The sequence below is a fragment of the Microcaecilia unicolor genome, chromosome 5 (assembly GCF_901765095.1).
Source record: "Microcaecilia unicolor chromosome 5, aMicUni1.1, whole genome shotgun sequence".
Lineage (NCBI taxonomy): Eukaryota > Metazoa > Chordata > Amphibia > Gymnophiona > Siphonopidae > Microcaecilia > Microcaecilia unicolor.
Window position 1 is genome coordinate 79,937,998 of NC_044035.1, and position 72,089 is coordinate 80,010,086.

At 43.5% G+C, this 72,089-nt stretch overlaps 1 protein-coding gene across 3 annotated transcripts; it reads right to left on the reverse strand.

The window, feature by feature from the left end:
- Positions 1-6,861: 6,861 nt before the first annotated feature.
- Positions 6,862-28,353, reverse strand: RBP4 (retinol binding protein 4). Of its 3 annotated transcripts, XM_030203039.1 has the most exons (7): positions 28,063-28,174; positions 27,715-27,864; positions 27,470-27,606; positions 26,888-26,994; positions 26,190-26,402; positions 17,391-17,418; positions 6,862-6,874 (listed from the first exon to the last, which is right to left on the reverse strand). In XM_030203039.1, exons 2-6 carry the CDS (start codon positions 27,829-27,831, stop codon positions 17,396-17,398), a joined length of 597 nt encoding a protein of 198 aa, XP_030058899.1. In that variant the 5' UTR covers positions 27,832-27,864; positions 28,063-28,174; the 3' UTR covers positions 6,862-6,874; positions 17,391-17,395. The 3 variants fall into 3 exon arrangements, with proteins under 3 accessions (XP_030058899.1, XP_030058898.1, XP_030058896.1); XM_030203038.1 differs by lacking the exons at positions 6,862-6,874; positions 28,063-28,174 and adding an exon at positions 28,199-28,353 and having other exon boundaries at positions 17,049-17,418; XM_030203036.1 differs by lacking the exon at positions 6,862-6,874 and having other exon boundaries at positions 17,049-17,418.
- Between the last annotated feature and the right edge of the window lie 43,736 nt (positions 28,354-72,089).

Genomic DNA, 72,089 nt, shown 5'->3' on the forward strand with positions numbered 1-72,089 from the left:
TTGTGGAAAGTATATGAATTTATTTGCATTCTGCAGAGGGAAATAAGTATTTGATCCCCCACCAACCAGTAAGAGATCTGGCCCCTACAGACCAGGTAGATGCTCCAAATCAACTCGTTACCTGCATGACAGACAGCTGTCGGCAATGGTCACCTGTATGAAAGACACCTGTCCACAGACTCAGTGAATCAGTCAGACTCTAACCTCTACAAAATGGCCAAGAGCAAGGAGCTGTCTAAGGATGTCAGGGACAAGATCATACACCTGCACAAGGCTGGAATGGGCTACAAAACCATCAGTAAGACGCTGGGCGAGAAGGAGACAACTGTTGGTGCCATAGTAAGAAAATGGAAGAAGTACAAAATGACTGTCAATCGACAAAGATCTGGGGCTCCACGCAAAATCTCACCTCGTGGGGTATCCTTGATCATGAGGAAGGTTAGAAATCAGCCTACAACTACAAGGGGGGAACTTGTCAATGATCTCAAGGCAGCTGGGACCACTGTCACCACGAAAACCATTGGTAACACATTACGACATAACGGATTGCAATCCTGCAGTGCCCGCAAGGTCCCCCTGCTCCGGAAGGCACATGTGACGGCCCGTCTGAAGTTTGCCAGTGAACACCTGGATGATGCCGAGAGTGATTGGGAGAAGGTGCTGTGGTCAGATGAGACAAAAATTGAGCTCTTTGGCATGAACTCAACTCGCCGTGTTTGGAGGAAGAGAAATGCTGCCTATGACCCAAAGAACACCGTCCCCACTGTCAAGCATGGAGGTGGAAATGTTATGTTTTGGGGGTGTTTCTCTGCTAAGGGCACAGGACTACTTCACCGCATCAATGGGAGAATGGATGGGGCCATGTACCGTACAATTCTGAGTGACAACCTCCTTCCCTCCGCCAGGGCCTTAAAAATGGGTCGTGGCTGGGTCTTCCAGCACGACAATGACCCAAAACATACAGCCAAGGCAACAAAGGAGTGGCTCAGGAAGAAGCACATTAGGGTCATGGAGTGGCCTAGCCAGTCACCAGACCTTAATCCCATTGAAAACTTATGGAGGGAGCTGAAGCTGCGAGTTGCCAAGCGACAGCCCAGAACTCTTAATGATTTAGAGATGATCTGCAAAGAGGAGTGGACCAAAATTCCTCCTGACATGTGTGCAAACCTCATCATCAACTACAGAAGACGTCTGACCGCTGTGCTTGCCAACAAGGGTTTTGCCACCAAGTATTAGGTCTTGTTTGCCAGAGGGATTAAATACTTATTTCCCTCTGCAGAATGCAAATAAATTCATATACTTTCCACAATGTGATTTTCCGGATTTAATTTGTGATGTGCTATCTCTCACTGTTACCAATAACCTACCCTTCAATTATGGGCTGCTCATGTCTTTGTCAGTGGGCAAACTTACAAAATCAGCAAGGGATCAAATACTTATTTCCCCCACTGTAGTCCAATATAAAGGTGTCACCTTATTTTTTTCTTTTATTTATATTTATTAACTTTTAAAGTAGACTAACATAGCTACCACATTACTTCATTATAAATTTAAAATAATTTTTTTCTACTTTTGTTGTCTGGCCATTTAATTTTTCTAATTGCTTTGGTCCCAGTCTCTGGTTACTGCTTTCCAGTCTTTTTGTAACTCTCTTTCCAAGGGTCTCCTGTCCTTGTGTTATTTTTACCTCTTCTTCTGTCTTCTTCACCTCTTCCACTATAACCAACTCCAACACTGATCTGTTCCAGCTCTGTGGGTGCTTGAGCACCCCCAATATTGAGCAAACTCTTTGTGTCCAGGGAAGGGTAATTTCTATTGGGTTTAGCATCCCCAATCATTTTGAAAAGTTGACTTCTATGTCCCCACCTATCCAGGCTTGCCTAATCTCTCTCACTGTCTCTAGCCCATAGCCTCTCTCTCTCCTCTTTATCCAGTATTGCCCCATCTCTCTTTCTCCCTCCTCTCCCTCTCCTCCCATCCAGTCTTACCTAATTTCTCTCCCCCCCCCCCCCCCCAGCCTCTGTCTCTCCCCCTGTACTGTTCTAGGCAAAGTATACTGTTCTAAGTATAGTGTAGCTTAAACAGCCAGCATAAACTATCCCTAAACAGAAGCTTCACCATTAGACTCTCAATTCTTAAACAAATCTTCTTTATTAAAGTACTCAGAATAAAAGAAAACCCAACTTACAGTTCAGTTGCTTGTAAAAGAATTGTGGCCTTCTGCCCATAGAGTCTGTAGCTAGCCACCTCAGAGGCAAGGAGATGGCCAGAACCTCAGCCCAGCTGAGAGAAAAAGCTGTAACACTCAAGGAAAATAAGGGGGGGAGAACTCAGAGAAAATAAATGGGGAATGATTTGGGATAAGATGTCTTGGGAAATGTCTTTGGGAGATGCCTTGGGAGATGGTGAAAAATCTTGATGGAATTATAGTAGATTAAGGAGGGATCAGCCCCTAGAACAGCTGGTGATCACAAAGGCATGCTAGGAAGATTGGACTCTTCTCACACACAGCCCGCAGGGCTAACAGCCAATAGGGAAAGCTCACAAGGAGTCAATCACAGGAACAGCAAACTATAGGAAAAGCAGTCCTAATACACAGTGCTATTACACCAACAATGCAATTAAATACAAATAATACTCAAATATACATCACAATATACCCTGCCTCCATGAATGAGGCAGAATACTCTCTGTCACTCTCGCTCTCTCTTCTCCTCCCCACCCATCCAGTCTTGCTTAATTTCTCTCTCTCTCCCCTCCCATCCACCATGGCCTGCTAGTGCTTCCTGCGCCAGACCTGGAAGTTTACATCAGAGGAGGTGGGCCTGGTGCAGGAAGCACTAGTGATGCTATAGAGAGCTAGGTCCCATGTGTCTCCCATGGTACTCAGCTCAGCAATGGGAAGGGAGGGAGCAAGACCGTGCTTCAGGGCTATGGTGGATGGGATGGGAGAGAAAGCAGGCCCTGCACGCAGTGAAGGTGTGGTTCAGACTGGGGAGGCAGCTGAGCCTGACAACAACAAAGTAATAGCCAATGAACTGCTGTTCTGAACAGGTGTATAGGGTGGGGACAGGGTTTCCAGGTGGTCAGACCCTGGCTTGTATCTGATTGGACACGAAACTCTGGTTCCAACTCAGCTGTTTTTGGGACCAGAAATTCGAGCCCAACCAGGTGCAAGTCACGTTTGACACCACTTCGAAAGCCTGTTACCAGTGGCATAGCCAAGGGTGGGCCCAGGCCCACCGAGTAGCAGCACTCCTATGATGTGACTGGCAGGGATCCCCAATCCCTACCAGCCAAAACCTCCAAACAACTGTCCCTCCTTTATACCTTGTAAATAGCAGATCTTCGCCTGCATCGAGCAGTGACTGATACATACTGCTCGTACCGGCCCCACAGTCTTCCCTTTGATGTACATAAGTACATAAGTACATAAGTAGTGCCATACTGGGAAAGACCAAAGGTCCATCTAGCCCAGCATCCTGTCACCGACAGTGGCCAATCCAGGTCAAGGGCACCTGGCACGCTCCCCAAACGTAAAAACATTCCAGACAAGTTGTACCTAAAAATGAGGAATTTTTCCAGTCCATTTAATAGCGGTCTATGGACTTGTCCTTTAGGAATCTATCTAACCCCTTTTTAAACTCCGTCAAGCTAACCGCCCGTACCACGTTCTCCGGCAATGAATTCCAGAGTCTAATTACACGTTGGGTGAAGAAAAATTTTCTCCGATTCGTTTTAAATTTACCACACTGTAGCTTCAACTCATGCCCTCTAGTCCTAGTATTTTTGGATAGCGTGAACAGTCGCTTCACATCCACCCGATCCATTCCACTCATTATTTTATACACTTCTATCATATCTCCCCTCAGCCGTCTCTTCTCCAAGCTGAAAAGCCCTAGCCTTCTCAGCCTCTCTTCATAGGAAAGTCGTCCCATCCCCACTATCATTTTCGTCGCCCTTCGCTGTACCTTTTCCAATTCTACTATATCTTTTTTGAGATACGGAGACCAGTACCAGGTGCGGTCGCACCATGGAGCGATACAACGGCATTATAACATCCGCACACCTGGACTCCATACCCTTCTTAATAACACCCAACATTCTATTCGCTTTCCTAGCCGCAGCAGCACACTGAGCAGAAGGTTTCAGCGTATCATCGACGACGACACCCAGATCCCTTTCTTGATCCGTAACTCCTAACGCGGAACCTTGCAAGACGTAGCTATAATTCGGGTTCCTCTTACCCACATGCATCACTTTGCACTTGTCAACATTGAACTTCATCTGCCACTTGCACGCCCATTCTCCCAGTCTCGCAAGGTCCTCCTGTAATCGTTCACATTCCTCCTGCGACTTGACGACCCTGAATAATTTTGTGTCATCGGCGAATTTAATTACCTCACTAGTTATTCCCATCTCTAGGTCATTTATAAATACATTAAAAAGCAACGGACCCAGCACAGACCCCTGCGGGACCCCACTAACTACCCTCCTCCACTGAGAATACTGGCCACGCAATCCTACTCTCTGCTTCCTATCTTTCAACCAGTTCTTAATCCATAATAATACCCTACCTCCGATTCCATGACTCTGCAATTTCTTCAGGAGTCTTTCGTGCGGCACTTTGTCAAACGCCTTCTGAAAATCCAGATATACAATATCAACCGGCTCCCCATTGTCCACATGTTTGCTTACCCCCTCAAAAAAATGCATTAGATTGGTGAGGCAAGACTTCCCTTCACTAAATCCGTGCTGACTTTGTCTCATCAGTCCATGTTTTTGTATATGCTCTGCAATTTTATTCTTAATAATAGCCTCCACCATCTTGCCCGGCACCGACGTCAGACTCACCGGTCTATAATTTCCCGGATCTCCTCTGGAACCCTTCTTAAAAATCGGAGTAACATTGGCTACCCTCCAGTCTTCCGGTATTACACTCGATTTTAGGGACAGATTGCATATTTCTAACAGTAGCTCCGCAAGTTCATTTTTTATTTCTATTAATACTCTGGGATGAATACCATCAGGTCCCGGTGATTTACTACTCTTCAGCTTGCTGAACTGACCCATTACATCCTCCAAGGTTACAGAGAATTTGTTTAGTTTCTCCGATTCCCCCGCTTCAAATATTCTTTCCGGCACCGGTGTCCCCCCCAAATCCTCCTCGGTGAAGACCGAAGCAAAGAATTCGTTTAATTTCTCCGCTACGGCTTTGTCCTCCTTGATCGCCCCTTTAACACCATTTTCGTCCAGCGGCCCAACCGACTCTTTGGCCGGTTTCCTGCTTTTAATGTATCTAAAAAAGTTTTTACTATGTATTTTTGCTTCCAACGCTAATTTCTTCTCAAAGTCCTTTTTTGCCCTCCTTATCTCCGCTTTGCATTTGGCTTGGCATTCCTTATGATCTATCCTGTTACTTTCAGTTGGTTCTCTTCTCCACTTTCTGAAGGATTGTTTTTTGGCTCTAATGATTTCCTTTATCTTACTGTTTAGCCACGCCGGCTGACGTTTAGTCTTTTTTCCCTTTTTTCTAATACGTGGAATATATTTGTCCTGAACCTCCAGGATGGCGTTTTTAAACAGCATCCACGCCTGATGCAAGTTTTTTACTCTGCGAGCTGCTCCTTTCAGTCTTTTTTTCACCATTTTTCTCATTTTGTCGTAATCACCTTTTCTATAGTTAAACGCTAGCGTACTTGATTTCCTAGTTTCACTTCCTTCAATGCCAATATCAAAACCGATCATATTATGATCACTGTTATCAAGCGGCCCTCGTATCGTTACCCCCTGCACTAGATCATGAGCACCACTAAGGACTAAGTCTAGTATTTTTCCTTCTCTTGTCGGCTCCTGAACTAGCTGTTCCATGAAGCTGTCCTTGATTTCATCAAGAAATCTTATGTCCCTTGCGTGTACAGATGTTACATTACCCCAGTCTATATGCGGGTAATTGAAATCCCCCATTATTATTGTGTTGCCCAGTTTGTTTGCGTCCCTGATTTCCTTTAACATTTCCGCATCCGTCTGTTCGTCCTGGCCAGGCGGACGGTAGTACACTCCTATCACTATCCTTTTCCCCTTTGCACATGGAATTTCAATCCACAGTGATTCCAAGGAGTGTTTTGCTTCCTGCAGAATTTTCAATCTATTTGATTCAAGGCTCTCGTTAATATACAATGCTACCCCTCCACCAATCCGATTCACCCTATCACTACGATATAATTTGTACCCCGGTATGACAGTGTCCCACTGGTTATCCTCCTTCCACCAGGTCTCAGAGATGCCTATTATATCTAATTTTTCATTTAGTGCAATATATTCTAACTCCCCCTTCTTATTTCTTAGGCTCCTGGCATTCGCATATAGACATTTCAAACTATGTTTGTTGTTCCTAAGTACATCATGCTTAGTACTTGACAGTATTAATTGGCAATCTTTTGTCTGATTTTTATTGTTATTTAAAGATACCCGATCTACTACAATCTCTTTTGCAACCTCACTATCAGGATACTCTATCTTCCCTGTTATGGTGATATCTTTGAAAGATACCTTATCCCGAACCATGCTCTTTTGAGCGACTGTCGGCCTTCCCCCCATTTCTAGTTTAAAAGCTGCTCTATCTCCTTCTTAAACGCCGATGCCAGCAGCCTGGTCCCACTCTGGTTAAGATGGAGCCCATCCTTTCGGAATAGGCTCCCCCTTCCCCAGAATGTTGCCCAGTTCCTAACAAATCTAAAGCCCTCCTCCCTGCACCATCGTCTCATCCACGCATTGAGACTCTGGAGCTCTGCCTGTCTCTTGGGCCCTGCGCGTGGCACAGGTAGCATTTCAGAAAATGCTACCCTGGAGGATCTGGATTTCAGCTTTCTACCTAAGAGCCTAAATTTTGCTTCCAGAACCTCTCTCCCACATTTTCCTATGTCATTGGTATCCACATGTACCAAGACAGCGGACTCCTCCCCAGCACTATCTAGAATCCTATCTAGGTGACACGTGAGGTCCGCCACCTTCGCACCAGGCAGGCAAGTCACCAGGCGATCCTCACGTCCACCAGCCACCCAGCTATCTATATGCCTAATGATCGAATCACCAAGTACAACAGCTGTCCTAACCTTTCCCTCCCGGGCAACATTTGGAGATATATCCTCGGTGCGAAAGGATAATACATCCCCTGGTGGGCAGGTCCTGGCTACAGGAGTACTTCCTACTTCACCAGGGTGATGCTCTCCTTCTAGGAGACCTCCCTCCTCCAAGGTAGCACAGGGGCTACCTGACTGGAGGTGGGACTTCTCTACAACATCCCTGTAGGTCTCCTCTATGTACCTCTCTGTCTCCCTCAGCTCCATCAAGTCTGCTACTCTAGCCTCAAGGGAACGGACACGTTCTCTGAGAGCTAGGAGCTCTTTGCATCGGGCACACACATATGACACCTCACCAATTGGGAGATAATCATACATGTGACACCCAATGCAAAAGACTGGATAGCACCCCTCTCGCTGCTGGACTGCTGACTCCATCTTAGTGTTTTTTGAGTTTTTCCGTAATTTAAAACTTGCTAAAGTATTAAGGATATCAGCCTATCACTAACTTACAGTTCCTCCTTTAAACCCCAATCTTCAAATTCCGAAAGCACAAGCAAAATTTGTTCACTTACCAGAGAAATATCCTCTTCTCCCAGAACTTATTAGAAGGAAAGCTTTCGCGCGCCTAATGGCGCGCGGCACCTTGAGCAGAGGCCCCGAGTGGATCGGAATGGACCTGGGAGTCACTCCGGCGAAGGCTCCGAGGATATGCAGATGAGCTGCAAGTCCTCCACGGCACCTGAGAAGGCAACCGGTGGGAGAGCTGGGCACCTCTCAACCAAGAAAAGGCTTACCAGGGGTTAGGCCGAAGCCAGCATTCCTCCCCCTGAGGGTCACCTGATCCTGGCTAAGAAGTACCTATGCGGAAACAGGAAGTTGCATCAGAGGAAAGGGTGTGGGGCCAGCATGAGCAGTGTGTATTAGTTGTTGCTCACTGCCAGTGAAAATCTGCTATATAAAAGGTATGCATGGGGGGGGAGGGGAATGTTTGAGAGACCATATGGTATGCAGGTGAGAGAGGGAGAGACCAAATCACTTGTGGGACAAGGTGGAGTTCTGCCCAACCATCTTGGGCCCAGGTCCACCCAAAACTGGGTGTTTGGCTACACCCCTGTTTGTTACTGATTACAAAAATACAGCTTAAATGTTACTCACTACAAGTAAAAGGTATTGCAAAAAAATATAACTCGTTACAAGTAAAATTACTGCCAATTGTACTTAAGTACAAGTACTTTGTTATTACCCATCTCTGCATATCTCCCACTACACACACTCATCACAGCCCATCTCCACATTCTAACAACCTCCATACATATTCCTGCCTGCATCCTACAAACAAACACACATCACCCAGACAACATCTACCACCATATGCACACAAATTCCCTTCAATACCCCCACAGAGAGACACACACATACCACTAAAAAAACTACACATGTTCCTTATCCTCAAACACATACTTCCCACACATGCACCCTCAGCCCCAACCTCCCATGCAAGCACATACACACCCCTCCCTACCCCCATGCATTCCCCACCACACCTACCTTACATGCACACCACAGATGTATTCACATACACCATGCATCCTAAAAGTATCTCCACCACAAACCACTTCATATTCACACTTTGTACAAATCTATGTTGGAAAGCATTCTCAAAGTCATGTCTCTGCATGCTTTACTGACTAATCTTCATTCTTCAAAGTCACAAGAGTTTCACGGGAGACAATCTGGCTGTGCATTCTTATGGGACAAATGTAAGGTATAGTTCAGATCTTTAAAGTTTTTATACTAATTTTCCCTGTAGATGATTTTATAATATCTGTCCCAGCCATGCAGCTTAGCTTAGGTGATAATTATTTTGCATTACTAGACAAACCAAAAATTTTGAATGAATAAAGCCATCAGTTTTAAAGAAAAGGAGACTGTTAATAATATGTTTTTATTTAATTCCTAATTGGATTCTGGTGTGCAAAGGTTTTGAATACACCTCACATTTGGTCATTCCTATCACACTAAAGGGTCTGTTTACTAAGTCGTGCTGCATTGCCGACACAGCCCATTCAAAGTGAATGGGCTGTGTTGGCACTAGTGCACAGCCAGCTGCGCTACTGGCTTAGCAAACCGCAGCGTAAATCTAAGTAATTTGGTTGTTGATGTGCTCACCTTCCTGAGATCACCCAGAGGCAGTCTACTGACACCTGTGAGATATTCAGAAAGATTAGCTAATTAATAGGAATGTTTAGAAGCAAAACATTTTTGGTTGCTTTTATGTTTAGTTTTTTATTTTAGTTTTTCTTTAATTTTCCTGATATTTGAATGTTTTTATTTCAGTTTATTTAATTATTTTATTAAATTAAATTATTAAATGTATTTAATTATTTAATATAATTGTAGCATGCACTAGAACAGGGATGTCCAACCTTGGCCCTTGCCAGGATAAGGTTTGAGGATTTCCTCAATGACTATGCCTGAGATCTATTTGCATACAATGGACGCAGTGCATGCAAACTGATCTCAAGCATATTCATTGGGGAAATCCTGAAAACCCGACTGGATTGTGGCCCTCAAGGATTGAGGTTTGACAACCCTGCTTTAGAACTTTTTAATGCATACAGATCTATTTAACATATGTTAATTCATAGGTTAACGTGTGTTAAATGGATTTTGCATGCATACAGGTTTTTAGGGCATGCTGATGGATTTGATATACTACCTTTCTGCAGTACATCCAAAAAGGTTTATACACTATATACAGGTACTTTCTCTGTCCCCAGTGGGTTCACAGTCTACATCGCTAGTGAGTAATGGAAAAAATTGCCACCTGACTATTTACTGCTGAAGCCCTTACCACCTCCTATTTAGTATACAGTGAGGGCTCTGGCAGTAACCCAGCTGTAATTGGGCAGCATGCAGCGCTGCCTGATTATTGCTGGGCACACCCCTCCCCCCCCCCCCCCCCCCCCGGCGCTAGAAAATAAAAAAGTATTTTCTAGTGCAGGAAATGGTGCACAAACTACTACCATGCTCCTGGGCAAGCCCAGCAGTAGGGCTGATTTGCCATGCACCAAGCTGGCAGTAACCCAACTGCCCTTTGATAAAAGAGCTCCTAAATCAGTTATGGTTCCTTTGATTGCTCTGTTAGTTTGTAATAACTGTATCCCAGTAGCAACCCTCTGGGGTGGTGGTAGCTCCCTTCAGCAGTCCAAAACAAAGTCCTTCCAGACAACACAGCTTTTAGTTCAAACCCAGTTTATTCCCCCTCCTCCACAAAACTCAGTTCAAAGGGGGGTAATGTTCCATTCAGTTCTAAACATAGCAAAAAGAAAAACTCTCAATTTAAATCCAAGTTCTCCCAGTTCCAACCTCCTGGGCAGTGGCGTTCATGGCCTGGATGGCACCCGGGGCGGAGCGCCGATATGCCCCCCCCCCCGCTAGATGACACCTTCCCCCCCCTCCGGTGAAATGACACCCCCCCTCCGGGTGCACGGCGCTGGGGGGGGTGCCGTGGCGCGCGCCTGCTCCTCCGAGTTCGCTAAACTTCGTTCGCTGCAGCTCCCTCTGCCCTGGAACAGGAAGTAACCTGTTCCGGGGCAGAGGGAGCTGCAGCGAACGAACGAAGTTTAGCGAACTCGGAGGAGCAGGCGCGCGCCTCGGCACCCCCCAGCGCCGTGCACCCGGGGCCGACTGCCCCCACCCCCTTGGTATGCCACTGCTCCTGGGTTTCAGTTTTAAAAGTCTTTCCGCTTGGGTGGTTGCAGAATGGCAGTACACCTCCCACAACACAGCTACTTGACTCCTGTGACCACCCACTGCCTTCAATCCTTGCAACTCTGCCCCAGAGTACAATTACAGTCCATATCAATCGGTTCCTCCAAACCTGGTGAGCTGGGCCCTCCTGACTCTCCTTCCTCCAAGCACTCCATTAACTCTGCTTCTCTGCTAGTTTGTTGGTTAGTGCCTTCCCCTTCCTCCCAGGTGGGAGGAATCTTGTACTGATTTCTGACCCAAGGGAATTGAGCTTTGTCATCCCGCCTCCCCCTTCTGGCCCTTGTCTGCCATAGCAGCTGCTCTTTCCAGTCCTTACCTCCCTCCCTTCTACGGGGTGCCCCTACCAGGTTTTGGAACCTACCACCCCGATTCCTTCTCTCAGGGTCTTGTGGGGAATGTAGTCTGGCCCCATACCTCCTCCTAGCCTACTTAGACCCTCCAACCTCCTTACAACTTGGATAATACTTCTAGAGCTAATATTCTTCAGACATACACACACTGCTCTACTCACTCTTGCTTTTCAGACATATGCATTGAGCTAAGTGGGTTTTTTTATGCACTTTATGTCCTTTAAGTTTTGTGGCACACAGTGGATTTAGCATACTTCTTAAAATACTTAAAAATATATATTTTTCCACATTAAGGGAGGAGGTTGGGCTGAGACCGATGATTGATTTATGGTGAGTCTCTGAGTACCGTCAGCAATTGTGCTGGAATTTCACCTGTCTCTCCTTCCATTCATTGTTTTACATCCTACACTCTGTAAGAGTAGACCCACAATATATATCATTATTGGATACAAATGTAACAAATAAATAATCATTGAGCTGAATATTTTAACACCATTTTTCTGAACTCCTTTAACATTTACTGTTTGCCTGGTTAATGTGGCTGTGCTTGGTTGATTAGAGTGTATTTGGATAGTACGACTATACAGATAGCCAGCAGTATTTAGCTGCTATCAATATAACTGAGTGGTTAAAGTTAGGACAGCAAAAAAGCTGTCTTAATGTAAACTGCTCTTCTGTATGGATAGCGGCTTAGCATTGTTGGCTGTCTATGCAGTGCTGTATTCACATATTCATGAGAGAACACTGCCACTCCTGCAGATAACATCACTGAATGTATGTGAATAATTTAAATACTGTGGCCAGGGTTGGAAAAAAAAACCCCATCAGCCTCTGTGTTTAAATTCAGTCTGAAAGCACAAAATATATACCAGTATCTTCCTGCTTTTTTACGTTTAAAACTTATTCAGAATGCTAAAGTGTCTTACATAAACCATTATAGCATGGAAGGGTCTTTTACTGTATAACTTAATTAACAGTCTTGAATTTTCTTTAGTGAGGCTTGGCTGTGTTTCACACTCCCTGATTAAGGGGCCCTTTTGCCGAGGCGTGCTGAAAAATGGGCTGCGCTAGTGTAGGCATGTGTTTTGGGTGCACGCAGATCCATTTTTCAAGGCGCCTGTAAAAAAAGGCCTTTTTAAAATGTTTGTCGAAAATGGACTTGTGGCAAAATAAAAATTGGCGTGCGTCCATTTTGGGTCTGAGACCTTACCACCAGCCATTGACTTAGTAGTAACATCTCACACGTTAACTGTGCGGTAATCATCTACATGCATAGAGTGACGATTACTGCCCAGTTTCTGCTGCGCGCCAGAAAATAAAATTTATTTTCCGGTGCATGTAGCATACTCGCATCAAAAATGAAATTACCACAAGGGCCACATGGGAGCTGGATGGTAACTCAAAATTGACACACATTGGGAACATGTAGGCGCCTAAGTGGCTTAGTAAAAGGGCCCCTTTGTTTTCTTGTTTTTGTTTTTTCACATTTTTACAGGCAACTTATGACTGTCATTTTCATGTTCTATATCAGAATGACATAAATAAGATTTCCTGAAGTTATGTGGAGACTGAGGAAGAAATGAGAATTAGCTCAAACATGAAAGAGCAGCAAATTTTGCTCATTAAGGCCAACAACCAAGCTGTAGCTGGTACCATTTTATTGGATTAACAATATGTCTTTGACAAGCTTTCAAGACTTATCTTCATTTCATCAGGTCAGTGAAGAAATCATACAGTTAAACTTGGTTTATTGTACAAAGTCATCTAGGTTTTAGCTTGTGGTGAGGAGATAGACAGAGGTGAGGAGACACTAACACTTTACAAAGCAGAAAACTGCATCTAAAGGGTCATTTTCACAAAAGAGAGGAAGCTTATCCAAGTGAACTTATACGACAATCACAATTCTTTGCTTATAAAGGCATTCTTCAGGGCTGATCTTGTGTTATAGTACTTTGTCCATGATGATCATCTGTATGAAGCTACGGTCACCTCAGTGGCGTTCATGAACCTGCAGCTGTGGTCACTTCAGGGCTAAATTCTCTAAAGGCACTAACATTTACATACTAATTACACATAAACATAAATGCTATTCTATAAATACATGCATATCTTACATAGCATATTTTCTATAGGTAGGTGTCCGCATGGGCAGAATCTGGGTGGACCATGGATGGGACTCACACATGTATTTTACAGAATCTCCAGCATTTAGGGACAAACACATCAATTCTATGGCTGTGTGACTAACTTACGTGTGCATATCTACCCAGTTAACGCAACCAATGCATGATACACAAAGACTTTTTCAAAGGAAGGGAAGCTGTAGAACTAGGGGACACAGTATGGAACTGCAAAGGGATAGATTCAGGAGCCCCATCTTCTCTTCCTGGAGAAGACAGTGAAGACCAAGCCAGTGATTCAATTCAGTAAGTTATGGGACAAACACAATATTAGATGCTTTGACTTTAAACAGATGTGAAATGACTTTCTGTACTTCTAAGAAGACCTGGGGGGGGGGGGGGGGGCGGGCAGAATAACCTGCATGGAGCAGCAGCAGTTTCTATTCTCAGCAAAAAAAATGGGGGCCACCTACAATGAGCAGCAGTTACTACCCTAACCATCTTACTAAGCAAACCAGATGGGCTATTTTGGTCTTTATCTGCTACCATCTTTTGGATTACTGTGTTAATTTATCTATTTTTTTTCAACAGTTGTATTGTATATATTAAATAATACAACAAGCAAAAGCAGAAATTAACCTCAAACAGCGGCACATTTCAAAAATACATGATTAAACAAATTATTAATATCTAGCCTACATCACAGAGAGAAAAAAAAAGAAATAAATCAATAATAAAGATATAAAATAATCAAAAAGAGATAAAACCCTCTTCACATCATTTGCACTATAATAAATTAACCCCTTTCTATTCAGAGTCTTATTGCTTAGAGTGGTCAGAGCCAAGACCCTAGACTTCAATGAAAGAAAAGCTTTCCTTTGAACCTGTGTCACCCGAGAGATATCAGGAAACAATTGCACTCTAGCTCTAGTAAGTTCTCAATTCCAAACTTCTATTTTTATCTGTAGAAAATGTCACCAATAAAGTGGCTCTGGTTGCAATATTATCAGTTGAGTCTTCAAGAAATTCCGTCAAATTTAGGCTTTGCTGAACTAAAGTGCCAGCAACAGCAACTAAAGAGCCACGAACAATAGATTTAACAGGAATGTAATTATAATTAGAAATAATCAATAAATCCACTTCAGTGAGAAGCAAAACCTCTTTGAAATATTTTCTGAGAAGAATTTCTGCAGATAGTAGATGAGAACAAGGAAAATTTAAGACACACAAGTTTCTAGATCTGTCTGCATTCTCCAGCACCTCCAATTTTAAATGAATAATATGTGAATTGTTAATAGCTGAAGAATAAACTGCTTGAAGAGTAGAAACTCGTGAATCCAATTTAGTAATTAGTTTCTGTAGGATTTTTAAATTAACATCCACATTATTAAACTTTGACATAGCATCCTTAGAAAAAGAACAAACTTGAGCAATACTTCCCCGAAAGAACCCTCGAAAACACAAATTGCCTGCCATAAATCTTGCAAGGAAGCATTCTGCTTTCCCATGTCCAAAACTGCCATACCAGCAGCAATATCAATAGGATTCAAAGCAGAAGAAAAATTTAAAAGGTCTGAGCAGCTAAATGCCTCCATCTTTGAAGGATTAAGAGAATCAGATAATGATGCATTAGGAGGGGGGAGGGGTCCTAATGGCTGGACTAAGCAAAACGTCCTCTACAGAGGCAATTCCTCCAGAGGAAGTAGATGGTAACCCTCCTGGAAGCACATGTTTGTCATGGGACCCACAATAACTGAAACAGTAGGAATAGTACCTTTAGTCTTGATTTTTCGCTTACCCATGGAAATCCTCAGCCAGAAATTAAGATCAAGGAGAAAAAAAAGAAGAAAGTATATAACTTCTGCAGTGCTCCTAAGGGGCTCCCAAGGGGTGTGGCATGCCCCTTTGGACATAGCACTTAGGCCTTGCCTTGTGGCTGCATGTCACAGTGTCGCTGGATGTTACAGGGCACCAAGCCCCCAAACCGATGTCAGGCAGCAGGGGCAGCCACAGCAGTGCCTGCAAGCAGGCTCCCGAGGTTGGGCTTAATGACAACAGCCTCTCTGCATCGGATCCTCCTCTCTCTCTACTGTGTTATTTTAACTGTGCCCATCAGCATGTGGCTGTGATTACATCATAGAGTTCCATTGAATTAATCAGTGTACAGCTTTTCTCACATCGTGGAGGTGGTGTGCTTCTACATAGTATGGGGTAGTTATTCCAGCTTGTGTAACTTCACCTTAAATCTTATATGAAACAACCCTTTTAGCCTTTGACCAGCACGGAAGATGAGCATTGTTCTGGAAGTATATACTAGGGCAATGTTTCTCAACCCAGTCCTCGAGGTGCACCCAGCCACTTGGCTTTTCAGGATATTCACAATGAATATGCATGACGCATGAGAACAATTTCCATGCTGAGGAGGCAGTGCATGCAAATCTATCTCATCCGTATTCATTGTGGATATCCTGAAGACCTGACTGGCTGGGTATGCCTTGAGGCGTGGGATGACAAGCACTGTCATAGAGAAATATGGTGAAGTAAATAATAATCGGGAAAATAACCTTGCCCCTAATGAAGAGTCATACCTATTTTGTTATACAGTAATTATGCAGATGAAATAAAGCATGCACTTTCATGAAGTGAAGATTGATGTGCCTTTTGGCCCAAATTGGAGGTCCCCTGGAGCTCATGCCCAGTGGGCCAGGCTCAGTGCTAAAACATTTTATTTATTTGTGACATTTATATCCCACATTATCCCAAACAAGTTTGAGTTCAATGTGGCTTACAATAAACAGTATAGGATACATAACAAAGAATAATGCATAAGAACTTCCTTTCCCTTATGTCCTGCCCCTTCCCAAATTCAATGGCTGGCTCACTGACCTGTCTACTGTTCCCTGTGCCCCGGCATCCTGATTCATTCCAATGGATCCAAAGTGTGATGGGTCAAGCATAATCACCACTTGCTTCTGCCCTGTAGGAAGCTGTCTTCAAAATGTTGCTGACTCATAATGGTAGTTTTGAAGTACTATTGCTATGGGTCAGATCACCAAATACAGGCATATGCCCTTATTTGGCAATCTGATCCCTAATGGTGATGTCATGAGAATAATGCTAGGGATCAGCTGGAGCCATTTTGAAGCTGGCAACCTATGGGACAGGAGCAAATGGAGATCACTCCTGCCCCCATCACCCTCAGATGCCTTGGAGTGAGTTGGGGGACAGGGGAAGGGGATGGAGGTGGTAATAGGGATGGGAAGGCAGACAAGCGGGCCTGCCCTGTCACTTTGGATAGGTTCAGGGCTTCAGGCAGGGGGTAAAGTTTTAAAATATTTTAGCTCTGTGTTGGGACTGGGAAGGGGTGTGTCAGGTTCACTGGGCAATCGGAGTTGAGGGACCTCAAATTTGTTAAAGTTCCTCATACATAGCCACAGCCTGGAAGTCTTGAAGTTCCTGGCTGGGGTGACATATGAGAATTTCCTTGTGAGGTTTAGTTAAGGATGTAAATGAGCGAAGAGCTCATTTGCATCTCCTAGCTAAGTGTTGCAGAAATAGGTACTAACCAGCAAACATATTGACCAGTTAGTGTAAAAACCCATAAATTATACATGATATAATCCTACATCTGCTGAAACGAATTAAATTCTTTATTTAATGGTCACCTAGCTTCTTGCTTCTCTGAACACTTTTAAAGAGTAAGATGTAGAAGACATCGATATGTGCATGATGAATATTTATTGAGAAATAACCACAGAATTGGGTGAGAGGGTGTTAGAGGGAAAGTGTGTGTCTTCTACAAACCATTAGACAGAGTAACATCATATAAGGATGCATTTATTACTGAATACAAGTAGGCATTCTCAAAGGCTGCCTAGTTTAAAATAAGATAGCAACAATATTTTTTAACACTGTAAAAATCTTCTTTTTCTGATCTCATTTCATTCAAAATTCATTGGCTTACTAATATAAATATACTGTAATAATCCATGACACTAGCTTAAAGATTTCTAATAAAGTACTTAGTCAAGTAATACAACTTTTGAATACGCCTTGAATACACCTTCTAGTTGCTTTCATCGCAGAAGCCTAAAACATACAAAAAATGAAAGAAATGTTATTGCATTTGGAAAAATAAATATAATACCACAGCTTAAAAATCTCTCCAGTTTTTCTTAAATAATTGTATTATTATTTTTAACACCATATCTTGCAGCTCCTTGAGGTTCCAAATTCAAAACTTTTGAAACAAATAAAATTGCTTAAAAATCCAAATTATTCTACGTGGTGATTCATCTTTTTAATAGTATTCATAAATGTATTACATAAGTACGTAAGTATTGCCATACTGGGAAGACCAAAGGTCCATCAAGCCCAGCATCCTGTTTCAACAGTGGCCAATCCAGGTCACAAATACCTGGCAAGATTCCAAAAAAGTACAAAACATTCTATACTGCTAATCCCAGAAATAGTGGATTCTCCCCAAGTCCATTTAATGATGGTCTATGGACTTTTTCTTTAGGAAGCTGTCCAAATCTTTTTTAAACTCCGCTAAGCTAACCGCCTTTACCACATTCTCTGGCAATGAATTCCAGAGTTTAATTACACGTTGAGTGAAGAAATATTTTCTCTGATTCGTTTTAAATGTACTATATTGTAGCTTCATCGCATGCCCCCTATTCCTAGTATTTTTGGAAAGCGTAAACAGACGCTTCACATCTACCCATTCCATTCCACTTAGTACTTAGATGAGTGGCTATACAGAACATACTGTTTTGGATCTTGCAAGGTACTTGTAACCTGGATTGGCCGCTGTTGGAAACAAGATGCTGGGCTTGATGGACCTTCGGTCTATCCCAGTATGGCAACACTTATGTTCTTATGTTCTTAACAGTCAGAAATACAGAACATATTTATGGAAGGAATTTTGTGGAAGGGTTGGATTATATGATCTTTCCCATGGTTGTGGAAGACCATGGATCTGGAGAGTAGCTAACCTGTTGTACACTGACTTACGTGAATCTTTTCATAAAGGTGGCTAATAAATCTCTATAAATAAATAAATACCATAAATAAACTTAGAGGGGTAGTTACTAAAGTGTGTTAAGGGAATAATGTTGATTATTTTTTGCCATTTAACATGGCTTAAAAGCAAAGGAACACAGTTATCAATGAGGGCTACCGCTAAGACATGTTATTTTACCATGCTATTTAATACAGGACCCAATTTATGTGATGAGACCTAGGGGTCCTTTTTTACTAAGGTGTGCTAATGGATTTAGCACACACTAACGATTAGTGTGTGCTAAATGATAAGAAGCCCACTATATTCCTATGGGTGTCTTATCATTTAGCAAGTGCTAATCATTAGTGTGCGCTAAATCTGTTAGCGCACCTTAGTAAAAGGACCTCTTAGTTACTAATAACTGGGGTCAACAGTAAAATAACACATCTTAACGGTAGTCCTTGTTGATAATATTCCCCCCAAAATGTGAGTTCTTCGCCCTTAACCCATGTTTAGGCAGCACAATATAAGCAAATAGTGAGATACAAAACATGCAAAGCACATCATTATTATGCAAATTGAGTAATATAGCCTGTGTTAATTTTACAAGCTGCATTATTTCTGGAAAAATAATACCTGCTTTCAACTGGCGTTATTTTCCCTCCCTGGGAACACCAGGCTGGTAACATGTAGCCTAAAGCTCCTTTGGAGCCATCTTAAAGGGGCAATGGCCTATTAATAATCCACCCATCCTCAGATCCCCTCAACAAATCCTCCCCATCAAACACAGCTCACAACCGGAATACTCCCAGTCGGACACCCCTCAATTGAATTCCCCTCCTGATTCTTGGTCTCCTCATCAGACACCCTCTTAATTGACCTTCTCAAATCCAGACACTCCCTCTGAATCAGAACACTCATTTGGCACCCCCTATTGCTCCCTCAGCATCTACCATTGTCTCTCTGGTATCTAGTGGTGGAACAGTAGTGATCCCCAGTCACTTCTGCCCCTTCAGCTCCTGGGATCAAAATGGCACATCCCCAGCAGTAGTCTTGCTATACCTCTGCTGAGGGTCAAACTGCTAAATAAAGATTATTTCTGGGGGTCAAGAGATGCAATTTTGATCCTGAGAGATAAAGGTCAGGTGCAACTGTGGATTGCACCTGCCCCTGCCTCTAAACACCAGGGAAACACATGGAAGATTCTGAATGGAACAATAAGGAGTGGGGCACCTGATTGGAAGAGTGTCCAGATTTGAGGGAGTGTTTGGTTTGGGCGTCTGATGGAGGCACCCTGAAGCAGGATAGGGGGTATTCCAGTTTGGGGGTGACTGATGAGGAATATGGAACTGGGGGAGGGGTATTCCAGTTGGAGGTGACTGATGGGGGGGGTCTTTAGAAAGGATCGGGGTGGGCAAGATCATTAATAGTTCATCAGCCCCTTTAAAAGATAGCAGGCCTAACTTAGGATCCACTGTCTTTTCATTACTGTAGCCAGGAACAGACAATATTTCCATCTGCAGCAAAGCAAAAATAAAATTTACTGTGTATGTGTATTACTAACCTGCAGTAATGAAGTGAGAATGGTAAAGGAGGGTGGTTGTCTATGTGATATATTTAGATTTATATGCAGTGCTTGAAAATCATCTAGTGACTTCCACAGTAAACTTTGAAGTGGTAAAATGTGTTGTGTTTCTACAGCTTAGTAAATAACCTTCTTAGATATCAAGTAAAGTCCGTACGTATTTTGTAGATAATTTTCAGAAAGAAACTGTTGACATTGCAAAGTATCTGTGTACATAATGCTCACATATTTTGCACCTGAATTTTGTGGAGGTGTCCAGTCAGAGTCAAGGGAGTGTTAATGACATCTGAAAATACAAATGTACCTGTATTCTTTACTTCACCATACTAACCCCCCTATACTACCACCCCTCTCTCTCCCCAAAGAATGCCTGTTTATAACCTAACTAAATATACAAGTGCAGTGTTATCCCGTGTGTACTTTCAAGCTGATGGAGAAGGATAGTTTTCAGCCAGGACAATATACCCAAGTAACAACTATTATCCAAGGTAAATGGCTTTGAAAATTGCCCTGAAAAAATAAAATCTCATGAACCAGGTCCTAGAACAAAATATTTGTACAATTAGCCCTAAAAGTCTTCAATTTTATCATTTTATAAAGGCCTGAAAGTAAATAAAACATCCCATGTAAACTATTAAGCTCCTCATTCAAACAGCTACAGCACTCATGGGCAAATGTTTCTTTCCCCTGTGGCTCACATCTGTCAGTACATTCTACTGTTTGTATGCTAAATTATTCAGGAATGGAAGAAAACCAGAGCAAGATGAGCTGGATTAATGGGTCTTCATCCTCCATCATTTACTAGTTTGCTTGGTTACTATCAGGGGAATTTTCGAAAGAGAAGGGCGCCCATCTTCCGACACAAATTGGGAGATGGGCATCCTTCTCTCAGGGGTGCCCAAAAGCCGATTCTGCTTTCCATCGCAGGGACGACCAAAGTTCACAGGGGCGTATCGGCACCATACCGAAGGCGGGACTGGGGCGTGATTAAGAGATGGGCATCCTCGGCCGATAATGGAAAAAAGAAGGGCGTCCCTGATGAGCATTTGGACGACTTTACTTGGTCCATTTTTTTTCAAGACCAAGCCTAGAAAAGGTGCCCGAACTGACCAGATGACTCCCCCAGTGGTCACCAACCCCCTCCCACTCATAAAAATGTTTTTTTTTAAACATTTTTTGCCAGCCTGTATGGCAGCCTCAAATGTCATACCCAGCTCCATCACAGCAGTATGTAGGTCCCTGGAGCAGTTTTTAGTGGGTGCACTGCACTTCAGGCAGGCGGACCCAGGCCCATCCCCCCCACCTGTTACACTTGTGCTGGTAAATGTGAGCCCTTCAAAACCCACCCGAAACCCAATATACCCACATGTAAGTGCCCTCCTTCACCCCTTAGGGCTATGGTAGTGGTGTACAGTTGTGGGGAGTGGGTTTTAGGGGGGGTTGGGAGGCTCAGCACACAAGGTAAGGGAGCTATGTACCTGGGAGCAATTTCTGAAGTCCACTGCAGTGCCCCCTAGGGTGCCCGGTTGGTGTCCCGGCATGTGAGGGGGACCAGTGCACTACGAATGCTGGCACCTCCTATGACCAAAGGGCTTGCATTTGGTCGTTTTTGCGATGGGCGTCCTCAGTTTCCATTATGGCCAAAAACCAGATGCCACATGGGTCTCTGTGGTACCCCCCTCCAGTCACATGGGTCTCCACACCCCCACCCCCACATGGGACTCCCTTTCCCTGCAGCCTCCTCCTCTCACACCAGCACACCTCTGCCTTCTTTCCTGCAGGTCCAGAATCGCTGCTGCTTCCTTCACTTTCCCCCGCCGCCACTGCAGTGCTTGCACCTTACATTTTTGGGCCATCCATGATTCACACAGGCACTCTGGGGCCTTCCCAGTCTGCTGCGTCTGGCTCTCTCTGATGCAACTTCCTGTTGCAAGGGCTGGACGTGACAGAGGGAAGATCCTGTAGTGCCTATGTGAATCGCGGATGGCCCAAAAATGTAAGCTGCAAGCACTGCAGCAGCGGTGGGGAAGAATCAGGAAGCGGCGGATGCTGGACCTGCAGGAGGAGAAAGTAGGGAGTGATGTGCCACAGCACCCCTGAGAGTTCGCTGCAGCACACCAGAGTACCACAGGGCACAGTTTTCTGAAGTAGGGTGTAAGAAACAGAGAGGTTGAGAGGGTTTTTCTCAAACTAATGGAAACTCTGATGCTCATCTATTGGGAACTGTAGAGGGCTTCAAGGAGAATATGATAAAGCAGGCCTGAACAGAGCACTGGATCAGCTGAATGCAGGACAACAAGACAAGATGGATCACGAGGCAGTGGAAGCAGAGCTGGGAACCCAGATTAAACTATATTAGGCCTAAGCCAAGCAAATGTTTGTGGACCCCTCCCACAGATCCCCTACTTTGATCAACCAGCCCCCAAACAGAATCACATTCATTCTTTCTGCCCCCACCAAGAACTTTGTTCATAACTTTCCCCTAGGCCATCACATTTCATTTCTCCAGAAGTCTCATGGGTTGTGAGTGAGTACAGGGACTATGCAAGCATGTGTTTCCAATGAAGTGGCCTAATGGTTAGAATAGAGGGCTGAGGGCATATGGAAAGTACTTGATGAATGCATCTAAATGAAGGATCTGTTCCATTTATTTTAAAGACATACAATAATATTTCTCTTCTCCTTCAGCGTCTCCATTGGCTTCCAATTGAATTTAGAATAAAATTTAAGATTCTTACACTTATTCACAAAGCCTTATACACAGCCACCCCCTTGTATCCAGCCTCTTTAGTTATTCCGTATACTCTGACATGCACCCTTCGTTCTTTAAATGATAATAGATTGCTTATTCCCCCTTCCTGTAAAGCCAGATGAGAATGTACAAGAAATTCAGCATTTTACTATCTGGCACCAGCTCTTTGGAACTCTTCCCCAATCAATCCACCTGGAGAGATCCTATGCTTTATTTTGCTCATATTTAAAATGATATTTCTTTCAAGTAGCATTCAATACACTGATTTTTGGCACTGTACGCTGCTGCTGGTTTCTGCGATGGAAGTTTTATGGAGTTCACATATTATATAGCACTCATTTATTGCTTTTTATAGAATATTTATTATTAATTATTGGTATGAATGATTAGTATATCTGATCTATCTAATTAGAGTGCTTGACTGATTTTATTCTTTTGTTTGGCTGTGGATGTAATCTGTCATAATTTTATGAAGTTCCTTTCATTATAGAATTTTAATATATTGTAAACTGTTCTTGATTTGCACCGCAACAAGACACAGCATAGGAAAAGTAATAAACAATACACGATTTTAAATTCTATTGTATCAGTACACTGAATATCTTCTTAGCCATTCTGGTAGCGGTCAGGGGTTTGTTTTTCATGTTTTAATGTCATTTTTCAGAAAGTTAGTAGAAATTATTGGAACTTAAACAGACCCAAACACACATTCATGCCGCCCCCCCCCCCATTTGGGCCACTGCCCTGCCCCCTTACCTTCCTCGGTCTGTCCTCTCCTGCGTCTGTGTGCCGGAACCTGGATGATTGTATTGGCTCGGTAGCCCAGGTCACCCGGGTTGTCGTGTTGGTGCAGTCATCCGAGTCCCGGCACACAGGAGCTGCAGGAGACAGACAGACCTGGAAGCAGGAAGAAGCTTGCCAGTGATGCCCCCCCCCCCCCTCCCTTGGAAGCCGGACCTGGAGAAATTTTCCTTCCCCCTTTTGGCGGCCCTGAATGACCACCTAAACTTCCGGAAATCACTAAAAAACAACCTGTTTAAAAAGGCATACCCTACCGATCCAACTTAAATGCCTAATCTCTGCAACACAACCAAACTAAAGCACGTAATGGACATAACACAACTCTTCCGTTCTCCGATTCCCCAATGTGGCTGTGCCACATGAACTTAATCTTACAACATCACCCTGTATTTGCTCACACCGGAGCCTGCAAAGGCCTCTCAGGTACATGTAAGTCACATTGAGCCTACAAATAGGTGGGAAAATATGGGATACAAATGTAACAAATAAATAAATAGTGGGCTGAGAACCAGGGAAGCCAGGCAAGTCATTTTCACACTCCACTGCCTCTGGCACAGACCTGAGATGCCACAGATGGATTACCTCAAAGAGTGAGACAGTGAGATTTATGGGTGATGTCTCTGAGGCATATATCTGGGCAGCGTTAAGTGTAAAAAAACAAAGGCTTCATAAATGGAAAACAAAAGAAAATGATATTTAGCTTTCTTTGGTTCCTCTGAGAAGATATAGTGAAGGTAATATTAGGACTGTTTTAAAAGAATTTGTTCAGAGAGCTAAAGAGTTACTTAGGTAAATTCCTCTGGCTGAAAACATTTTTTATTTTTTTTTATTTTTGTTACATTTGTACCCTGCGCGAAATTTCCCACTCATGGCAGGCTCAATGCGGCTTACATGGGGCAATGGAGGGTTAAGTGACTTGCCCAGAGTCACAAGGAGCTGCCTGTGCCTGAAGTGGGCTTTGGTCCTGGGGAACTGAGGAACTGAGTTCGATTTCCACTTCAGGCACAGGCAGCTCCTTGTGACTCTGGGCAAGTCACTTAACCCTCCATTGCCCCATGTAAGCCGCATTGAGCCTGCCATGAGTGGGAAAGCGCAGGGTACAAATGTAACAAAAATAAAAAAAAATAAAAAATGTTTTCAGCCAGAGGAATTTACCTAAGTAACTCTTTAGCTCTCTGAACAAATTCTTTCCCTCCATTTAGTAAGTTTTCAGGTACATTTTTACCATTGGACTTCTCCATTCCAATTCAAAATTTTAAAGGAAAACTCTATTAAGATGATACTATCCTCACCAGAGAGAAACAGAGAAAAATACATAGAAGGTTACCTGTGTATATTACTCCTTATGAATTCACTTTGGTACAATGCAAGTATTGACATGAACATTCACAGTGAATCTAAGAGATTATGATCATCTCCAACATGTCGCTATGGCTGAGGTTCATTCCTGTCATGATATTTGTAAAACATTGGAGCCATTGGCTGGGGAGATACAGATGCATGCACTTTCACTTTTCAGACACATGGACCCATGCACTCTGAATCTGTAGACACAGATACACACTCACTATGCACTACACAGTCTTGCTGTTCAGACATATACATATACACACACACACTTCCGACATACTCTCTCTCAAATTCTTCAGGAACACACACACACACACACACACACACTCTTGAGACACACACACCAACTCTCTGATATTTCAGGCACGCACAAACACTCTTCAGACACACTCTCTCTCTCACACTCTTCAGACATATACACTATGCACTACACACTCTTGCTCTTCAGATATACACATAGACACACACACACACACACACACACATTGTGTTTTGCTGCTGCCTGCTGTTCATGTTTATTTACTAAATGCCTTTCCCAACTCTGCCTTTCGTCATCTAAGGCTCTTACGGTTGCTGCCAGTTCTTTCCCTTAACCTGTAGCAGCCACCTCCTAACTCATGCCCATTCCTATCCCTTCTCAGCAACCCCCATCTAGGACACTTGCTGGCTTTCAAAATCATTCCAGTGCCCCTTCCAGAGCTTAGTCCCACCTCATACACAAGCCTCACTTTTACAGCCAGGATCTTCCTCCCAGCTCACTCCCTTCCTTCCTATGATTAGAGCTACCTTCCACCACCAGCATCTTCCCACTAGATGAATCCTACCCAGGCAGGACAGGGACACTAAAGCAAGGGGGAGAACTGGAGAGTTAAAGGTAGAAATCTAAACTCTGAAAAATGTCCAGATACCTTAACTAGCCTTTTAAAAAATGGTTAAAGTAAAAAAAAAAAAAAAGCCATACAGTTGGCACCCTTAGCTTCTGCGGTCCAGAGCACATCTGACAGGTCCCCCTAAACATTTCTGCCCTAGGCATGTGCCTAGTTTGCCTGTGTCTTAACCTGACCCTTAGATATAATTGAGAGAGAGAATCTTTTTTTTTTTAGCATTGTCAGCAGACTGATACAGTTATACATCACAGGTAAGGAAAGTAAAAGAAGCATTTTTTTCTGCATAAACAGTCAAGCGTGTATGACTGACTGTTGGAAGATGGCCTTAGAATTAAGCAGTGTAAGCTGAGGCAAGTGGACAGGCCAAGTAGGACAAATGTTCTTTGGATATTGGCATCTACTATAATGCTACGGTATGTTCCTTCCTCCAAGTCTTGACATTGAAACCAAAAATGCTACAGAGAAATTTTGAGCCCTTACCATTATGGACTACAAGTCTGTATTTTCTTTCCAAGCACAGCTCTTCCTGTTTCTTTCTGACAATTTTTTGTGTTTCTGGAGTCAAACCGTTAGGATCACGGGAGAACACAAAAGAATAGCTGTCTTTACAAGTCCCATCAGCACTGACTTTACGACAGCTGAAGTGAACTGCGTAAGTGTCATAATCTGTATCCACTACCCAGTGTTCATCCTCTGGAAAGCAAAGGAAAAATGCAATAAAAATAGAAATTCAGTTTTGTTGAAAATTTGTGCAATAGATCAATTATAGGATCATGTTTTAGTTAGATAAAAACCTAACCTAACTAGTTTGAAAACACCAAAATCATACTAAGAAAGTCATCTAACTTGGGCAGGGGTGTGCTGGTAAATTGTTAACAGGGGGCTCTCTCTTGCCAGCAAAGTAAATGAGAATTCAGGAGGGGCCCAAGCCCACATTTTGGGATCCATTTGTTAAAGTAGCCATGGAGAACCGGCTCCAAAATTCTTAAAAACTTAACAAATGACTCTCGAGAGCCTGTGAGAGCCTGCTCCAGCACACCACTGAACTTGGGGCTTGATTCACTTGATTCTGTGTCTCTGGGGGGGGGGGGGGGGGGGGGGAGAAATGCTTTGTAAATCAGACCTTTTGTCTGAAAAGTCCTCAGTCTCTTCAAGTAACCATTAGAGATCTTTCTTACCTCCACTTTCAAAAAAGGATAAAACACCAAAATACTCCATCCTGAACTTAGCAGGGTCTTCAGTGTCTCGAAATCTGCCCACCATGTTAGCACAAAGCTCCCAATTGCTGCATTAAAAAAATATATCACAAAATCAACAAAACTCCGCTTGACTTTGTTTCCGGCTAAGTCCCCTACAAGAACCCAAAGTATTAAATGAACAAAGCAGTAGAAATATGACAGCAAATAAAGACCATATGGCCTATCTAGTCTGTCCATCCATACCATCTACAATCCCTTCCTCTCCCTTAGAGATCTTATGTGCTTGTCCCATGCTTGCTTGAATTCAGATAAAGTCCTCGTCTCCACCACCTCCACTGGGAAGCTGTTTCATACATCCACCATCTTTTCCATAAAGACTCTGTCCCTTTTGAGCTTCATCCTGTGCCCCTTGGTTCCAGAGCTTCCTTTCAATTGAAAGCAGCCTACCTCCTTGCATTTTTAGACGCCATGTAGGCATTTGAATATCTGTATTATATCTCCCCACTCCCACTTGTCTTCTAATGGAGGACTCTACACCAAATGCAAAGATACATTACTAACTTGAAAATGATGACTCTCCCTTTCGCCGTTGCACCCATAGAGCCATCTGGTTTCACGTCAAACTGGGCAACAATATTATCCAAGAGGAAAATTCCCTCAGGATCTTTCTTGGCAACTGCATACCATGTCCCCGCATACTAGAACATATGACAGAAAGCAAAGATTAATGCTGTTCAAAAGTTGCATCAGTTACTGTGATAGAATAAAGCATCTCACATGCCCTGTATGCAGTTTTAGTCACTCACGCGGTGGCGATCAAAATTTTGCTTGACTTTGAAGCTGCTCACTCGACAGTCTCTCTCCGCTAGGCAGCTACTCAGGAAGCCCAAGGCAATCAGCAACCCAAAAGATTTTACATCCATCTTGCACGCCACAGGATCCAGTCCTCAGAGGATCTGCCAAAAGTCAATGAACAATCCCACAATAAATAAATAAAATTAATAAAAACAACTAACAGCAGAAACACTGTAGCATCTGAATAAGAAGCCAAGGTAGTTGAGAAGATGTAGAAAGTTTCTCTAAACTGTCCTTCTCAGAAGTCATCTAGCTAACAGAGAGGTAGTGTTTTAACTTTTTCAGACAGGTCTGCTTACAGATAAAAGGAGGCACAGTTATTCCCCAGTCCCTAGCCACTTCCAAATACAAACAGCACTGCAGGGCAAGGTCTGAAAGCTTTTTAAAGAGCACTAAACGGTCATTCTTTCGTAACCTCTCTGAAAAGGTAAAGACCTAAGTTTAAGACTGGAATGTGAGTGGATCCAGCTGGCAGAAGCTTATTCTGGGAACCTTGAAATAACAGCAGATTTCGCCCTTTAACCCAGACTCCCATCTGTCATAAAAGCCAGGCACAGCAGCCTAAAGGAACCACTGTTTCTGCAGAATGGGGAAAGCAGATGAAAACAGTGAGGCACATTCAGCTGCACTGAGCCAAAATATATATTCATAGCTCCTGAAAGGGCAGAGAGGGTTGGGGAGAGCAACTACAGAGAGGGCTGGGGAAGGTAATTGCACGCTGTGTGGCCTGGATACAGACCAGAGGCTGACACAAGCCTGAGTTAGAGAGAGTGGCTTGAGGCCAGTTAATTCTAAAGAAGCATGGTGCGTTTAAGAAAACCATGCTGAGATTTTAGGCTGTAAGCTGGTCAGTAATGTAATCAGCATCTTAAGCTGTAAGCTGGTCAGTAATGTCATCAGCGTTTGAATAGGGATCCCACTGCTTTCTACTATGCTCTGAGGAATGGCCAGTCAAGTAATGCATGTTTACTTCAGTAGTCCAAAGAGTTGCAGTTCTGAAACAAGAAGTCTTTTCAGCAGGGGCAGACTGACCCTTGGAACAACAGGGTACTGCCTAAGAGCCCACGCCAGTAGGGGGCTCACTCTCTCCTAGCCTCTATCTAGTGTAATCACTTTTGATAGGTGGTTAGGAGCCCATGACCCCTATTGGCCAGGGTCCCAGATCCCTGTCAGTTCGCCCCTGCTTTTCAGCCTTTGTCATTTGCAGATAGTGACACCAGAGGCATAGCCAAGACAGAGCAACAGTTTGCCTCAGACCCACCTATTTTAGGGTACCTTGTGAGAAGCTCAGCAGAACATGCCAGTGGTCTATAGAATAAGAAAGGAAGCTGACCCAGATGCTAGGCGGTCAGCCACACAAACAGGCGGTAGCGGCCCAGCATAGCTAGAGTAGGGGTGGAGGGCTGACAGGTACTAGAAGGAGGAAAGGGAGAGGGGGCTTGGGTTAGAAGGAAAGGTTTGTAGGTAAAGGTAGACAGGATAGAATAGGTGTAGCAGAACGGGAGGCCGGATAAGTTAGAGGGGGGAGGGTTGGGAGGTATGTAATAGGAAGTGAGGTCCTAGGGGCAGAGAGAGTGGGTGGCCATGGGAGGCAGCAAGAATGGTGTTTGCAAAGATGCAATCACCATTTTGCTGGCTGCTCCAGCAGGCTCACTGCTCCAGAGGGCCTGCTCTCTGTTATGCTGCACAGTGACAATCTGGTACTTACTGTTCAGTTTGTTGCCGATGCATTTGTATCTTCTTGCTGGCTGTTGTCCCTTGTGAGACTGTACTCTCTCCTCTAGCATTTCTCTCATTTCCTCTGGTCGCAACTGATCGCGGCATTAATTCCTCATGGCATAAGACATGGTAGCTGTGTGATTTTTTTTTTATCTTGGGATGCGGAGTGGGAAGGCAGGTTTGGCTCCAGTGCTTGGGCAAGCATTTGCTGGGAGGACATGATCTACGTGGTCATTATACTGGGGGTTGCTGTCTTGGCAATGCAGTCTTCTTGTTGCATTTAGCAGCTGGCCGAGGGAGGGAGCAGTGCGGAGGCATGCCAACAGCACGGCCATGTTTTTGTGGTATGGAGTGATGTTCGGTCCTGCTCATAGAGCGAGTTTTGGCAGGCGCCCAGATTGGAGCAATCCTATTGAATGAGCGTCTTTTTTGTTTTTGGCACATTTCGGCAAACAGTAGAACAGAGCCATTGAGCAGGTGTCCTTTCAAGGTGCACCGGTGATGGACGCTGGGAGGTGGATCTGTTCCACCTGTGCGGTGAGCCCATCTCACCGAGAAACAGGGCATTTGTGATTGCGGGGCTCCAATTGCCATCACGTATGTGTGGTAAGCTAGCCACGTGTTGTTGGGAGACCGATGTTGCCTTTGAGGTGGTGGCCATCCATACTAACTTGTTGCGATGGGGTCAGCACGCGGTTTGCAGGTGATATGAGGTAGCTGTGTGGAGCATGGGAGCGGCAGATGTTTTTTCACAGAGGCAAGGACATCGTCTCTGATTCAGTGGTTAGGGTTCACCAGGCCTTGCTAGGCATGTGATGTCAGTGTGTGAAGGGGACTGCAAATTTCGCAGTGCCCTGCTATGCATGCTTTGTGAGTGTCAAAAGGTGTGGCGAATTCGCAGTGCCTTGCATGTCAGTGTTGAAGGGGGCTGCAAATTCTGCAACATCATGTACAGGGGGAAGAAGCTTGTTCTCATTTGTAGTGCTAGTTCCTAGTGGGGCTTTAGTGACATGATCATGAGACAGTGTCTTTTGTATGGATCATGGCAGTGGACAGCTGGTTGTTCAGTACTCTTCTGAAGCTGTCCTCCATTGTGGCCTTCATTATGGGTTACTATTCAGCAGCATGAAGTGGCCTGCCAATCACTAAAGTTTATTGTCTAATATTTGACTCAACTGAATAGACTAACATGCACGAGTAGTTGATGCGGGAGGGTCCAAGTGGCCATTTTTGGGTGGGTCGGCTGACTGGTTCTCCAGGCGGCCATCTTGAGTATGTGTGAGATAGGCTGTCCATACTTGGATTGGGCTGTGGAAATGATTCTGCCAGGTAATTATATTATGACAACTATGTCCAAGTAGGCCTCCATCTCGAAGTATTCAGAGGCTACTTCGTTTGTTACATGATTTGAAGGAAGCTCTGGACAGCTCGGCTGAGGATGAAGGGACAGCAGTGGCATGTCAGTGTTTGAGCTAGGTTTGGGCAAGTGTCACTAGGAAAATCCAGGAGATGGATTTGAACGAAGCCATGGAGCAAGCCTCTGGGTGTCCAGTTTGGGGTACATATGAGGTGCCTAGTTTTTGTTTTTTGCCAGATTACTATGAAGGCAGGGTGGCTGCTTCATTGAGAGTCTCTCATGATGCAATTTAAGGCCTGCTGAAGCTGGACACTACTATTTCATACCAGGCATATCTAAGAGTAGGGGACATATTTATTAATTGCTATACAGCAGCCAAATTCACTCATGAGAGAGTACTCACATAGTGCTTGACAAATAACTCATATGCTTCTTGTTAGAGCTGATTTGCAGGTATGCCCTTGGCTATCGACTACGGAGTCAGCTAGGCACTTCCAGACATCGGCCTAGGTGCAGGAAGCACCTCCTGATATGCCTTCCAAAGATTTAAAGGCCAGATACCTTTTTATGTAAGTTTCGGGTCTGATCTGTCTTTACTGACGGTTTGGAATAATCCTGGGCTATTTGTACGCCTCCATGGTACTGAGCTGGTGATCAGGGCTTCTCCACAGACCATTTTACAGTTCAACCTGCCCTTGGAGGAGCAGTTTATACAAGCTAGGTTTTCAGTCATGGGAGGGTGCAGAGCATTACCCCCTAAGACAGCATTTTGGTTTTCACGCTGGTACAAATGTATTTCCATTCTTCATGGCTGGCACTAGTAGATAAGGATACCTATCGGAGTCCTGACTGCTCGCCTCAGGTTATGGGCCCAAGAGACAGGGGGGGGGGGGGGGGGGTGTAGCAGCACTAATGGGGTGAACCTTCATAAGTTAACATGATTGAAGACAATCACATAGGGCATGTTAGTATTGTCAAGCACAATAAATACATAGTTAAAACAAAGAGAAGGTAGATATTGTTTGTGGCATTTTCATTGTGTGTAGACAGCAGTTACTTCCAATTTCACAGTAGCACAATAGCATCCGAAATTAGGGAATTTCCTCCAGGAATTTATCCAGGCCTGTTGTGGGACCTGGATACATGAGACGCCTCTCCCTATGCTTGGAATAAACTTCCTGAGCCCATATGCCAAGCACCTTCCCTGCCCGTCTTCAAATCCTTGCTCAAAGCCCACCTCTTCAATGTTGCCTTCGGCACCTAACCATTCTACCTCTATTCAGGGAAACTCTAGATTGCCCCAATTTGATTGTCTGCACATGTTGTCCATTAGATTGTAAGCTCCTTTGAGCAGGGACTGTCCTTCTTTGTTAAACTGTACAGCGCTGCGTAACTCTAGTAGCGCTTTAGAAGTGTTAAGCAGCAGTAGTAGTATGTTTTCCAGCAAAGAGTTCCACAGCTGAACCACTCTCTAAGTAACAACATTTCCAGGTAACTTCATTGCATGTCCCCTAGTCCTTGTAATTGTAGAAGAATGCCAAATCGACTTACTTTCCATTCTGCACCACTTAGGTTGTAGTGGGCATCAATCAGTCTATTCCAAGGGACTCAATCAGTCTTTTTTCTTTCTTTCCTTCATTTCCCAAGCTTCAGGGCATTGGCCTCCTTCACATTTCCTCAGACAGGAGGAGTCCCATCCCTTTGTCATTTTGACCACTCATCTTTTATCCTTGCCTAATTCTGCTGTAGCTCTGAAATACAGCGACCAGAATTTCAAAGTAATACCCACAGCGGTGTTGCACCATCGAGCTATACAGTGGCATTCTGAGACTCGGGTATTCACTGGCATCCATCTCCTAACTATTCATAGCGTTCTGTTTGCCTTGGCCCGCAACGCACATGGAGCAGGAAGCTTCAGCATAATGTTTACAGTGACACCTAGATCTTTTATTGAATGACCCGGGCATCAGGTAAATGGGATTTGGAGTCTCATCCCAAGATGCAACACGTTGCCTCTGTTCACATTACAAATCATCTGCCATTTGAGGGGGGCCCAGTCTTCCACTTTCCTAATGTCTTCCAGTAACTTTCACAATCCTTAGAAAGGGCAAACCAAGGACATAGGATGGGGTGACACATGGAAAAAGCCCATCCAGGGTTCTTATTCTGAGTATGGGGCTGGAACTTTCTTGCTTCATCCATTGTGACTGGTTACGGTTTGCGGCATTTTAATTCGTTCCCTGTGTTACTCATGTGTTGTTCACTGCTTTCCCACAGTTTATTACAAATTTCTAAAGATACTTGTACATCAGGTCTGTAGTACACTCCTCCTGGGGATCTGTCCAGATGCATTCTTGACCATGGCTTAGTCAGACGTGTATCTTCCAGCTTATTGACTTCCTATTCTTAAAGCTGCAAGAGATGTCTCCGACATACAGGGTTAAACCAGATACAGATTACCCCTCAAGAGGCAAGCTGTAGCAGTTTGTACAAACCCTACATACCCTACCCTACCCTATTTGGCAAACATATGAGGTCAGGTACTGGTGATTTGACTCCCTAGCGGGATTCCATACGATTGTATTGAGAGGACCTCGGGACTGTCACAGGGTGGGAACCCTTGGTTTCGGCAACACATGAGTTCTTCATTGCTTCAGGGCATGTGGTACCAGTGGTGTCAATGTCATAATTTCTGCACTGCGCTTCAGTGTGTCCAACACCAGTGAACTGTGAGCTGAGGATGGTTCCTTCTCAACCTTTAGCTATGACACCTTGTTTAATACATTGGGGATTAAGGATACCAGACTTCCCTGATTTTCAGGGCTATATTGGAAACTTTTCTTTTCAAGATGAATAGTTAGGAGTGGATGGCAATAGCATGCAGAAGGTATTTTATTTATTTATTTATTTATTTATTTATTTATTTATTTATTTATTGTTTGCATTTGTAGCCCACATTTTCCCACCTCTTTGCGGGCTCAGTGTGGCTTACAATAAGATATGAATAATGAGAATACAGTTGTTACAAATTGGTTATGGGTTACATTGTACAAGTTATGCGAGATAATTGAATTATCATTAGGAATATCACAATGGGACATCAACATTGAGACTTTGGGAGGAGACAATGGGAAGCTTAAGGGCAGTGTTAAGACACAGAGGCACATGGTGTACATATTTCTGTAAGTATATGTATGAGTAATGTGGAATTAGGGGGGATGAGAGATCATAAGTGGATGTGTGATGCATTGATGTAAGTGAGTGTGGACTCCATGTGTTTTGGTTTTTTCCGTAAATTGTCTCAAACAGATGGGTCTTCAGTAATCTGCGGAAGGATGCTTGTTCGTGGATCGCTCTTAAGTTGCATGGCAGTGTGTTCCAAAGCTGCGTGCTCGTGTGAGAAAAGGTTGACGCGTGTAGCATCTTGTATTTCATGCCCTTGAAAGTAGGGAAATGGAGGTTGAGGTATGTTCGGGAAGATCTCCTAGCATTTCTGGGTGGTAGGTCAATCAACTCGGACATGTAGGCTGGGGCTTCGCCGTGAATGATCTTGTGGACTAGTGTGCATACCTTAAAGGTGATGCGTTCCTTCAGTGGAATCTGAAGAAGATTTCAAAACAGGACACCTTGTTGAACCATGGCCAATGATACTGCTCATTTTATACTTCAGATAAGTGATTAAAGGGCCCTTTTACTAAGCCGCAGTAAGCACTGATGCATGCAGATTAAAAACACCTACTGCGGAGCTCATATGAGGAAAGGCTAAAGAGGATAGGGTTCTTCAGCTTGGAAAAGAGACGACTGAGGGGAGATATGATTGAGGTCTACAAAATCCTGAATGGTGTAGAACGAGTAGAAGTAAATAGATTTTTTACTCTATCAAAAAGTACAGCGACTAGGGTACACTCAAAGACGTTACATGGAACTACTTTTAAAACAAGGAAATATATTTTCACTCATGAAGCAGTTAAGCTCTGGAACTCGTTGCTGGAGGATGTGATAGCTATCTGGATTTTAAAAAGGTGTGGACAAGTTCCTGGAGGAAATGTCCATAGTCTGTAATTGAGATAGACATGGGGAAAGCCACCGCTTGCCCTGGGATTGGTAGTATAGAATGTTTCTGCCAGGTACTTGTGACCTAGATTGGCCACTGTTGGATACTGGGCTAGATGGACCACTGCTCTGACCCAGTATGACTTTTCTTATGTTCTTATGTACATGCGCTACCCATGTACTACAAAATAATTTTCATTTTTTAGCACTGGGGATGTGTTTGGGGGAGAGTGGGTGTGTTCGGCGCTAACGGGTTAGTGAGCGGGCATTGCAGTGCACTAATCCATTAGTGTGTGAATAACGCATGAGCCCTTACCATCTAGAAAATAGGTATAGTTAAGGGCTCACACGCTAAGGGCCACATGCTAATGGAAAAATTAGCGCATGGCCATTATTGCTGATATATAAAAGTTGGCCATTTTACCCCCACGTTAAAAGGCGGCCTCAGTGCATTGGAAACCCATGTGCTAGTAATAGTGCAGGCCACCTTTTAGCGCAGCCTAGTAAAAGGTCCTCTAAATGACTAAATTTGACAGTATGTTTTTTGTTTCACTGCCCATTGACTGTTATTATTATTATTTTCTTTGGACACTGAAGCACAACTTTTGTTGGATGCTAAAGCACTTGGTTTATTTTTATTTTCAAGGGAGACCGATGCTGTGTTTGCATTAAACTAATGACAAGGTAGCCAGTGTGAACTGGTTTAAATTTGTCCTAACAGGATGCTGTGTTTGGGTGCTTATGCTGAGGGTCTCCCTTATTCACAATTTATATAAAGTATAAATGCCATTCTATGCAAGTCTGAGTGGTATGTAGTCTGCTTTGATGAACTTCCCTACTCCCAGCAGTCTGACAGGCAGGACAGCAGGATCAACCCATCGTGCTCCTTCCACCATGGGCTTGGAAAGTGATATTGGACCAAGAATCCAGAGAGTATGGGGCTGGAGCTATGATATAGAAAGAGATGACATAGGGGGTCAGAGAGCTTGGAGAAAAGACAGCTGAGGGGAGATATGATAGAGGTCAATACAAAAATGAGTGGAGTGGAATGGGCAGACATGAATCTTCTGTTTACTCTTTCCAAAAATACTAGGACTAGGGGGCTTGCAATGAAGCTACAAAGTAGTAAATTTAATACAAATCAGAGAAAATGTTTCTTCATTCGACGTGTAATTAAACTCTGGAATTCATTGCCAGAGAATGTGGTAAAGGTGGTTAGCTTAGCGGGGTTTTAAAGAAAAGGTCTAGATGGCTTCCTAAAGGAAAAGTCCATAGACCATTATTAAATTGACTTGGGGAAAATCCACTGCTTATTTCTGGGATAAGCAATATAAAATGTATTGAACTTTTTCGGGATATTGCCAGGTATTTGTGACCTGGATTGGTCACTGTTGAAAACAGGATGCTGGGCTTGATGGATCTTTGGTCTGTCCCAGTATGGCAATACTTATGTACTTATGAGAGTGGGAAAGGACTGGTAAAAGAGTGAGTGATGGGGGGAATAGAGGGCATGAGAAAGGAGTAAGTAGGAAAGTTGGAAACCTGGTCTCAGTGCTGCAGTTGCAATCTCTCGCCCATATTGCTGCCTACATCCTGACACTGTCTCCTACTGAATTCTGTGCCATCTCTACTGAGGTAGCCCCTGCTCTTCTATGTCTCCCAACACTACCCTCTTGCTCTCTTGTGTGCCTGCCTCTCTTCCATCCCTTCTAGCTGATGCTGCTCCTTCCATTCCCTTTGATTTGCGTACGTAATTTAATAAGCAATTATTGGGACTAATTAGATTTAATTGGGCTTTACCTGCATAAAGATAGGCACGGGATCGGTGCCTAAAATTTACGCATGGTCCAAAAAAGGGGGCACGGAAATGGGAGGGCCATGGGCATTTTGGGGCAGATTAGGGGCATGGTTTTGAGTTACGTTCGGAATTGTAGAATACCGGTGCTCCATATGTAAATTTAGGCACAGGCGTTTGCACCATGTTTTCATTAGTGCAAATGGCCATACCTAAATTTAAGCGCAACCTCTTCAGTTAAGCATTAATTCTATAAACCGCACCAAATTGTAGGTTTTTTCAGTGCCGATGTTTTTAGGCACTATATATAGGATCTGGCCCTGAGTGTAGCTGTACTCCGAGGTTCCTGGCATGTGATTAAAGAGGGAGTTTGTAGCAGGGGCGTAGCTACATGGGGCCATGGGGGCCTGGGCCCCAGTAGATTTGTCCCTGGATCCCCCTGCCGATGACCCTCTCGACCCCCCCTCCCGCCGCCTGCACATGGAAGGAGCTGATAATACAAATGTATAGTAATATGTATATATAAGCCTGTCTGATTATAATCTAACTGCAAACTGTGAGTAAACAGATGTTTTGTTACTTCAACTTTAAAGTGACTCAGCAGTGAATTATTCAGGGGTGAATGAGAGAGAGATGAAGAAAGAAATTAACATTTCTAAAGCTGAAGCTGTGTGTACTAAAATCTGTTAATTATTTACTACAAAAAATCCAACAAAAGGGTTATGGGCCCAGGGCCAGGAATTGAAAAAGAAGAGAAATATTACCAGGCAGAAAAAAAGGCCACATTTTTCTCTTAAGTTTTAAAGGAAAGATTCAGTCTGTCTCTCTCTCCCCCCACATAGCAGACAGAAGGCTAAGAAAATGGCTGAGGGAGGAAATTCACCATTGTTCTATTCTCTCAAGGTGCCTAAATTAACTGAGTTTAATTATCAGCAGTGGGAACTAAGATTCATATGTCTCCTTCGAGCAAAAGGATTACATATATGCTTAGACCAAGACAGAACAGCTGAAAATATGGCTGAATGGGACAATGCAAACTATTATGTGAAGTGCATGCTTTTGGAAGCTCTCTCAGAGAAACAAGCCATATTAGTGGAGGGAAAAGATACACCAAAGGACATTTTATATAAACTGAGAACTATGTATGCAACTACATATGCAAAGCAGCAACCAATTTGGTTAGCAGAGTTGAATGAAACCAAATTAAGTAATAAAAGTAAATGTAATGATCACATTATGCATCTTATGTCTTCATTTCAAAAGCTAGAACTTTCTGGAATTCCCATGTGTGATGCATTGAAAAGAGCATTTCTTTTTACCTCACTATCAAAGAAGTTTGATGTTTTTAGGTCTGTAAATGAGGCCATTGAAGGGCAATCTTTTGAACAGGCAACATCAAAACTAAGGCAGGAATGCATAATAAATGATTCTGAGGAGATGTGTTCTCAAAGCAAGTCAGAGAGAAATGAAACAAATTTCTTGGCAAAGAACAGAGGAAGGCGGAGCTATGAGAAAACTCCACCCAAGGGCAAGCTGATTTGCTACTCATGTGGAAAGGAGGGACATGTATCTAAATGGTGTAAGGAAACACAAAACACTCCCTCTAGCTCACCTAAGCCAATGGAACTAAAGAATTTTCAAACCAGGAAATGTATGAAGGACAAAGATAAACACAAGGGCTTTCTAATGACAGAAAAATCTTTGACTATGGTAAATAATAATTCAAATGAAAGTACTTGGATTTTGGATTCGGGGAGTACATGCCATTTAACCAATTGTAAAGATTTCTTTCAGGAAATGTGTCCAGAGGAAGGTATTCTTAAAACTGCAAACGCAGGGACTGCTAAGATCCAAGCAAAAGGTATTGGATTCTTAAATGCAAAGTGTCTAATGAAGTTAAAGAAATTCCTGTAAGTGATGTCTTGTATATTCCCCAAGCAGTTTGCAATATGCTTAGTGTATCTACATTAGATAAGAAGGGATTTGTGATTCATTTTGAAAATAGTAAGTGCACAATCTCTAAAAATGATGAAGTGTATGCTGAAGCTTTTATGCATAATGATGTTTATAAGCTGAACATTTCAGGTGAAGCCTCACATATGGCGCAAGTAAGGAAGAATGATGGTAAATGTAGTCTGGAAATCTGGCATCGCCGCCTGGGACATCGTGATTCTAAGGTGATCCAGGATCTTTACAGTAAGCAACTGGCCACCGGCATTCAGATAAGTGCAGATGCTGGTAAAATGGAGAAATGCATAGACTGTGTTACTCAAAAAGGTGTGAGACCCTCATTTCCTGCATACACAGGAAATAGGAGTAATAAAGTGCTGGACTTAATACACAGTGACTTATGTGGACCGTTTAATATCCCATCATTGGGAAATAACAGATTTGTGCTAATATTCTTGGATGATTTCTCTAGATATTGTGTGGCCTATTTGCTGAAAGAAAAAAGTCAAGTCACAGACATGCTGAAGAAATACGTAGCCATGGTGAGCAATAAATTTGAAAGAAAACCAAAGGTTCTTCAGACCGACAATGGTGGTGAGTTCACTTCACAAAGCATGCGCACATTTCTAGAACAAGAAGGCATTCAGCATATCACAACAGTAGCTTATACACCAGAACAAAATTCTGTTGCAGAGAGAAAATTTAGGTCACTTGTGGAAATGACCAGATGTATGCTGTCAGATAGCAATCTCCCTAAAAGACTATGGGGGGAAGCCATTCTCACAGCAGTGTACCTACAAAACAGAATGCCAACTAAAGGCGCTGAGCGCACACCACATGAGACATGGCATGGTAGGAAGCCAAACCTGTCACACATAAGAACATTTGGAAGTACAGCATATGCTCATGTACCAAAGCAAAGAAGGCATAAGCTGGATTCCACAACAGAAAGGGGCATTTTTGTTGGCTATGCTCCAGGACACAAAGGATATAGAATTTTGAATCTGAAAACTGGCATTGTTGGCATAAGACATGTTACATATTTTGATGAAAACAAAAGGGTTGATAAAGGCTGGATTATCCCAGATGAGCCTTATCATCCAGAATATGAAACTAGAACCATAATAGACATGCCAGTGTATATAAATGCCATACCAAGGCAGATGTCTGAAAGCAACTCATCTGTATCTAACGAGGAACAGGCAGAGGAAGCAGACACAGAAAGGATCATTGAAGAAGACAGTACAGTTGGAGAAGGGGAATCAATTGGAGAAGAACTCTCAGATTTAGAGGATGCGGAAAGGTCAGACCAACCTGTTGTCAGACGCTCATCCAGGGAAAACAAAGGTGTTCCACCCCCAAGACTGTCTTACCTAACAAAGTCAGCAGAAGCTCAAGAGCCCTTAACATGGGATGAGATTGAGAAAATGCCAGCAGAAGAAGCTGCTGAATGGCGTAAAGCTGCACAAGAAGAAATTGATGCATTGGATAAAAATAATACTTGGATTCTTACAAAATTACCTCCTGGCAAGAAAGCTATAGGATGCAAATGGGTATTCAAGTTAAAAAGGAATGCACAAGGAAAAGTGGAAAGGTATAAAGCCAGATTAGTGGCAAAGGGATATCTTCAAAAATATGGAGAAGATTTTGATGAAGTGTTTGCACCTGTAGTGAAACACACGACAATCAGAACACTTCTGAGCATTGCAGTCTCAAAAGGCATGCAAGTCAACCACATTGATGTGAAAACAGCGTTTCTTCACGGAGATATAACTGAAGACTTGTACATGGAACAGCCAACAGGTTTCATAAATACAAACAAAGACAGCTAGTGTGTAAATTAAACAAAGGTCTTTATGGATTTAAAGCAAAGTGCAAAATGTTGGAATGAAAAATTGCATGAAATATTGACAAATTTAGGATTTAAGCAAGGTGAAGCAGACAAATGCTTGTACACTAGGTGCAGAAATGGACAATATGCATACATTTTAGCTTTTGTTGATGATCTGCTCATTGCAAGCAAAAGTGAGCAAGAGTACAAGGACATTGTAAAGTGTTTAAACCTCAATGTTGAGATAAAAGAACTGGGTAATGTGTCATACTATCTTGGTATAGAAATTGAGAAACAAAATGATGGTTCTTATCTTCTAAGCCAGAAGCAGAAAATAAATGAGCTTATTGAAAGTTTAGGTATGCAAGATGCCCAAGTTGTAAGCACTCCCATGATCACTGATTTTCTGAAGGATGAAACAGTAAGAGAACCTTTACCAGATAACATCCAATATAGATCAGCCATAGGTAAGCTTTTATATCTAGCTACCACATACAGGGCTGATATAGCAAATGCAGTAGGAATTTTGAGCAGAAGGGTCAGCTCACCTACCAAATCAGATTGGACTGCAGTTAAAAGGATGGTAAGGTATTTAAAGGGTACCATTGATTGTAAATTAAAGATTTCAGCCAATAGTAATCCAAAACTAATATGTTACTGTGATTCAGATTGGGCAGGGGATCATTCTGATTATAAATCCACAAGTGGATATGTGTTTATGTATGGAAATGTACAAATTTCATGGGCCAGTCATAAACAAAGTATTGTGAGTCTGTCTTCTACAGAAGCTGAATATGTGGCCGTATCGGAAGCGTGCAGAGAACTGATGTGGATTGAAAAACTTTTGCTGGATTTCGGAATAGCTGAAAAGAGACCAATCCAGATAATGGAAGATAATCAGAGCTGCATCCGACTGTCACAGAATGACAAGGTTCAGTCACGCACCAAGCACATCGCAACGAAATACCACAACGTGCGAGAGTTGGCGAAAGAAGGGGTCATCAATCTACACTATTGTCACACCAGTGAGATGACAGCTGACATCATGACCAAACCGTTACCCAGAGAACGTTTTGTGAATCTGCGTATAAAGCTTGGACTTTGTATGAATAAATAATTGCATGACAGTTATGCATGAGAAGGGGTTTGTTGGAATGTATTGTATTTTACATGCATTGCCTGTCACCTATTATTTCTCTGTGATTACTCTGTGACCTCTGATGTGAATTACTTAGAGAGGTCACACAGCTATGCAACTTCCTGTGGGGGTTAGATGCAGCACATGGAGCACATGGAGCTCATGATCTCTCCTAACCTGAGAGGATCTATGGTGGTGTGAGCATCCATTACCATCTAAGCACATGGAAGGAGCTGATAATACAAATGTATAGTAATATGTATATATAAGCCTGTCTGATTATAATCTAACTGCAAACTGTGAGTAAACAGATGTTTTGTTACTTCAACTTTAAAGTGACTCAGCAGTGAATTATTCAGGGGTGAATGAGAGAGAGATGAAGAAAGAAATTAACATTTCTAAAGCTGAAGCTGTGTGTACTAAAATCTGTTAATTATTTACTACAAAAAATCCAACACCGCCAAACTGCCATCGCCGTCTGCTACCTTTGCTGGCGGGGGACCCCAACCCCCGCCAGCCGAGGTCCTCTTCTTCCTTCGTTCTGTTTCTGAGTTTGACGTCAGACTTAGAAACAGAACGAAGAAAGAAGAGGACCTCGGCTGGCGGGGGTTGGGGTCCCCCGTCAGCAAAGGTAGGCGATGGCGACGGAGGGTTGGCGGCGGGGGGGGGAGGTTGAGAGGGTCGTTGGCAGGGGGGGGGTCAAAGTTGTTGTTGGTGGTGGTGGAGGCGACGGCGGGGGGGGGGGTTGGCAATGGCGGGGGGGGGGTCGGTGGCACCGGGGGGGGGGGGGGGCTAAAATGTGCCCCCTCACCTCGGGCTCTGGACCCCCCTCCCGCCGAAGTCTGGCTACGCCCCTGGTTTGTAGCACCCAAAAGGGATTCGGAAGTCAATATCAGGAAGCGGGCTGGGCTAGCTTCTGGCAGACAGGCTGGTTTGTTGCAGATTTTCAAAGAGGATTACATGGCCACATTTTAATCAGTTAAGAAGCAGAGCTAATAGATCATGAATTTACCTCAAAGAAACACTAAATTTGAGGCAAGAAACTATCTCAGACTACACCTCTCAAATTGCAAAAAAGGATCTACTTAACTGTCCACTCTGCAGACTTCACTTACCTAGGAACCAAACGGTGGAACTCTTTACCACTGAAAATAAGAAATATACAGGAATATACTAGATTCCATAAAATCCTGAAATCGTTCCTATTCAAACAAACCCTAACAAAGCGCAACCATATCTCAGACAATTAATTATTGCCTGAATTGGTTATTACTCTATTTACCATTAACTTTCTCTTTGCTACATGTACAATTTCGCATTCATAATAGATTTTCTAAATGTTAAACATCCATAGCTATCCCAGTATGTTTATGATATTGTATTGTAAAATTGGATTCTTACAACAAATTACTTTCTTATGCATTATTCTTTGTTATGTATCCTATGCTGTTTATTGTAAGCCACACTGAACTCAAACTTATTTGAGATCATGTGGGATATAAATGTCACAAATAAAATGAAGCATGTCATTCGGTTCACACCACAAGCTTTCAACAAGTTCCAAGAATTGTTTTTTTGGCACATGCTTTTAGTTACATAACAGACTTTTGTTTTTTTTGTACTTTCTAATCATTTTGTGGTGCCTCTAAGTCAATATTTATTCATTAGTTTCAACATCTGTAGAAGTGGTAGAGCAAACTCCTGTTAAATATTTTCTAGAAATTCATGTACCAAAATGAAAGCAGGGGATGAATAAACTCATTACCAATCACACAAAGAATTTCATTAAAAAAAAAAAAAAAAGCTGCATTCAGTCTAAGATTTGGGCACTTCAAGATGGCAACCGTATTACAATCTTTTTGTAAAAACTGTTTTCTTTTGAAACATTGATGCAGCATTATGGAAAGCAAGTCCCTTCTATTGACACTTATTCAACATTTGTAAAGAATAAGTTTGAACAGAGGAGTAAATATTAACATGCCACTGTCAGCGTTTTTTGCATATACGTAGCGCTGCTACCTGCAGAAGCGACAGTGAGGAACACATGAATACCGTGGCATGTATGCTGCTATATCTATAGTTGGTAATATTCAGCAACTATTCTTAGAGGTATATGGATAAGTATGAGACAGCCTTTTTCTTGCTTAAATTTATCTATTATAGCTATACAGATAGGGGACAAAATATCACCAGTTTTATTTATTATTTTAAAACTTATATTCTTCCTAAAATTCTAAGGGGCCTGTGAGGGGGTTTATAGAACACTGGCCCTCACCCTTAGGAAAAGTCCCTCTGATAGCCTGGTCTACCTTAAAAGCACTGGTCCTGCCCTGGGAAGAAGTGAACCGGGAGGGGTGGAGCCCATACCTTGGAGTATAAAAGACAAGGCACTGTCAACATTCTTGTCCAAAGAGAGATACTCAACTGTTTACAACTGAACTATGAGCGAACTGTGACCCTAGCATCTGTATATGGGGACCTGAGGTAGTATCCAACAGCTCAAGTGTCCTGTAAAACACCTGTGGGGCAAGCTCATCTGGAGGTATCAGTCTTCCTGTGGCTACCTTACTCTGTGGTTTTTGGCTAGTATTTCCCCAATTTCGGTGCCATCTGGGTCCGGCTGATTGATAACCCAAAGAAGGAGGAGGAGGAGTCTTTTCCTGAGATCTTCCCACTGGAGGACCCTGATTTATAGAATGAAAACTCAAAGTTACAAAAACCCCGCTAGCAGCAGCAGTTAGAAAAACTGTGGTGCTCTGAATTTAGGAGCTGCTGTAGATGAAAATCCGGAGCAGGAAGATGACAGGTCGGACAACCCTGACCTTTGAACAGTCTACCCGAATGGAGCAGTGAGGGAGCTACAGGGAATTTCAAAAGGGCACAGTCAGAGGATGAGTCCCTTAGAGTGGCCCAAGCTACGGTTGTTGCATTGGATTGGAACCCTGTGAACAACCAGGACCCCTCTAAAGTAATGCCCCCTATTTTGTGATAAAGAATGACTTGCTGTATAGGGTGGCCAAGGGAGACCTGGAGGGGGAAGAGGTAGAGCAGCTATTAGTACCACAGCCCTACTGTAAGCAGGTCATGCAACTAGCCCAGTCACCTGCTAGGTGGTCACCTAGGGAAGGAGAAGACCCGTGAACAGATTCTAGCCTGGTTTTTCTGGCCAGGGCTATTTAAGCAAGTGGAGCTCTTTTGCCAGTCCTGCCCAACCTGCCAGCTAAGTAGTCCTGTGAGCGTCCCAGCTGCCCCTCTCGTGCCCATGTCCCTTGTCGACAGTCCATTTGTGTGGATAGCAATGGACTTCAAGGGACCTCTGTAATGCATCACCCGTGGCCTTAAATATAGTCTGGTTATTTTGGATTATGCCACTCGCTATCCAGAGGCCATTGCATTATGTAACATGAAAATCACCATAATGGCTAATGCACTGTGGGAAGTCTTTTCCCGGATGGGAATTCCGGCAGAAATATTGACGGATCAAGGCACTACCTTTATGTCCAGAGTTATGAAGCAAGTGTGTGCCTTGCTCAAAGTGAAAACCTTGTGGACATCAGTGTATCATCCACAGACAGACCGTCTGGTGGAACACTTCAATAAGACTCTGAGACAAATGCTGAGAACATTTGTGGCCGAAGATGGGAAGAATTGGGATTCCCTACTTCCATACATCCTGTTTGCCATCTGGGATGCACCCTAGAATTCAAAAGGAATCTCTTCATTTGAACTGTTATAAGGGAGAAGGCTTAGAGGAATCCTAGATGTGGTTCTAGAAGCTTGGGAAAAGGAACCCAGCCTGGGAAGGAACTTGGCCGAATACGTGCTCACCATGTAAGCAAGGCTAAAGAAAGCTGGTGAGGCCTCTAAGCTTTGCCTAGAGGAGGCTCAAGTGGGTCAAGCCCAAACCTACAACCAGAAGGCAGTTCAATGAACCTTCCAGTTGGGGGATGGAGTCCTAGTCCTTATACCCTCTTCCGAAAATAAGTTATTATACAATTGGCAAGGTCCTTCTGAAGTTGTGCAAAGGACAGGATCTATCAACTATAAGGTGGCACAACCTGACAAGAGGGACAAGGTGAAGGTCTTCCATATCAGCTTAGTGAAGAAGTGGGTCCCCATGATGGCATTCTCTAGTTCAAACAGACAACTTTACCTCTTTTTTTGGATAGCAATAGAAAGGACTTTTTACACAGGATTTCTCAGGCATTCTTTGCTTTGTGCAATAGGATTATGAGGTAATCTCAAGGAGCCCCTGACAGACCATACAGTCTGGTGAGAGCACTCTACTGAAAATGTGAGAGGGATGTTTTGTTGGAAAACAAACCATGAGGCTAACACCAACAGTATTACATTGTTTGCACCATCTTAGGGTTCATTGTGAAACTATCAGTCATGCAAATGTTTTGACCTGTGGGCTACTCTAGAAGCAATGTCTGGGTTGGGGAGTCAGTATGGCTTGAGGAGCAAAGAAGGGAGATTAGTTGTATTAGGTGTGTACAGAAGGCTGTCCCAATCATTAGGCAAGAAGAGTAGGCAATCACCTAGGGCAGCAGCCTTTGGGGGCACCAAAGAAAAGTAAAGGTCCTGACAACCACACAAACTCAAAGAAATAGCAAGAGGAACTTTTACCAGCAAGGAGTTTGGGTAGTTTTTAAATATATGATTATTCTTGGAGGGGATGGTATTGGGATGAGCATGACTGCTGGGGGGAGGGGGAGTAAGGGCTTAAATGTTAATGGGAGGTGGCACTAGGCTGAAGGTTTGCCAAGATGGCTAATACCAGCTCTGTTTATATACAAACCAAAATTTCTCAAGATCACCAAGATAAAGTTAAGGAAAATAATCTCTAATAGCTAAATGACTTTATGCCTGTACTTAACAAATCTCAAAAACTCTTGTATATTGATATTAGGAATGGGCAGCCAGAACATTCTTGTTTAGTATCATTTCCCATGTTGTTTATGGGAATTTTTATTTTATTTGTGTTTTCCTGGACATTTTGTTAGTGTCTGATAATGGTGAACACTCTTTGGAAATAGTGCACAGTGTATGAAAAGAAGGCACACTAAATGTAAGAGAGTACACTCTTTTCCTGAATTTATTTATTTAGATTTGCTCACATCTTTTTCAGTGGTAGCTCAAGGTGACTTACATTCAGGTACACTGGATATTTCCCTGTCCATGGAGGGCTCACAATCTAATTTTGCATTGCTCCCTCCTTCTCCTCCTCCCTTTCCCCTGTGTGCCAAACATACCTTTGCTGATGGAGATGCTGAAGTCAGCACATGCCTTAGGCCACTGACGCCTGGACTCCCTATTTATTTAGCTGGCAGGGCATTGGCATGCCTGCCAGCAAAGGGGCACTGTAGTTCTAGAGGAAGCCCGAGCCTAAAGTGGGGAGCCCAGGCCCCCAAGGTCCCCCATGGCTATGCCACTGGTTCATGCATGCGTGTTGGTTTCACTATCAGGAAAGATTGCACAGTACTGTTCCCTCTAAGCTAAGCTGGAGTCCTCCAACTACATTGCTGCCAGTGGGTGTGGTAGTTCAATATTGTATTTTCAGTCACTAGAGAAAGACAGGTTCCCTGAAGTCCTGCAGAGCTTGCCTGTCTCTCACTATTAAAAATGTGATAGTGAAACAGCGCCCCCCCCCCCCCCCACACACACACACACATACACACACCTACAGGACTGTAGGTGGAGGAGTGTCTCCTGGTATTTCTGAAACAGTATTTGCTATTTCCAAATAGTGCATACTAATACTGAATGTGGTAATGACAATAGATATATTGTTCACATTTCCTATATCGTTGCAAATGACAGCTCAACCCCGAATCATAATTACAAAGAATATACAGACTGTGTCATTCTGTTGTAGCCAGTTTATGTATTCACATGATCATATCCTTCTTCTATTTGTAAATACTCTGGTCACCAGAAAACCTGAAAATGATTTATAAGATTATAGTCAAAGATGTCTTCTCTCCTCTGCATTATCACACAGCCATACAATCAGGGTCAGTCTAAACATTACCCTTAGGATTTATGAGCTCAGAGCGGCTCAGGGGTTTAACATAATGACATCCTTTTAATTAGCAGCCTGCAAGACTGGGTACAGAGAGGACACTGATCCAGTCCTTCTGTCAGATCTCAAGGTGCTGGAGAAGTTTGGAAGTGGCTGTGCAAACTTACGACGTGTGGCAGATGTGGGCCTGTATGTACCATTTACAATTTACTCATTAGCACCAAATTAAGAGTTCCTATGTCCATTGTTTTTCTTCTGAAGTAATCCTTTTTGAAAAAGAAGAAAAGATGAGTGAATTTGCAGAAGAAGATGTAGAGAAGTTCTTAGAAAAGAACTCTCAATTTGCTAAGGATTATTTTGACAGAAAGCAGCGAGTGGAGGTAGTTGGAGATCTTTTCAAAAACAAACTAGCTGACATAAAGGATAGAATTTCCTTCAGAGAGATGTCCAGGCTGGAAGAACTGGATATCATTTTGGAGCTGCTGTAGAACATACAAGACCTGGACCTGATGGAGAAGACGGTTCACAAAGAGGGGCATAATCAAACGGGGTGCCCAAGTTTTCCTGAGGGCGTCCTCGCAGGACGTCCCCGCGAAGGGGCAGGGAAACCCGTATTATCGAAACAAGATGGGCGGCCACCTTTCGTTTTGATAATACGGTCGGGCACGCCCAAATCTCAACATTTAGGTCGACCTTAGAGATGGTTGTCCCTAGAGATGGTCATCCCCAATTTTCGGTGATAATGGAATCCGAGGATGCCCATCTCAGAAACGACCAAATCCAAGCCATTTGGTCATGGGAGGAGCCAGCATTCATAGTGTACTGGTCCCCCTGACATGCCAGGACACCAACCGGGCACCCTAGGGGGCACTGCAGTGGACTTCAGAAAAAGCTCCTAGGTGCATAGCTCCCTTACTTTGTGTGCTTAGCCCCCCCCCCCCCCAAAACCCACTCCACACAACTGTACACCACTACCATAGCCCTTAGGGATGAAGGGGGGCACCTAGATGTGGGTACAGTTGGTTTGTGGTGGGTTTTGGAGGGTTCACATTTACCAGGCAAAGGTATCGGCCTGCTTAACCGACATTGCTACATGGATGTCCAACCGCCACCTGAAACTGAACAAGTCCAAGACTGAGCTCATCGTCTTTCCCCCAAAACCCACTTCTCCTCTTCCTCCACTTTCTATCTCAGTTGATAACACCCTCATCCTCCCCGTCTCATCTGCCCGCAACCTTGGAGTCATCTTTGACTCCTCCCTCTCCTTCTCGGCACACATCCAGCAGATAGCCAAGACCTGTCGCTTCTTCCTCTTCAACATCAGCAAAATTTGCCCTTTCCTCTCTGAACACACCACCCAAACTCTCGTCCACGCTCTCATTACCTCTTGCCTTGACTACTGCAACATACTCCTCACCGGACTCCCACTTAGCCATCTATCCCCCCTTCAATCTGTTCAGAACTCTGCTGCACGTCTTATATTCCGCCAGAACCGATATACTCATATCACCCCTCTTCTCAGGTCACTCCACTGGCTTCCAATCCGATACCGCATTCAGTTCAAGCTTCTCCTTCTTACCTACAAATGTACTCAATCTGCTGCCCCTCACTACCCTCATCTCCCCTTATGTTCCCACCCGAAACCTCCGTTCACAGGACAAATTCCTCCTCTCAGTACCCTTCTCCACCACTGCCAACTCCAGGCTCCGCCCATTCTGCCTCACCTCACCCTATGCCTGGAACAACCTTCCTGAGCCCTTACGTCAAGCCCCCTCCCTGCCCATCTTCAAGTCTCTGCTTAAAGCCCACCTCTTCAATGCTGCCTTCGGCACCTAACTCTTACCTTCAGGATATCCAGACTGCCTCAATTTGACTGCCCCTATCGAATTGACTACTCACTTGTCCTTTAGATTGTAAGCTCTTTGAGCAGGGCCTGTCCTTTTATGTTAAATTGTACAGCGCTGCGTAACCCTAGTAGCGCTTTAGAAATGTTAAGTAGTAGTAGTAGTAAGGGACCTGCATACTGCTGTCATGGAGCTGGGTATGATATTTGAGGCTGACAAAGAGAGTGGAAAAAATATTTAAAAAAATATTTTTAGGGTGGGAGGGGGTTAGTGACCACTGGGGGAATAGGGGGAGGTCATCCCCGATTCCCTTCGGTGGTCATCTGGTCATTTAGGGCACAGTTTTTTGGCTTGGTCGTAAAAAAGAAGGACCAAGTAAAGTCGGCCAAGTGTTCGTCAGAGACGCCCTTCTTTTTTCCATTATCGGCCGAGGACGCCCATGTGTTAAGCACGCCCCAGTCCCGCCTTCGTTATGCTTCCAACATGTCCCTGTGAACGTTGGTCATTCCTGCGACGGAAAGCAGTTGAGGATGCCCAAAATCGGCTTTCGATTATGCCGATTTGGGCGACCCTGGGAGAAGGACACCCATCTCCCAATTTGTGTCGAAAGATGGGCGCCCTTCTTTTTCGAAAATAAGCCTGAAAGTGCTGCAGAGGTTGACTTTGCTCCTGCGAGTGCACTATTGCAGTATGTTCATCTATAGGGCTCGCAATGGCATCCCTGAACTGGCCACTAGGCTCTTCAATGTCACAAAGAGATCCAGCTTTGAGGAAAACCTGGTGGCCCCGGAAAGCGAAATTGTGTTTCCTCTTGATATTGGCATCGTGGGATGTGTTGCTCAAACAAAAAAGACTTCAAATGTACCTGATGTGAAAAAGGTAAGTTGTTTACTTGGTAGGCACTGTCTATTAGGCCAACTCTAGACTCACTGGTGCCTGATGTGAAACTTAAAATTAGCCCCATCCCTTTCCTTCTTTCAGCAGTGTCAGCTCCAGCATAGCATCCCCCTTCCTCTCTCTTCCCTCTACCCCATATCTCACTCTCTCTTCTCTCCACTACTGAACCCTTCTTTCTTTCTTTCTCCATTCTCACATGATATAGAAGGGTATGCGAAGGAGGGGCACCACTACTACTACTATTTAACATTTCTAAAGTGCTACCAGGGTTGCGCAGCGCTGTATGTGGTAACACCTCTTGTGCATGATGCGCACCCCATAAGCCAGCCATGCTTCTTGTTATAAAAAATTCTTGCAGGTGCTCTTTACAAAGCAAGTGCAGTGCCACTGTCAGGAGGCATATATTTTCAGTATTTGGATCAACAGAACTTCTTGACTTTGAGAACACCTGTGGTTTTGTTTGGTAGAATTACCGTATTTTAATGCATATCAATAGTAAGGTATGCACGTTTTTACAAACCATGCCTACCCCCCTGAGCGCTATGGACTATATTCAGGTGCTGAAGAAACTGAGCACTGAGCGCTATTTTATAAAGGTCTATTTATAGAATAACGCTTAGTGCCAGGATCTGCGCCCAATTTTGGGTGGAAGGATTTACACCAATTGAAACCTAGTGTAAATCCTCATGCTTAAATTAGGCACGGATCTCCTGTATTCTATAATACTAGGTGCATCTTTAGTGAACACCCCTGACCTAACCATGCCCCTCCTTTGGCCACGCTTACTAAAAATATATGTGTGCATCTTTATAGAATAGCACCTAGCAAGATGCGCATAAATTCAAATTGTTGCCAATTAGCACCAATAATTGGTTCGTTACTCAATTAACTTGCATGCTCAAATTGGGCATACGCAAGTTTGAGCATCATTTATAGAATTTGGGGGTATATGCATGAGCACACTCTAGCAATGTATTTTTACTAAGATGCTCTAATTGCAAAATTAGCGTCTCTGTTTTAAGGCCTTTTCTTTTTAAGATTTTTGCAGGTTCTGTATGCTAATATCTACAAAAACCTAAAAAGAAAAACCTTTAAAAACAAATGCGTTAATTTTGCATCTTAGTAAAAGTAAACTGGTCTAGCGTGTGTTATATGCACTTAGGAATTATATGAGGTTATTGTTACAGAGACATGCAATTTGTGTGCATTATATGTGTGTATGCATTATATGCATGGGCACATTATCCCCTGGATTCTATAATCGGCAACTAAAGTTCCATGTGCAAATCAGACTGCATAGCCAATTTATGTGTGGAACTTAATTTGTTAATAGGTCAATCATCACTGCTAATTGGATGTTAACAAGCAAGCATTGGTACTAATTGGCACTAATTAGGATTTGCATGCATAGCTCGCTAAGTGTATTCTATAAAGTGATGCGCATAAATTGGACTGCGTGGATCTCAAAATGGGGTGTGGCCATAGGAAGGGCATGGACTAGTCATGAGCATTCTGAAAATTTACATGCACTGTTACAGAATAAGTCCAACCCATGGTCATTTACACCAGGTTTTAGTTGGCGTAATTGCCTGCGCCTAAAGATTTGGCAGAATTGCCTACGCATATTGCATTAACCATGCCTAGCGTTAGGTGAGGTTTATAGAATAGTACGAAGCACAGTTTTTCAGTGCCGATTTTTTAGGCACCATATATAGAATCTAGCCCTATGGGGATCTTTTACTGAAGCTTAGCTTGAGTTATCTGCAGCACAGCCCATAGGAATAAAATGGGCCCCGCTGCAGATAACTTGAGCTAAGCTTTAGTAAAAGACCTCCTATATGCATAAAAATACGGTACTGGCAAACAATATATAAGGAGCAGATGTTTAAAATCTACATCAGTCTTGACAAGGGTCGTGTTTCGGCATAAGTGCATTCATTAGGAGTCCACATGCCAGGGGCATAGCCAGACAGCAGATTTAGGGTGGGCCTAGGCAAGAAGTGAGTGAGCACCAAGTGTTCTCTCCCCCCCCCCCCCCCAAAAGATATCTCAGCTGGCGGGACAATGCTTCTCTCCACCTTGGCAGCCTGCAGCAGGCATGTGCTGAAAAATGAGAATGCGCAGGTGCCAGTATCGTGGAGAGCAGCGTTTTTGTTACCATCAGGATGAAGTCTTCAGCTGACGGAGCTTGGGATCCCCAACAGCTACTGCTAAACGTGTGCTACTGTTGGGTGGGCCTGAGCCCTAACTGGATGGGCCTTGGCCCACCCAGGCCCACCTGTGGCTACGCCACTGCCACAAGCAATATATAATGGGGCCGATATTCAGCCTGGCTCACTCCCATGGTCGTTTCTGGTGACCGGCATTGAATATCTGGTTTAATTTTGGCCGCTATAAACTTAGACGGCTAAGTCAATATTCAGCACTGGCCGGCTAAATTCACAGCAGCCAAAGATAGGCCTGCTAGTTTGGTGGCCCATTTTGACTGCTAAACTTGGCCAGTGACGTGCTGAAGATTCATGGTTAGCTGGTTATAGCATGAGATATAACCAGATAGCCGCTATGCGCTGACCGCGAATATTCAGCAGGAGATAACCAACTATCTCTCACTGAATATTCATAGATACACAGTTAAGTGCTATTTAACTGGCCAGGAGCCATTCCTGGCCAGTTAAATGTCGCTGAATATTGGCCAGAACGTTCTTTTAATATAAACAACAGGTGAAGGAAAAATTTCAAGTGAAGGAAAAATTTCAAAGTCCAAAATACAGGAAAATTCTGTCTTTGGAGCACTGGCAAGACAGCTAGGTTAAAAGTAGGTATTCAGAACACATAGCACCTACTGTTGAGCTATATCATAAAACGAATTTCGAGAAGTGTTCTCAAATGTCAGAAGTGGGATCAGTACTTTTGCACTTGTTTTTATTAAAAATGTGCATATCTGCCGATTCTTGGCAGTATATATAGGTACAAGGCTGTTCCTGCCTCGGAGTAGGTGTAAATTTCTACAGGAGCGGTAGAGGGAGACAGTTTTGTAAAGACACATAGGTGCAAGTGTTGCCTTGATCAAATACATACAAGGAATATTCCCACATGCCTTCTCTGCTTACACACCCTCTCAATTTGTAGGGAACATGTTCTCTTCAGAATGGTACTTCTGAGTGCGTCATATGCATCTAATCTGGGCATCACAGTGACCTCATGTACCACTTATAGGCTATTCAGAAAAAAAATAATTATCCTTGAATGTTAGAATCATTGGCATACTATATTTTAAAAAATGATTTGCAAATCTTACACCAAAGTAACTGGCTTTAAATTTGTTTTATGATTTATCAAACAAAAGTATTAACGTACATTGTTGCAGATGACGTAGGTACAATTATGCTAGTCAGAACTATCCTTATTTATGACTGCCCTAAACCAACTCAACAGCCATTTTAAAAGGAAAGGTGCAAATCAACCAAGATTGTAAAAGAGGCAGCAGCTGTTTTTTTTTTTTTTAAAGCATATTTGACTTGTCTTAATGCTTCCCTCATCTGCTGCCTTGCTGACAAAGAGCATCTGACTTGTGGTGTCTTATCATTAAATGGAGGGCTTGAAACTAATCTTTCTGAAGTCATAAGACCGATCACATGCCAGAGGTTTAAGAGGATTAAGAAAGATGTGAATGGCATGTGCTCAAGTTTCATACTGTTCTTTTAAGACTCATTTCTAGGAGGATTAGGAAGGAATGGTTTACACACCAGAATGCCAGTGGTACACGTCTAAATCACATTCCATGTATAAGGAGTAATTTTGGAAAGAGTGCCACTTATACAAAGAACAGCCCTGATGCTGAGTCTTAAAAATTCACAGAGGTGGTATGTTCGGCATATGTTTGGCGCATTCCTTGCCATGGTTAACATATTTTGTAAGGACACCAAAATTAAATGTCAGCAATTACACCTGTTATAAATCATTCAAAAATCCCCTGCTTGTTGAGGTGTTTGTTGGAGGAGAATTACATGCGGTCAGTGCTCCCTAATTGACATTCCCTATTATCCTTTAGCTCACCTCTCCATTAGGGATAGTGTTAGATATGCTGGAGCCCAGGGGAGAAACTTAGAAGGGGGTTTAAAGCTCAGTGTCAGATTGTGCCTCTTTCAACTTTGACATGGGGACAGTGGCATAGCCAGGGGGGTGTCAGGGGAGCAGCCGCTCCCCCAAATGGAGTTCTGTCAGCTCCGGCACCTATGTTTTTCTCAATGTGTTGCATTGAAAATGTGCACCAGCGCCAGTGGAAGTCTGCTCTCGCTCCCCCCGCGCCGTCAACCTGGCTCCGCTTCTGCATGGGGGCCCAGGCAGCTGTCCTGGTTGTCACCCCTTAACGCCAGCCCTGCTTTCCATTTACTCTCTTGTCCTTTCCTCCCCTCTCTTGACTCTTTTTCTCTTTTCCAGTTCCCAGGTCCCAGTTCCTCTACCTCTCTGCATAAGGGGGTTCAGGCCTGATAAGAAGACCATTTTTCTCCGTCACTGCCAGCCAGGGCCGGTTTTAGACATGCTGAGGCCCAGGGCAAAAATTAAGGAGGGGGCCCCCAATCCCCTCTCCCGATTTTCCCAACCACCATTACTACCACACATAAAACAACCTTAAATGACTTCTTCATGCAAAAAATACAGACAGACTTTCACCAAATACAGAATGAGGGATCACAAGTTAGAAATATGAACACCAAAACAGAATTGGGAATCCCAAGACGTTAAACTTGGCAAGAACTGCAACACTGGAGAAATAAAAATACAAACGCGATTCATTTTGTACTGAACACAATCAGTGGCATAACCACGAAGGGGGAGGGGTTTAGGCCTCCACAAAATTAACATCTCCCGTGCTGTGGCTGCTAGGGCTTCCATGGTTTGGAGTGAGGTATCTTTGAAGGATTCTATCAAAACAGGAAAGTTAGGGTGTACCAATAGAAAGCTTGCAAAAAAGGGAAAAATAAGCCAAGAGCCATTAAGGGAAGAACAATGATTTTCCCATTATCCCTGTCAAATGCTAAGCAACTTATAGATACAAACAAAAAACACCTTTTAAAATGACTATACAAATGCTAAACGCCTAAGAAATAAGATGGGAGAGTTAGAGTAGATGAGGTAGATATAATAGGCATATCAAAGACCTGGTGAAAGGAGAATAACCAATGAGGCATAGCATTACTAGAGTACAAATTATATTGGGAAAGGGAAGGGGAAGGGGGATGGGATTTGATATACCGCCTTTCTGTTGTTACAATCAAAGCGGTTTACATAATATACATAGTTACTTATTTTGTGCCTAGGCCAGGGCAATGGAGGGTTAAGGAGTCCTTTTACTAAGGTGCGCTGAAAAATGGCCTGCGGTAGTGTAGACACATGTTTTGGGCGCGTACAGAATCATTTTTCAGTGCACCTGCAAAAAAATGCCTTTTTTATATTTTTGCCAAAAATGGACGTGCGACAAAATGAAAATTGCCGTGCGTCCATTTTGGGTCTGAGACCTTACTGCCAGCCATTGACCTAGCGGTAAAGTCTCACATGGTAACCGGGTGGTAATGACCTACACGTGGCAAATGCCACTTGGCGTGCGTAGCTGATGTACGCCAGAAAAGAAAAAAATATTTTTTGGCCGTGCCTAGCGGACGCACGCCAAAAATGAAATTACTGCAAGGGCCACATGGTAGCCATGCGGTAACTCCATTTTGGTGTACATTGAGTGCCCATAGACACTTACCTGGCTTAGTAAAAGGGCCCCTAAGTGACTTGCCCAGTCACAAGGAGCTACACTGGGAATCAAATCCTATTCCCCTGGGTCTCAGGCCACTGTACTAACTATTGGCTACTCCTCCATTCCTAGGGTGGATCTAATGGGAGGGGTGGTGCCACTATTAAACAGGGAACTGAGACAAACAGAATAAAAATTCAACAGGTAACATGGAATCCTTACGGATAGAAATTCCATGTGTGAAGGGAAAGAGAATAATGGTAGGGCTACAGTACCATCCACCAAGCCAGAATGAGCAGGTAGATGATAAATGTTAAAAGAAATTAGGGAAGCTAGCAAATTTGGCAACGCTATAATAATGAATGATTTCAATTTCCCCAATATTGACTGGATAAATGTCATCATGTCAGTAAATGCTAGGGAGGTAAAGTTCTTTGATGAAATAAATGACTGCTTCATGGTACATCTGGTTCAGCAAATGACAAGAAGGGGAGCTATTTTAAATCTAGTCCTTAATGGAATGCAGGACTTGATTTGAGTGGTAACAGTGTTGGGCCACTTGCAAATAGGGATCATAAGGCTGCTCAGATGCAAGGATTTATGCCAACATCCGCTTTCCCAACTGCAGTCTTTAAACTGCCCACCAGAGGGCTGTCAAGTCGTGCCAGCTGATAGACTCTGGATAAACTTTGAGAAAGTATCAGATTTTTAGGACACCTCCTCCTATAACTGTTCAATGGATTACATCTTCAGTGAACCAGTTTTTGCAAGTGGGATTTTTACCCCTGCAATGAGAAAAAATATTTTAACCCCTCTTCTGAAATCACCATCTCTTGATCCAAATTCTCCTTCAAGCTTTAGGCCAACAGCTAATATTCCTTTTTTTTACTAAATTATTAGAGTCACTAGTCTCTAGGCAGCTGTCAGAGTATGTAGAGGCTGGAAGACTGGGCACCTAAATGCCAGATGACATTTTATGAAAAATAATCCAAATTATAGCTAATGCTAGGTTGCAAATTAGGAGTCACCACTGAAGAAAAATATATAGATGTCACTGTGGGCAATATGATGAAATCTTCTGCTCAGTGTGTGGTGGCAGCCCAAAAGGCAAAAAGAATTTTAGGAATTATTAGAAAAGGAATGAAGAGAGTGGCCTAGTGGTTAGGGTGGTGGACTTTGGTCCTGAGGAACTGAGTTCAATTCCCAGCACAGGCAGCTCCTTGTGACTCTGGGCAAGTCACTTAACCCTCCATTGCCTGCAGCATTGAGCCTGCCATGAGTGGGAAATTGTGGGGTACAAATGTAACAAAAATAAAACAAAGAATATCATAATGTTGTAACAGTGGTTAGCATATCTGGGTTTAAAAAAAGACAAGTTCCTGGAGGAAAAGTCCATAGTCTGTTACTGAGATGGACATGGGAGAAACCACTGCTTGCCCTGGGCGGCTGAGGGGTGATATGAAAGAGGTCTACAAAATTTTGAGTGGGGTAGAGCGAACAGATGCGAAGCATTTGTTTACGCTTTCTAACAATAATAGAACTAGGGGACACAAGATGAAATTAGAATGTGGTAGGTTTAAAACAAATTGGAGAAAGTTTTTCTTTACTCAGCGCATGGTTAGACTCTGGAACTCATTGCCGGAGAAGGTAGTGATGGCAGCTGGCCTTGCTGAGTTTAAAGGGGGTCTGGACAGATTCCTGAAGGAAAAGTCCATTGATCGTTATTAAATTTGGGGATTTTGCCAGGTTCTTGGGGCCTGGATTGGCCGCTGTCGGAGACGGAGTGCTGGGCTTGATGGACCTTTGGTCTTTTCCCAGTGTGGCAGTGCTTATGTACTTATGTACTCTTTGGGTTTCTGCCAGGTACTTGTGACCTGGCTTGGCCATTGTTGGAAGCAGGATACTGGGCTAGATGGACCATTGGTCTGACCCAGTAAGGCTATTCTTTTTTTTTTTTTTATATTTTTATTAAGGTTTTTACATATTTATAACAAATGCTGATAACCACAACTTAACCATGCTTCAATTGGATTACCCCCCTCCCCCCCACCCTTCCTATAATATAGCTAATAACCGGTATAGGTACATGATATATCTTTACTCTATAGCTAAATCATGGAGCTGTCATTAACCTGGGCGCATCCAAGTCCACTCCATCCCTCAACCAGTAAGGCTATTCTTATGTTCTCTGTATCGCTCCATCATGAAACCACACCTTGAATACTGTATATAAGTCTGGTCACTGCATCTCAAACATGATATAGTAGAATTGGAAAAAGTGCAAAGAAGGATTACCAAAATAATGAAGGGAATGGAATAACTCTGATATGAGGAAATGCTAAAGAAGTTAGGGCTCCTCATGGTAGAGGCAGTGGCGTAGCCACAGGTGGGCCTGGGTGGGCCTCAGCCCACCCAGTTAGGGCTCAGGCCCACCCAACAGTAGCACACATTTAGCTTGGTCAGACTTCCCCTTGATGGTAACAAAAACACTTCTCTCCACAATAGTTTTCAGCACATGCTTGCTGCAGACTGCCAAGGTGCAGAGAAACATTTTTCCACCAGCTGAGATATTTTTTTTTATGTTGGGGGGAGAACACTTGGTGCCCACCCACTTCTTGCCTAGGCCCACCCAAAATCTGCTGTCTGGCTACGCCCCTGGGTAGAGGTCTATAAAATTCTGATTGGAATGGAACAGGTAGGTGCAAATTTATTGTTTACTCTTTCAAAAAGTACAAGAATTATGGGACACTGTATGAAATTATATAGTTGCACATTTAAAACAAATAAGAGAAGATATTTTTTCACTCAACATATAGTTAGGCTCTAGAACTCAATGCCGCTGCAAGCATTTAGAGGCTCATTTTCAAAACATATAGACTTACAAAGTTACGTGGAGACATATTTTCAAAGCACTCAGATTTACAAAGTTTCATAGGAACCTATGGAACATTGTAAGTCTAAGTGCTTTGAAAATGAGCCTCATAGTGACCTATGTAACTTCGTAAGTCTATGTGTTTTGAAAATGAGCCGCTCAATGTATCTGGCTTTAAAAAAGGTTTTGGCAAATTTCTGGAGGAAAAGTTCATAAAACCTTATTAAGGTAGATCTGGGGATAAATAGCATGAAATCTTGCTACTTTTTGAACTGTACCAGGTACTTGTGACCTGATCGAATCACTGTTGGAAATAAGATACTGGGTTACATGGACTCTTGGACTGACCCAGTAGGGCAACTCTTATGTTCTTAAGCACCAGGTCCAGTATGGTCTCCTCCTGCATGGGTTCCATTATTAGTTTCCAGAACTGTTCTCCCCATAAAGAATTCAAGATCTTCCTATTTGTTGATGACACCACTGTAGGGATGTCCCCAACATCTGGCAGCAGTACTTCCCCTTTCATAGCAATATAGTGAATGTCTTCAGTATACAAATACTAAGCTGTGAATAACTTATGGGGCTGCCATATGTGATGGTATCTTGGCAGACTCTTAGAGGGGTGGTTTGCCATTGCCTTCCTTTTATTCCCTAGGTAAGGCTGTGTACTTATTTACAGACTGAAAGTAGATGGATGGCTAAGTTGACCAGAAGCCAGTTACCTGACAAAAATCACAGTATGGGATTTAAACTCAGTTTGTAGGCACTAACTGCACCATGAAGCCAGTTTAAGATTTAAAAGCAGCTTCAAAATGGTGGTGGATCAATTTGAATTTGAAGAAGACCAGAGAGAGAGGGCAAGATACACCAGCTCAGCGAATCTATTCAAGATGGAAAGTGCAAATTCAGGAACTGGTGCAGGAGAAGGAGAAGATCAAAGTGACCTGATGAATGAACAGAGTTCCTGAGGAGGGGTATAGGGAGAGATAAGATTGGAGAGGTAACAAGGAAGTGGAGAATGAATGCACTTACAGGCAGGGCTTTTTTTGAGGGGGTACTTGGGGGTACTGAGTACCGGCACCATTTCCATTGTCTGCTAAAATTGACCCATGATCCCCAAGTTTTAATGAAAGAGCTCAGGCTCTACACACCAATTCTGCCTTTGTCATAGATTCTGTGACTGGTTGCAGGGGGCCTGGCTATTGTGGGGTGGGTCCCTCAGTGTTCACACCACTCCTGAAGGGTGGTCCGGCATTTGAGTACCGGCACCTTTTTCGCTAGATAAAATGCACTGCTTACAGGTCAATAAGAGAAGCTCAAACTGTGTATGAAATCAGATAGGAAACCAATGTAGTAACTTGAGAAGTTATATTTGTGTAGTTGTGCAGCTGTATTTTGAAGGGGAGAGAGATTGACTTAGTTGCAAACCTTTTAGAAGCAGGTTACAGCAGACTAAGTGGGAGTTGATGAGAGGATGGATTGGGGTATATAAGTGTGGATTCAGAAAGGAAGGGATACATTTTTGTGATGTTATAGAAAAAGAAATGGCACATTTTAGCAGTGTTTAGAAGAGAGTTGAAGGTGCACCCAGGGTTATGGGCTGAGGGGATTAGGAGGAGGAGGAGTGGCCTAGTGGTTAGGGTGGTGGACTTTGGTCCTGGGGAACTGAGGAACTGAGTTCAATTCCCTGCACAGGCAGCTCCTTGTGCCTCTGGGCAAGTCACTTAACCCTCCATTGCCTGCCGCACTGAGCCTGCCATGAGTGGGAAAGCACAGGGTACAAATGTAACAAAAAAAAAAACCATGGTATCCACAAACCTAGAAACTGAATTGGGGAAAGCAAAATGGGACTTGATATACTGCCTTTCTCTGCAACTATATTCAAAGTAGTTTACATATATTCAGGTACTTATTTTGTACCAAGGACAATAGAGGGTTAAGTGACTTGCCCAGAGTCACAAGGAGCTGCAGTGGGAATTGAACTCATTTCCCCGGGATCAAAGTCCACTGCACTAACCACTAGGTTAGTGTTCTGTCTTGGTTCTGTCTTTGTCATCTAAAGCTTAAGATGATGGTGGAACATCCACGAGACATATCAGACAACAGGCCCTAATCTGGGACTGGCTTCCAGATAGCAGATTTGGAAGTCATGGTGAAAGGTTGCCCTTTTCCTTATTAAGGGCCCCTTTTACAAAGTGTCAGTACGCCCAACGCGGGCTTACTGCTCGCTAAACAGGAAGTATCACTAGGCTACTGCAGAAGCCCGGCGATACTTCCCACCCCTAGCGCACCGTCATATCTGGGGTGTACCTGGCGGTTATCGGGCAGTGTTGCGCACTGCCCAGTTATTGCTGGGTTAGCATGGAAGCCCTTACCGCCACTTCAATGGGTGGCGGTAAGGGCTCCCCTCCTGAAATGGCCGCATGGCAAGTGCTTTACTTGCCACATGGCCATTTCCTGCAGAAAAGAAAGAGTACTCTTTTACCAGCTGTGGTAAAAGGGGGCCTCGTGTATGTCAAAAATACATTCTGATGCCAGCAAAGGCCCCCTTTTGCTACAGCTTGATAAAAGGGGCCCTAAATCTTTTACATGAGACCAGGCGCATCCCAGGCCAGAAATGCACCGTGTGTAACATGCCCTTAGTGCTTCCACCTGTCCACTGTGTCGCAGCCAAACAGGGGAGGCAATGGCTGGGATGTCCTGACTCCCTTTTGCTTTGTGTAGCCTCATTGCCTGCATACAGTTCACTATGACCCTGCATGAGACTCATATTTTTCTGTTCTTTCCTTCACAATAAAATCAATTTCAATAAATTGAACCCTCTGCTACAGGAAACACAGCAAACTGCATGGTCTTCCTGTGATATTGTAGGATGGGATTGGGAGAGGTGGGGAGTGGGACCATTTCTATTCTTTCCAAAAACTGCAGTGAGAGCGTGACAAGCTGAGAAGCAAAACAAAGAACTGAATGATACGCTGCTGAAAAGGTCAAAGCAATAGAGTGTGGTGTAATAAATCAAATATTACACAGTATCATGGATTATCTTTCTGATAAGACTATTTTTATACATACTAATCACTACACGCTATCTGGTAGATTCTGTATATCATGCCTAGAAATCTGTGCCGAAATCCAGGTGTATTCTATAGCAACACATGTAACTTAATTGGCTTAACAAGTCAACCAGCGTATTTAACAGCACTTAACAAGCAATAATGAGCACTAATTGGCAATAATTAGAATTTACGTGCACAAATCACTAAGCGGATTCTGTAATGAACTGCACCTAAATTCGAATGCACGCAATTCAAAAGGGCCATGGCTATGGGCAGAGAAATGGGCATTCCAAAATTTACACACGTTGTTATAGAATAAGGCTCAGTGTGCGTAAATCTACATGTAGGGATTTACACCACATTTTCATTGGTGTAAATGGACGAATTTAGTTTTAAGTGCTGGAATATAAACTAAGCGTATTCTATATACCGCGTATTCTTTTTGGACATGCAGTGATTCAGGGACAATGGAGGTGAATTATCCTTTTATCTTTGGAGTTATTTTTGCATAATGAGGTTGGGGCACAGCGTTAGACCAGTATCTATACTCTGTAGATAAACATAGGGCTTCAGTTTTCAGTGTTGTCAGTGTGAGACCTTTTGTGAACATGATAAGAGTCTTATTAAAAAAAAACATCTTTTTTTGCTAGTTTTGTTTTGTTTTATATATATAATGTTTATTAGATTCTTGATATACCTCCTTTCATTGGTACCACCAAAGTGGTTTATTTATTTATTTATAATATTTATCTCCTACTTACAAATATGTGGGTCACAAAAAAACATACATAAAAAGAAGCATCAAACATATAAACGGCAAGTGACCGACTCACCTGCAAATGCGCAGTAGAGTCGGAACGCTGAGAGTGTAGAAGTCCAATAGGGAGGAGGGCTTGGACATGGGCGTGGAAATCAGAGGAGGAGGGAGCAGGGAGGGAAGGAGGGGGCGGAACTGAGGGAAAGAAACCCTGCGGGGAGGGCAGGGGAGAGAGCAGGGTTGGTGGATGGGGAGGGGGGCATAGGAAAACAAAAAAATAGCCCATTGTTACGGGCTTAACGGCTAGTTAAACAATAAACTACATATCAACCAGCAAACTTCTCTTCATCTGTCTTCAGATGATCTGTCCACCAGTGCAAATAGATGAGTTTTCAACTTAAAAAAAAAATGTCAAAAGAGGACAGAAAACATATAAAGTACCAGAAAGTTTATTCCAAACTAGAGGTCTAATATTGGACCTTGTGTTATGACTGGTATCTGAGTAGCACACCCCTAGCAAATGAGAGACTACAAGTTGTTTTGCATCAGTGGATTGCAATGGTCGGGCAGGGTCATAAAGTTACATAAGAACATAAGAGTAGCCATACTGGGTCAGACCAAATGGTCCATCTAGCCCAGAATCCTGTTTTCCAAACAGTGGCCAAGCCAGGTCACAAGTACCTGGCAGAAACCCAAATCGAAGCAACACTCCATACTACAAATCCCAGGGCAATCAGTTGCTTCCCATGTCTGTCTCAATAGCAGACAAAGGACTTTTCCTCCAGGAATTTGTCCAAACCTTTTTTAAACCCAGATACGCTCACCGCTGTTAAAACCTTCTCCGGCAAAGAGTTCCAGAGCTTAACTATTCGTTGAGTGAAAAAGTATTTCCTCCTATTTGTTTTAAAAGTATTTCCATGTAACTTCCTCAAGTGTCCCCTAGTCTTTGTACTTTTGGAACGGGTAAAAAAATCGATATTCTTCTACTCGTTCTACACCACTCAAGATTTTGTAGACCTCAATCAAGTTGCAGAGTTTGCTTGAAATAGGAACAATTCCATTCAAAGTCTTAAAAACAAGTATCATTAATTTGTATTGTGCCTTGAACTGCATTCAGAGCCAATGAAAAGCTTTCATTATCAATTTGTACCAATCCCATAATTAATCTCACAGCAGCACCTTGTACCATCTCCAGGGCTTGCAAACAAGAGGAAGATAGTCCCATATACAGACTGTTACATTAATCCAGTCTAGCCAGAACAAGACTTTGCACAGCCACACAAAAATATTAAGATAGAATCATGGGTTTGATCTTTCTTAACACATGCAGTTGATAAAAACATTCCTGAACAACTCTAGCAATGTGAGCATTTAAATTCAACTGTGAATCTAATATCACTCCCAAAGTTGTAATCTGTTCCTTAATAACAATAGTAAAATCACAAAATTCAACAGAGTTCAACATTCCTTCAATACCCCTCCTTTTTAACAACATATGGGTACTTTCTCTGTCCCTAGTGGGCTCACAATCTCAGGGGCCCTTTTACTAAAGCTTAGCATACACTAATGCTAAAAAGCCAATAGATATAAAGTAGGCTTATTGACATTTAGCGTGTGCATGGACTGAGAGTGGTCTGGGGGCACTGAGGGTGGTCTGGGCCCCCACCCAGCCGCTGTCTGACACTCCCCTACTGCCACAGACAACACCTCTGCTGCTCCGGTCCTACCTGAAGAGCCCTGGTGGTCTCTGTGAGGGGGGTGGGGAGAAGCAGTGGCGTAGGAAGGGGGGCGGTGGGGCGGTCCGCCCCAGGTGCATGCCGCTGGGGGGGGTGTCGGCGCCGCTGGTTACCTGCTCTCTCTGCCCCAGAACAGGTTACTTCCTGTTCCGGGGCAGAGAGAGCAGGGAACCAGCGGAGCCGACACAGCTCCCAGCGACGTGCACTCGGGGTGGTTTGGCCCTCCCGCCCATCCCTCACTGCTTTCCCTCGTCGCCTGACGCCTTCCCTCGTAAGTACGCACTCGGGGGGGAGTGCGCTCCGGAGAGGGGAGGGTGCGCTCGGGAGGGGGGAGGGTGCGCTGTGCTGCACCCGGGGGGGGGGGTGCACAGCGGCGACCCGCCCCTGGTGTCAGCTGCCCTTGCTACGGCAATGGGGAGAAGCATGTTCTTTCCTGCCTGCTGCACTGCCTCTATTCCCCCATCTTCCAGTGCCACCATGTTTTTAAAATGGCGGCCGAGACTTCCTGCAGTAGTCTCACGTGTCTCGACAGTCTCGCGAGACTTTTACAGGGAGTCTTGGCCGCCATTTTTAAAATACAGTGGTGCATTGCAGGGGGAATAATGGCAGCACAACGGGCAAGAAACAACATGTTCCACCCCCCCCCCCCCCCACAGGCCACTAGATCACCAGTGGCGCTTTTTTAAGGTAGGACCAGGGAGGGCTGTAGTGTGTGGCGGGCATCTGGGCAGAGCCATCCCATCCCCACCAACTTACTTAACACCATCTCTCCTACTATCACCCCCTCCATCTGTCATATCCTCAACCTCTCTCTCTCCACTGCAACTGTCCCCGACACCTTCAAGCATGCTGTAGTCACGCCACTCCTCAAAAAACCATCACTAGACCCTACCTGTCCCTCCAACTACCGCCCCATCTCCCTCCTACCCTTCCTCTCCAAGACACTTGAGCGCGCAGTCCACAGCCGCTGCCTTGATTTTCTCTCCTCTCATGCCATCCTTGATCCGCTTCAATCCGGTTTTCGCTCTCTTCACTCGACAGAAACAGCACTTTCTAAAGTCTGTAATGACCTGTTCCTTGCCAAATCCAGAGGCCACTACTCCATCCTCATCCTCCTGGATCTATCCGCCGCTTTTGACACTGTCAATCATGACTTACTTCTTGCCACACTGTCCTCATTTGGGTTCCAGGGCTCTGTCCTCTCCTGGTTCTCCTCCTATCTCTCCCACCGCACCTTCAAAGTTCACTCTCATGGATCTTCCTCCACCCCCATCCCCTTATCTGTTGGTGTTCCCCAGGGATCGGTCCTTGGACCCCTTCTCTTCTCAATCTACACCTCTTCCCTGGGCTCCCTGATCTCATCTCATGGTTTCCAGTATCATCTCTATGCTGATGACACCCAACTGTATCTCCCCACACCAGACATCACCGCGGAGACCCAGGCAAAGGTATCGGCCTGCTTATCCGACATTGCTGCCTGGATGTCCAACCGCCACCTGAAACTGAACATGTCCAAGACCGAGCCTATCGTCTTTCCACCAAAACCCACTTCTCCTCTTCCTCCACTTTCTATCTCAGTTGATAACACCCTCATCCTCCCCGTCTCATCTGCCCGCAACCTCGGAGTCATCTTTGACTCCTCTCTCTCCTTCTCTGCGCATATCCAGCAGATAGCCAAGACCTGTCGCTTCTTCCTCTTTAACATCAGCAAAATTCGCCCTTTCCTCTCTGAACACACCACCCGAACTCTCGTCCACGCTCTCATTACCTCTCGCCTGGACTACTGCAACTTACTCCTCACCGGCCTCCCACTTAGCCATCTATCCCCCCTTCAGTCTGTTCAGAACTCTGCTGCACGTCTCATATTCCGCCAGAACCGATATACTCATATCACCCCTCTCCTCAGGTCACTTCACTGGCTTCCGATCAGATACCGCATTCAATTCAAGCTTCTCCTTCTTACCTACAAATGCACTCAGTCTGCTGCCCCTCACTACCTCTCTACCCTCATCTCCCCTTACGTTCCCGCCCGTAACCTCCGTTCACAGGATAAATCCCTCCTCTCAGTACCCTTCTCCACCACCGCCAACTCCAGGCTCCGCTCATTCTGCCTCACCTCACCCTATGCTTGGAACAACCTTCCTGAACCCTTACGCCAAGCCCCCTCCCTGCCCGTCTTCAAGTCTTTGCTTAAAGCCCACCTCTTCAATGCTGCGTTCGGCACCTAACCCTTACCGTTCAGTGAATCCAGACTGCCCCAATTTGACTGCCCCTATCGGACCGACCGTTCACTTGTCTATTAGATTTTAAGCTCTTTGAGCAGGGACTGTCTCTCTTTGTTAAATTGTACAGCGCTGCGTAACCCTAGTAGCGCTCTAGAAATGTTAAGTAGTAGTAGTAGTAGTAGCCTCTAGGCCCCCTAGAGCCTCTGGGCCTTCGGGCACTGCCTGGGTGCCCAATTGGTCAGTCAGCCCCTGGTAAAAAGGCCCTTAAGTTGTGTACCTAGAACAATGGAGGTTTAAAATATACACATTAATAATTTAGGGGCCCTTTTATAAAGCACCGGTAAGCCCACCGCAAGCTTACTGTGTGCCAATCTGGAGCTAACGTTGGCCCAACACAGGCACCAGCGGTAGTTCCACCCCCCCCCCCCCCCCCAGTGTGTGGCATTTCCGGCGCTAGCGGAAATTTTCAAAAAAATATTTCCGCAGGTGTTAACCCAGCAGTAATTGTGCAGCACCACTCACTACCCAGTTACCGCTAGGTTAGCGTGGGAGCCCTTACCGCTCCCCCCTCTGCATGTCCACGTGGAGACTGGTTGGTGGGCGCCAACTGCTGATTACTGTCAGAAACAGTGCACGTGGAAGGAAATAAATAAATAAATCATCCAGGCATTACGGACACATGGCAGATCTGAAATTACCTCCAGGGGGTGCAGTAGCATGGCAGTAGTCTCATTTTGGAGCATGCTGCACGTGTGTAGAGCCTAGCGTGCATGACAAACAAAAGAATCAAAGACAGAATGGCTAAGATTGAAAAGAAGCCTCAAAAAGTTGTTCACCTGCTATTCAGACTATGGAGGATGGTGAACTTAAAGGCGCTGAGTGCTGCAGGCTGAATTTTATCCTGATGTCAAATGCCAGTCCCAATTCAGGAACCTGCATTGAATATCTGGGTTATGATTAGCCACCTGAATTTATCAAGGTACCGGCTATATTCAGACTGGTACTTGAATACGTACCTGGACAAAGTTAGGACAGTTATTTGTCAGACACGCCATATTGAAGCTGAAGGTATTGTCTCATTTTCAAAAGGGAAAATCTGAATCAGTGGTTCTACAGCAGGATAAATTTGTCATCTGTTTAGCTTATATCCCTCTGCATCCAGTTTCATGGGAAATTCCTTTATATAGAGAGTGCCTTTTAGCAGGTTTTTCTTGAGTTTTCAAATATAATAATAACGGGCAATTATAATTTATATTTCATGAGATATCAGTTGTAAGGCAAGTTCATGAGTTTAGTACTTGGGGTGAATTATATATATATATATGACGCCAAAACTTAAAGTTAGTGTGGTTTATAGAATAGCGCTTATGCCCTGGACTCGCACCTAACTTTAGGCATGGTCATTTGCACCAACTGAAATGTGGTGCAAATGTATGTACCTAAATTGTGCACACAAAACCCATATTCTATAGCAACGTGCGTAAATGCTAGGAACACCCCTGTTCTGCCCATGACCCTCCCATTTCTGTGCCCCTTCTTTTGCTCATGCATAAAATTTAGGCACAGATCCCACACCTAAATTTATGCACGTAAGTTCCAATTTAATCTAATTAGCGCCAATAATTGCTTGTTAAAAGGCCACTCATTGGCACTAATTAGCTCATTATTCGATTAAATTATGCATGCAAATTGGGTGCATGCGCAATTTTTGGTGACTTTTATAGAATTAGGGGGTTGATATCAGCAATAGGTTTTATTCAACTGGTAAAATTGTCTCCTAATTTTTAATCTGCTTGTCTTTCCAGGAAAAGCTAATATATGATATTTAAATATAAAAAATATACTACGATACTATGAACAAATTATCATTCAATTGAGTTTGACCTGCAATGCTTATATGAATAAGTTATTGTATAGTCAGGTAGACAAATTCAGTGTTTGGATGTGAATGTGTTTCAAACTCATCAGCCGTTTCCTCCAAATATTTTATTAATTTCCAAGAATACAAATAACAGGAAAACAATGATGGAAAAACATAGGAAGCAAGAAACACAACAGATGGGAAAGGAAAAAAAAAAGAGAAAGGAAAGAAGAGAAAAAAGGAGGGGAAAGCATCCAGGTGTTTAACAAATAAGTCCTTTGTACTGGTTTAAGGTGTGGCCTGAATAGTTTGGAGGTAGTTGTCCAAAATAGACCACATTTTTTTCTTAGATACTACCGTGTTTCCCCGAAAATAAGACACTGTCTTATATTAATTTTTGCCCCCCAAAATGCACTAGGGCTTATTTTCAGGGGCTGTCTTATTTTTCAGGGAAACATCGGGGTTGGATCGGGGTTGGATCGGGGTTGGCCCGCCCTCCGTCGCTCCCGGAACTAACCTTAAACGCCTCCTTTCACCTTCGCAGCAAGCAGCAGCAGGGCAGGCCACTCCTTCCTTCCATGTCCCGCCCTTGCCTGACGTAATGTCCGCGAGGGCGAGGCATGGAAGGAAGGAGAGGTCTGCCCTGTTGCTGCTTGCTGTGAAGGTGAAAGGAGGTGTTTAAGGTTAGTTCCGGGAGCAACGGAGGGTGGGTGGAGAGGGGGGGCCCGGCCTTGTCCTGCTCTCGGCGGCCCTGCTTTCAAACAAAAATTTGCTAGGTCTTACTTTCGGGGGAGGCCTTATATCTACCAAATCAGGAAAACCTCTACTAGGTCTTATTTTCGGGGGATGTCTTACTTTCGGGGAAACAGGGTATCATCCGACTTTTCGCAGCCATGGCGAGCTCAAACTTCTGATGCTGCAGGACTGTATTCCACCAGAAATGAATATTCAGCAACTGTGCGTTTTTCCAGTTTTGCAAAATATGCCTTTGAGCAATAGTGAGGAGAATGTCCAATAGTTTTGATTGCGGGGAGGTCAAATCAAAAGTTGCATGAACGGACTTAAAAATGACAGCCGTTTCATAATATAGTTCGACAAGACAAAGATATTGAATTTCTGTTGAATATTTGGAAAAGAAAGAGGTTGTTAAATTTAGTAAAATAGAGGCAAGGTCTAAAGAAGTAAGAATGTTATGTTCCCTCTGTATACAAATTGGGTTTCTGCCAGGTACTTGTGACCTGGATTGGCCACTGCTGGAAGCAGGATACTGGGCTAGGCGGACCATTGGTCTGACTCAGTATAGCTATTCTTATGTTCTTCTGTTAATTAGAATGTTGAAACATCAGGTACAAATGTTAGAAAGAAAATGGCAGAAAGATAAATGTTCTGACAGTAAAGTGATTTATGTGGCAACTTTGAATGATTATCAATCTGCAGTAATGAATGCAAAGAGCTATTTCTAGACCTGCTGAATTGCTTTACATAGAGAGGGATATGTTGCAGATACCTGAAGATAAGGAAACTGATGGTATTCCATCAGTAGATGAATTTGCCAAGTATTCAAAAGTCAAAAGTTCCTAATATAGCAATACTCCCTGATCAATGATACTGTAGATCCCCTCTGGGTGAGGTTTAGTGCAGATGGTAAGAGTATACAATCACGGTTTAAAGGCCCCGCCCCACAATCAACACTCACCAATTGAGGAAATACAGATAAAAATTAAGGAAATTCTATATTGGATATAGTGTGCAACTTAAGATGTTAGTAAATGAATTTTCCTTGATGATGGTTCAAGTTTTACTAAGTGATGACATTATGGCACACTAAACTTGAAATTTAAATAATTTATTATGAAAAATGTTTATGTAAATTCAATATATAATTGTACTAATTTCATTGATAAAACAAATGTTTCGTTGTATCAAAATAACAAATATAAAAGGTTTGTGTTCACTTCAGAACAAACAGTAAATCATTTCTAATCCACAACACTTTTTTTCCTCTCAGAAGATGTGGACATATTCAATAAATTGACTACCATCTACGGACATCTTTCATCAAACAAATCAGATAAGTAATACAGTTGTTTAAGTTCTATATTCCTAAAAATTTACTTTAAACAGAAAGTCCTACTGAAGAAATTGATTCTTTTTTCTCCATTTTTCTCTTTAAGGATATAACCTCCTCCACATGGATATGCATACACTTCGCTACCTTCAGGTAAGTAATTTTATTCTCTTAATCACTGTAGGTGTTTGTACTTAGCGGTTTTGTAGACCTTTCTTGCATGGGGTTAACTTTGGTCTTTCTTTAACGTTGGTGCACTTGTTGTTTGGTTGCCAGTACTTTGGTTCAACGATACCAGGGAGCAGGAACCCGGACCTTTTTAGTACCTACTACTCTATGCTTATAAAAAAAATCAAAAAGGCAAAACCCTATCCCTGTATAATTCATCAAATCAATTCCTCTTTTGCTATAATTTTAAACTCATTTCCCTATATGATTGTGCAACTTATTTCCCTAACTAGCTCCCCAAGTAAAGAAAAATATAATTAATTCAGCCCTATTCTGATCCCTCCCTCAAATAATGTTCCCCAGCATTTTAAATGGTCTCAGCAAAACAATTTCTTTATGACCAAACTTACTGAGAATACTAAACACCACCAGAGGTCTTAAAATCCTCTGTCCAGAACTTCTCACAGCAGCTCTGAATTCCCTGAAACTTTTAAACAATATAATTACTTTTCCTCTTTCCAAAGTAATTTAATTTAGCATACGCAGGGTTTTTCTCTCATAAGTTTTTCACAAAACCCCTCTGGAAGCTTGACAGCAAGGAATGTGCACTTAAACTGTCACCTTAGTCATGTGCACATAGTGTGACCAATTATTACATGAACAAGCTTTCCCAGGTTACCAAACTGTTAATGCTTGTCTGAATTATTGGCTTATTTTAAAGTTAAAGCTTTCACCTTAGCACTCAGCTTCAGTCACCACTCTAAAAGCCATAAAACAACGCGAGAGGCTTTTAAAAATTAGTTAACTACTTCAAGTCACACTCTTACCACACATACAGCTCCTAAATTTTACTTAATCAATTTCTGAATGGTGATTCCCTTAACAGCTGATCAGAGACCTCACCGCAGGTCTGCTCAGCATCAAAACTACCACCCAACTGCCCAGCAAGCCGTTGCCAAGGCAATCAGGCCAGCTTGCTCAGCTGTTCTCCCAGTGATGTCACTTTAGAACCTTCTCCCTAGCTCTAACCCTCAGCACATACACCCAGGTAAAACCCCTTTTAAAGGGGACACACTCTTATTTTTTTTATTTTTTTCCACCCTTTACACATCTCCGCCCCAACATAAATGTCGTCCCGACATTTGTCTCTATCTACAATAACATATTATATCACACAACTTCATGGTGAGTTAATATAAATAAAAATTTTCCCTTAAGTATTGTGGTGGTA

Coding starts and splice junctions, on each gene's coding strand:
- RBP4 (XM_030203039.1), bottom strand. CDS start 27,831: ATGGATGTAAAATCTTTTGGGTTGCTGATTGCCTTGGGCTTCCTGAGT. Junction 27,607..27,714: donor AAAATTTTGATCGCCACCGC/GTGAGTGACTAA, acceptor CATATGTTCTAG/TATGCGGGGACATGGTATGC. Junction 26,995..27,469: donor GGGAGAGTCATCATTTTCAA/GTTAGTAATGTA, acceptor TTTTTAATGCAG/CAATTGGGAGCTTTGTGCTA.